Source organism: Cupressus sempervirens, chromosome 4 (assembly GCF_028749045.1).
Source record: "Cupressus sempervirens isolate cs-2001-9-10 chromosome 4, ASM2874904v1, whole genome shotgun sequence".
In the NCBI taxonomy this organism is placed as follows: Eukaryota; Viridiplantae; Streptophyta; class Pinopsida; order Cupressales; family Cupressaceae; genus Cupressus; species Cupressus sempervirens.
Window position 1 is genome coordinate 359,417,123 of NC_143121.1, and position 72,089 is coordinate 359,489,211.

The window sequence follows — 72,089 nt, forward strand, 5'->3', positions numbered from 1 at the left end:
TTTGCCGTGCGTCACCACTGCACTTCCCCGCATTACTTAAAAACTTGCATCTTTATTATGTGGGGAAGTGTCAACCGTTGATCAAGACAGGATCAACGGTGATACTGCTTGGTAAGTAATCTTCATAGCTCTGCCAATGAATCCACCAATGATATCGTAGAAAAACAAAATGTGTACAAAAGTACTAACAAATCTGACATACAGGAGCTTTTGCAGCATACTGGATCTCATAAAACATCAGGGGCTACGTGTCATCATCGTGCCTCCCCGCATTATTTAAAAAACCTACAACTCTAAAATGCGGGGATGCATTGACCCTTGATCTCTGATAGATCAACGGTGATTGAAAAATACTTCAACTTGGCATCCTTTCAAACAGAAAATCGCAATTAAAGGTACACAAAGGGTTTTCAAAAAGGCAGTCTGACGTAAATAAAATATTTAGGATAAAAACCCCGCCAGCATATTTGAAGAAAGTACCATTTTAAAAAAAAATTGAAAATGAGGGCACCACAAAACAAAGACATAACTGATTTTTCATCCAAATATTAGAAAATTTCCTATACTATGAAAAATCACACCAACACCGAGTTCAAAACTATGTTAGGTGATTAGTATGGACCAAGCCTTCACTTCTACTGAGTGCATGATGATGTCGAGTAATGTAGTGGATGCCGAGTATTAGAAGGACACCGAGTCAGTTCAGTGAACCCAACTTATTTACTGTTTGGCCGACTTAGTAATACTTTGTTCAATTGTGTTTTAGCCGACCTTACAATTGTAAATATTGGAATGGTATATATGTAATGTGTTATATCATTTGCAAAGAGAATAGATAGAATATATAGAGTATCAAGAGTGACATGTAATGTTTGAGAAATGTAAATTATGAATCAGCAGAAGAGCAGAGTAAGCAGCAAGGTCAAAAAGGAGCAGCAAAGATCTATCAGTCACAAGAGGTGATATATACTTCAAGGATCTAATCAGAAAATCAAGTTTGTAAGTAGATCCACTATTTCATCCTAATAGGTGAATCAACTTTGTAAATCCTTTAACAGGGTAAACTTAACAGTCTTTGTATAAATCTCCTAAAATAGTGCATACTTAAGTGTATGTTCGTAAATCCTTTAACAAGGTGGACCTAGCAGTCCTTTTTGCTCCTAACAGGGTAGATCACCAGAAATGATCAATGTAAGCCTTAACAGGCCAACTTCATATTGCAGTAATGAATTTTTGTGGGTATCATCCCCACCCTAGTTTTACTTTCTATTTGGAAAGTTTTAGGGTCACCAAATCATTGTGTAAATGTGTTATGGATGTTCTACTTCTTATATATATACTAGATTAGATAAGTAGAGATGAATGGTAAAAGTGTTGTATTGTTTAAAAGTTTTGAAGTTACATATTCACCCCTCCCCTCTTAGTAACCTATTTCTTGAATATTTCCAATAGGGTCAACCCATGCTAGTGCTTCTTGCTTTCCCATTGCCGACTCCTCATCTAGAACATTAGACTCCATCTCTCACATCCGGCTTGGAATCTAGCACTTTCTACACTTAAACTGGTATTTACCTCATACATTTTTTATGTTTTCATATGTTTGGTTGATTATTTCGTTTCTTCTAGTGGTTTGAGTTGTCTCATGCTTATGCACTTACACTAAATATGGCATGCTCTTCTTTCATGAGGTTTATTGAAAACCTAAAGCATTCCACCGGTAATGCCATTGGTGTAATGTCATTAGACTAAATTATGTTGCATATTTTATTGTCACAAAATGCCATTTTCTTCCCCTACTCTTGTCAATCTCGCACCATACTACCCATTTATAGAGGGCCAGTTGAAGGAGATGCTTGACATTTTACTTTCAAGACACGAACCCCTTGAAGATTGCTACGCATATGTCTAATGCTTGCATAACTGCATTGAATAGAACACTTTTTTTACAAGGAAAACATGTCCTCCCATTTCTTCATTGACAAGCATTTTTCCTTTGGTGTGTATCCTAGTCATAGGTTGTTGAGTGTTCTACCTTGCCTAAATTTGGTCTTGTTTTTGGGCTTCTTCCTCTTGAATCTAAGACACCTTTGGAGCATATCTTTGAAAGGGTTTTTGAAAGGTTAGCAATTTTTGTGTTAGAAATGTGTAGAAGGAAGTTGCCTTGGAGCTTATCTTTTGATGCCCTAATTTGGCCTTTCATGTTCCTTGCCTTGGTGTTTGAAGTAATCCCCCCCCCTAAGTGTATTGTCCAAAATTGTAGTTGAAAAGAGGGTTTCCCTTGAAACCCTCTTTAACATTGGCCCAATAACAGGTCGCACATTAGAAGTACCCTTGTTAGTTTTTGTTTGACACCCTTTATTCAAAACTAGACATTCGATTGATAGGTTCTAGGATCTCATTCTACCACTTACTCTTTTTCTCACAATTGGTATTAAAGAAATGATTTTTGCATACCCAAGCTGTTGTTATAATGTTCATCAAGTGATTATCTTTTGGGGGAAATATTTTCCTCTTTATCCTACTCCAACATCAATTACCTGAGAACACATTATGGATTTAAATATCAAAGCTTCAAGTTTCCTTAATCCTTGTTAAGTAACTTGTGAATGATTAATTAGAAACCCAGAGGTTTGGGCACAAGTAATAATTCAATTTGAGTTTTACTGAGATTGTGTTGGCTTTGTATACTAATAAAATATTATCTTGTAGGAAAAGATAGAGTCGAGAGCATAGCTTCCTCATCATCCACACCAGTGGAAACCCGACACAAGTATCATCAAACCATTGGGAAAGAAGAGAAAAGTTGATCAAAGAGTTTGAAAAGGTAGTGCTAACAATGAAATATATGAAGGATGATGTGCTCCAAGTATTGAAGATAGAGAACTTGGTTTTGTTTCTAATGGACATAGACATCAAAGAATGCAACTTAAGAGGAAATCAAGGAAGATTTACACAAAGGAAATGTTTCTCAATAGGAATACTATACCAACCTTCTTAGTCTAGGATAGTTTAGAAATGCTTCTTTCCTACATCCATTCACTGTCCAAAAATTAGCAACACCTTGGACAATAATTACTCACCAGTTACATGATTTTGTTCCCTACCAGAAAATACTATCATTGTTGCCTTTGATTCTATCAACACAACCATAGTCTTCCAGACTCCTAGAAGAAAGTACATGACTTTGAACAATAAGGTCTTTACCCTTAGGGAGTATCAAATCATGGAGCATGAATGTAAGTGATAAGTGAACACATAGTGGATGATCCTCCTCACCACTATCTCTAGGAAAAACATCATATTACCCATCCAAGGGATCATCACTATTTTATGTCGCATATTTATCGAATTAAATGTGAAAGAATATTCCCCAAGGATGTATTATCTAATCTCAACATTATTGAATCTACTACCTTTTCTGACTAGGCACAAATGATCTTTGAAAATATTGGTTGACAACTAAAAGAGTTGTAGCAGACTCAAAATTTTAATATGACATCTTAAGTAGTTTGGATGATAGATTTGTATTGACAATATGAATCATTGGAGACTAAAGACCACATGGGGGCTCCATTTTGAAATATGTTTTACAATATTTTGCAAGGCTAATGGTACATTCCTATACAACACAATAATATGCCTACAAGGGGACCCCATATTTTAATTGTCCAAGAAGGAGAAAACCTTTATCAAGCCATGGGGGATGTGGTTCATAAAGAGTTTGTGACACACCTATATCCATGTGCATGGGTTCTAATGACATCCCTATCTACTACCTCAACATTATAGTGATCAAATCATCATGCTCGAGTTCTACAAGTAAATCCTAGATGTACATAATGTATTTTCCATAGAAAAGGTAAAGGTTGTGGGGTTCTCATTATCATGTAGAGGATACAAGTGCACTTTGGCAATTGCTAAAGATGTAAGTGCCAAATTGGAAATCCTTAAATTGAGAAAGTTCTACTTGTTGAGGCCCAATTTTGACACAAAGAGGTAAGTTAAACAAGACATTTACCACTAGCTATGGTGGTCACCTCCCTTGCCTTGAGGATTTATAAGTAGATTGTCAAGATGACTTTGATGCATTCTTATGGAGGCATTGCCAAATTAGAACAAAAAACCTGAAGTTGTTTAGGTTGAGGACTTTCTCAAAGAAATACATCGATGACACACTGATCTTGGATTCACACTTCAATAAAAAGAAAATGGGAAATATTCTTCTAGAGCCTTTTGATTGGAATAGCCCAAATGTTTATGAAATTAAAGTGATCAACAAGCCAATGATTAATAATAGCTCACTAGTACATTAGGCCCCCATTTTTAACCAAAATTTTTGACCAAAGGCCTATTTTCTTTTTTTTTTTGAAAAAATGGGCCCGATATGGTCAAAATTTTGACCATGGTTAAATTGGTTAAATTTTGACCTTTAGAAATTTTGACCTTCAGGACATATGTGATAATAAAAGGTCATGATAGTGTTAAATTTTTTTTTTGCACACATGATGACTGTAGTGGGTGGGAGTTTGGTGCAGGGTCAATAGGAGAGGAGAAGGAGGTAAGAATCGACCACCCTGTAGTTCCAGTATTATCCTGTTGTTGGTGACTAAAAAGAAAGTGTGTGGCCATGACTGCTTAATCTAACGGGAACTTTACACTCATGGGGCTCAAGAGATTTAAAGTTTTCTCCAGGGGGTAATTTATTGTTTGTCGCAGTTGCCTCACTATCCATTAGTTTTGAGTTAGAAGAATTGGTATAGCAAGTGGATGCAACATCAACTGCACTGTGCTTTTTGCTAGCTGAGATTGCTCTATCCCAATCTCGGCCTGTCTGAAGATAATTGTATAGGGTTCCATGGCCACTTCCTTGATTATGTATGCACCCTAAAATTTATGCCAAAAATGTATGCCTAAAATTTGGGCACCCTTCTATGAGTCATTATATTCAAGATTTCTCAAAAATGAGGTCTCGAATGGTGACTCATAGCTCCCTATTCATGGAGTACAGGGGTTTGTAATGGAGGCTCTCAGTCTGACCTAGTTTGTGCCCATGCAAGTACACCACGAAACAAGAGATTCAATGATCTAATATGCATGCAAATGGAAATGAAAAAACTAATCTAAATGATAACAATGCAAAACAATGCAAGAAATGAAATCTAATCTATGAAAATAAATAATGATGTAGATCTAATCTATGAAAGCAAGATCTAATCTATCAATGCAAGATCTAAGCTAACATGAAAATTAAAGTATGGATCATGATGACAGAAGCCATGCATGCAAGAGAGAGTGAGAAAAGAAGATAGAAGTTCTCTACAAAAGCTTTAATATTCAAAACTCCTTCTTCAAAAATCACTCTCCAAACCTGCCACATAACAATAGCATAATAATGGGTGTCTCAAAAATGAGAAGAGGGCTCTCCCTTATAAAGAAGATTGGACGATCTAGATTGAGAAGAAAAAGATTTAATCAAGGGTGGAGAAATAATGATCCATGTGAAATAAAGATCCACCAATGAGAAAAGTGGAGTGGTTGAGAAGAAAGTGGAGAGAGGATGAAGATAAGTCCAATATTAAGTGTAGATAAAAGATTTATTTAATTTTTTAATTGTTTCAACTCCTTTTTCATCAAAAAGAGATTTAAGTGGGATAAATTATTTAATTAAAAGGGAGCAAGTTCTTTTAATTAAATAGGAAATATTTAATTAAATTAAAAGAGGGGTTTTTCTCTTAATTAATCAAATATAGATGAATTATTTAATTAAAAGAGAGCAAGTTCTTTTAATTAAATAGGAAATATTTAATTAAATTAAAAGACAGGTTTTCTTTTAATTAAATGGAGGACTTATTTTATTTAATTAAAAGAGAGCAAGTTCTTTTAATTAAATAAGACTTAGAATAAAATGATCAACCTTAGAAATAAAACAAATTGAATTTGATCAAGGAAATTGATTTGAATTGATTTAATAAAATATTACAAACCATTGATTTAGGAAATTTAATAAATTGATGAAATGAATAATGGGGGGCCATAGTCTAGGCGACCATTTTAGGGTGCATACATTTGCCCCTCTTTGGCTAATGTGTGATCAATTTGGGAACGCATGTAGACAATGAAAGAAATTGAAGTGTGAGGTCGATTTGGGATCACAAAACAACCTAGATGTGTGGTCAAATCGGGAACACATCAGGACAAAGAATACAAATAAATTTTGACTTGAAAAAAAGTGAAGGATAAAATTGATAAAATTGAATCAAGGATTGAAGTTGATAGATTAGTGCCACATTAAGGGGGAGGGGTCTATAGGAAAGAAGCATTAATTGATCCACTAGGCAACCCTTTTGTGCTTTTTGGAACTCACTTGTTTTCTAAGGTGTGGACTCACTTTGAGTTGGTGTGAAAAGTTAAATGTTCCACTTTTGGACTCACTTTGAGTTTGTGTGAAGCGTTAAATGTTCCACTTTTGGACTCGCTTCACATTCTCTTGAAGGATTAAATGTTCCACTTTTGGACTCACTTTTCATTTACTTGAAGAGTTAAGTGTTCCACCTTTAGTGCTCTAAATACTTTTGATAGTGAATTACTTAGTTTTTATTTCTAGGAGGCCTGCTTGGGGATTTCATCACCCTTCGGGATGACCTCAACTCTTGTGTTCCTGCGGAGTATAAATATCAGGAGGTGAATCCAAAGACACCTCTCTTCGGAATTGAGTTTGATATCACTCTTGGATAAGACTCAAAGAACTTTATACCTTTGAGAAGTGTAGGAGGAGATTTGGGTTACCGTCTCCTCCCGACTGTGTGATTTTGGATTCTTCTCATCTACGGATTTGGGCCTCACATACCTTGTGTATATCGAGGACTCCTTTTAGAAAGCCACATATATCCTTGTAGACAACTTGATAAGGTGTTGTTGTGTTCTAAGTGCCTACTAAAACATTGTCGAGAACATACACAAGTAGAACCTTTAAGGAGTATAAATACTAAGTCACTATACTTATTCATGTGCAAGGTTGCTTTGCCCCTTGCTCATTGTTTGAAGACTATTTTCTTGAAATCCTTGTTTACTATCTTGTGTACTTGGTTCATGATTAAAAATCTATCGATATATCTAGTTGGACATTTAAAATGAACAAAATCTGAGTTCCTGAGTCAAGACTTTATGATCAAACTACTTTGTTATCCCATTATTTCTAGTCTCCCTAGGTTGATCCTATTTGGATTAGGCTACTTATCCCATTGTTAGAAGCCTTTTTGCACCTTAGGTTATTGTGCTTTGACCTCTTGAATTATTAGTCATTGATTTCACAAGAGACCTTGTTTGGAGTTGGTGAGTTAGAGACTGTCCTTGTTGAGAAAGATGTACCTAGGATCCTTTGATATTATTCTTGGAGAGTCTTAGTAACCTCTTGTCCATCCACTTTCATCAAAATTCAATTTTAATTAATTAAAATTTGGGCAAATCATCCTCCTGGTCGATATATGCTAGGGTATTCACCCAAAGTTGTGGGCACCTCTGTGGCAGTGTTGGTTTATTCCTATTGCAATATTTTATCTTATAATTTCTCTTTTGGACAAGTTAGTGCTTATACTATCCTAGTTTGGTACCAACATTTCTTAGGGTTATCCTATCGACTAGTATGTTTTCTTTCATGTTGGTTACAAGTGCTATTATATGTTGCTCAACATTCAAATGATCTCAAATGGTATCAAATTTCCCAAAATGACTCTTGGCCTTATTTCTTCTTCATCTTCGATGTCTTTCTAATCTACCATTTCCATTCTTCCTCTTCTTTCTGTCTTCTTGATTCTTTTCCTCCTATTATCATATAAGTCTACCTTCTTCTATTTATTCTTTCTCTTCTTTCATGCTTGATTCTTCTTCTTCTAGAACCATGGATCTTGGATATCTTTTTAGGGATCCTCATTTGAGCTTAGATGAAATGCACCTCCTTCTTGAATTTGGAAAGTGTTTTCGCTCCAATAGATACACGGATACTAACATTGCGACAAAAATGATTTAAAAAATAGATAAATTAGACACCTTTGCTAGGATCATATGCAAGATCAAATCACAATATCATTCTTCCAAATATTTTCCTTCTTCTTAGTCTTATCATGATTCTTCTAAATATTCTTCACATTCTTCATTTTCTAAGCCTTATCATGATTCTTCTAAATATCATTTGGTTTCTTCATCTTCTAAGTCTTATCATGATTCCTCTAAATATCATTCAAATTCTTCATCTTCTAAGTCTTATGATGATTCTTCTAAATATCGTTCACATTCTTCATCTTTTAAGTCTTACCATGATTCTTCTAAATATCATTCATCTAGGTCTTCACCTACTTCTTCTTCATGATATCATTCTTCTTCTATTTCTACCAAGAATCATATACCTCTTATTGAGACATATGATAATGAACAACATGAAAAGTCTTGCGATATGCCTATCTATAATGACTATAGTGATAATGATTATGATGATGATGACTATTATATTCCTACACGTCCTAAAAGTCCTTCCAATCCTATGTTTATGCTTAAAGGGGATGAGTCATGGAAAGTTATTTATGGGAATCCATATGACTTGAATCTTGAAAACAACATTGATAAATTTTGTGAACAATACCTAAATGATAAATCTGCATTTTTTGACGAAGAGAAAGCATTTTTTTGTGCTGAAATAGAACATCAATGGGATAAGAGTTGATCTTCTAAGAACCCTCATGCTGAAAATAAAGATTACACTCTTGAGAAAGATCATGTTAATGTTGAACCTTTGTCTCCTGATGCTCCGCTTCCATCTTCTACTTCCTCCCCTAAAGATTCTGAGTCTCTCAAATCTTCTACCAATCCTTCATCCAACAAAGATCCTAATGCTTTTCATGCAGTTCCCTATAGTTATCTTCAAGGACTACCTCTTAAAGAAACTCAAGCTAACCTTCACTTGGCTACAAATACTTCTAATAATGCTAAACCTAAAGAGCCTAAGCCTTCATGCACTATAATGCCTACTTTATCTAGTCCTTCATTATCTATTCCAAAGTCTTCCATGCAATTCCAACATGCTTCCTTCTCCTCAGGAGTGGCTTCATGTCAAGAGGACTCTAAAAATGATAAAGAAAAGAATATAAAGAAAGATCAAGATCAAGAACCTTCCATGTCATCCAATCCTTTTCATGATGTATTTTATACATTTCATGATTCTTTTGATCCCTTACGCCCTTTCTCATTCATTCCACCATGCCTTAAGTCTTCTCCTAAGAAAGATCAAGATACTGCTTGCACCACTAAGCTTATTGACAATAAGAATGACCTTAGTACACTTGCTCCTTCCAAATATGATACTTCCATTAAGGTTATTAAAAATGATGTTCTTACTTCCAATGTTGAACCTATTGAAGATCAAGAGAACAATTCTATGCTTATGCTATCCAAAGATCCTTGTCAAGATCAAAGTGTTCCATCTTCTTATTCTACCACTCCATGTTCCCTTCCACTTTCTACTCTTCCTAAGTCTTCTCAAGCTTCAAGTACTCCTATCAAAGAAGTTTCTCTTATTCAAGATGTTCATGATCCTATTGAAAATCCTAATGCTAACTTTAAAGATGTTGATGTCCTTGATTGTCATATAGATGTTGATGAACTTATTGATTACCCTTTTGCATCTTCCACATCCATCCTTGGACCTCCCCCACCAATACTAAATGCTTCACATCTTCCTTCCATCTTGGGTCCTTATGTCCCTTCCTTTCCCCTCCCAACTTTCCTAATTCATCATCCATCTTGGGTCCTTATGTCCCTCCATCTCCTATATTTCCTCAAGATCAACGTAGATGCATATCCTTAAATCCTTTTCATTCACTCACTCACCTAAACCAATCATATCATCCTTCTTCTTCCACAAGTCCCAAGTCTTTTGGAAGTAACTTGAATGTTTAATGCAAGAAAAAAAAGCAATTCAAGAATCCATATAAAAAAGAAGACCACCATGTCTCCTTTAATTGACATGGGGGCATAAAGTCAAAAGAGATATCTAAGAAAAAAATTATAAGACAAGTATGGGTTCCAAAATCTATCATTAAAGATATTATCTCCAAATTATCAAAAAGAAATGAGAAGAGGCCTACGGCTATATGGATTCCAAAGTCTCTCTTGAGAGATTCAAATGTTGAACAACAATTGAAGTTGACATTCAAGCATTCAAAGAAGTCCACTTCATCTTCTTCCAAAAGCATTCTTTCATTCCATGTGCCTAAACTACAACCTCTTCTATCCACTCACCATGTTCCTTCACGTATTCCTTCATTCACATTTTCTACATCCTCTTGCCACCCTTCAAGGTGTGTGTTGATGTTGATCTTGCCTTCATTTCCATTTTTCAATCTCACTCACTTTGCATAAAGCCATATCCTCCATTTTTGTCTCCCATCTTCCTTTCCCTATTAGCATCTTTGAGCATATCATTTGAATTCCTTTGTATATCATGGTTTAAACATTCAAGGAGCATTATCTCAAAAGCTTGACTTCTTTGAAAATATTCAAAAAAAAAAAAAAAAAATTGAAAGAAAAAAAATGAAACAATTTGAAAATGTGCCTTGTTGAAAACCTGATAATTAGGCACCTTGGTAGCAAAAGTAAAGAGAAATAAATTCATCCTATGGTGACAACCACTCCCTTGTGGCTACTTGGATAAGTACCACAATGAAAACTTGATATTCAGGCATCATGCATAGTTCTTCTACATCTTTCATCTAGTTCGTCTTCTCTCTTTGATCTTGACAATGTTGACCTATACACAAATGTTTGGCTATCTTGTGAGCTATCATATGATGATCTTGTTTTTATTCCTTTCATGTTTAGCCTTCATATTTGTTTTCCTCCATCCATTCTAGTCTTTCACTATCCTATTCCCATTTACCCCTTTGGTCTTGATCTTAAAAAAGAAAGAAAGAAAAATATGATGCTATGAAGCCTCTTGACATGTCTACTCCTTTGGATTACATCTTTCCCACTTTTACATTATGCTTTCATGAATTATCCTATGTTGGCCTTTCATTTTTTGTCCAAATGTGCTTTACATGACAATTTTTTCTCTAGCTTGGGTACTCTTGAGGAGTCAACCTTTGAAGATCACTTTCACTTGCTTCATACACTCCTTCCTTATCCATCATATTTATTAGCTTGTTGCTCCATCATGTCCTCTATCTTGCTAAACATTGGGACTGCACGATGTGATCATGCTTGAGAGTTTGGTCCTTGTTTTTGTTTGGGGGCATTGTATATTATTTGTACATATTTATTGATTCTGAAAAAATACAAAAAAAGGATATATTTTAAAAAATTTAATTTTTTTTAATATATTCCAAAAATTCAAAAAAATGATATATTGTGAAAATTCTAAAAATTGAAAAATGTCCTAAAAAAAAAAATGACCATCTTAGTGACAACCTAGCAATAGGCACTTTGATGTATCTCCAAAAAAAATTATATATCCAAAAATACAAAAAAAAATTAAAAATCAAAAATTCAAAAAAAAAAAAGAGAAAAAAGTGCCTTGGTGAAAACCTGGAAATAGGCGCCATGGTAGCAAAAATACAATTTTTTTAAATAAAAAGTCCTGAAAAAAAATAAAAAATCCAAGTGGTGAAAACCTGGAAATGGGCGCTACTTGAGGCCTTTGCACCCCTATTTCTTAGCACATGTCCTTGACACTTAGCCTTTCTCCATCATGCCTTGTCCTTGTTGCCTTGGTTTGGAATTGGTCTTTGTCTAGGGGGCATAACTATGTTAGCTTTGGTCTCTTGGATGTGTTAGTCTTTAGGATACCTCACAAATAGTGTTTTTCAACACCATCCCAATTGTATTTTTCAATACAACCATTGACATTGAGTGTTTTTCAACACTTACTAGTTTGGTCTTACCCAGTATCATTATGTGATCTTCCCTTCCTACAAGCATTTGATCCTTATCCTCAAAACTCAGTATCAGTTAACACACTTAAATTTTAAACGCAACACTTAATGCTTATGTCATGATTTTTTCTTTGTATGTTGACTATTATTGATTTTTGATGAATGTCCTTATTTAATACGTCTCTCCATTATGCATCGCTAGAGGACTTGGGGCATGGGACATGTTTTTATTTTCTTTTTGCTTGTGGGTGTGGTCTTGAAACTCTAGAGTGTCTCTTGTTGTCCCCTTGAAACACTTAGGAGATTTGAGGCATCATCCTTGATTGTTTTTGCAGAACCATTCTTATGGTTATCTTGGCATCTATGCCTTGATGCAAGCATGGTTTTGCTACATTAAATTGGGTAAGCTAACATTGAAGTCATCTTGACCTTTATGTCTTTGATTCTTATGTTAGAATCTTTCCACATTACAATCCGATATAAATTATATTCATATCTTCATAGTTGCTCTTGTGACTAGTGATGATCGTGTAACTTTTTGATGTCCGTTAATAATGGCCCAATAATGAAAATAAGTTCTTTTACATTCTCTAATGAATGATGAACACAAAAATCCTATGTTACAGTTGCTCTTTTGCAAGTACACCTTTGCATTTTCATGTAGCTTGCATTATTAGACTTCATGGTAGTTTGCATTTTTAGGCTACATTATGAGTTTGAGAGGGTTTTCCCTTCATCTTTATTGTGGATTTTTAATCAATTGTGGTCATGTCTTGATCTTCATTTCCTTATCTTCTTTCATGATCTCAATTGAAATTTCTATCTTAAACAGTTGATTGATTTTAGGGCATTTTCTTTTCTTCTTTCTATTTCTTTCTATATCTTTTAAACTTCTATCTTCCATTTTCTTTTTCCCCACTTATTTTCTTCTAAATCACCTTTGGGGCATAATATTTCATGCTTGATGATCTACCTTGGTTCTATGATTCTTATATCTTTCATCTTACATCAAGAACCTTATCTTTTGTTCGATTTGATCAAATTTATCAAATTTCTGTTTCTCCTCTATCTCATTTCGATTTCGATCACGAGGGGGCAATACCTATCAACTTCAATCCTTGATTCAATTTTATCAATTTTATCCTCGACTTTTTTTCAAGTAAAAATTTATTTTTATTCTTTGTCCTGATGTGTTCCTAATTTGACCACACATCTGGGTTGTTTTGTGATCCCAAATCGACCTCACACTGCAATTTCTTTCTTTGACTACATGTGTTCCCAAATTGATCACACATTAGCCAAAGAGGGGCAAATGTATGCACTCTAAAATGGTTGCCTAGACTATGGGCCCCCATTATTCAATTCATCAATTTATCAAATTTCCTAAATCAATGGTTTGTAATATTTTATTAAATCAATTCAAATCAATTTCCTTGATCAAATTCAATTTGTTTTATTTCTAAGGTTGATCATTTTATTCCAAGTCTTATTTAATTAAAAGAACTTGCTCTCTTTTAATTAAATAAAATAAGTCCCCATTTAATTAAAAGAAAACCTCTCTTTTAATTTAATTAAATATTTCCTATTTAATTAAAAGAACTTGCTCTCTTTTAATTAAATAAAATAAGTCTCCCTTTAATTAAAAGAAAACCTCTATTTGAATTTAATTAAATATTTCCTATTTAATTAAAATAACTTGCTCTCTTTTAATTAAATAAAATAAGTCTCCATTTAATTAAAAGAAAACCTCTCTTTTAATTAAATAATTCATGTACATTTAATTAATTAAGAGAAAAACCCCTCTTTTAATTTAATTAAATATTTTCTATTTAATTAAAAGAACTTGCTCCCTTTTAATTAAATAAAATATCCCACTTAAATCTCTTTTTGATAAAAAAGGAGTTAAAACAAATAAAAAATTAAATAAATCTTTTATCTACACTTAATATGGGACTTATCTTCGTCCTCTCTCCACTTTCTTCTCAACCACTCCACTTTTCTCATTGGTGGATCTTTATTTCACATGGATCATTATTTCTCCACCCTTGATTAAATCTTTTTCTTCTCAATCTAGATCGTCCAATCTTCTTTATAAGGGAGAGCCCTCTTCTCATTTTTGAGACACCCATTATTATGCTATTGTTATGTTGTAGGTTTGGAGAGTGATTTTTGAAGAAGGAGTTTTGAATATTAAAGCTTTTGTGGAAAACTTCTATCTTCTTGTCTCATTCTCTCTTGCATGCATGGCTTCCATCATCATGATCCATACTTTGATTTTTATGTTAGCTTAGATCTTGCATTGATAGATTAGATCTTGCTTTCATAGATTAGATCTGCATTATTATTTCTTTTCATAGATTAGATTTCATTTCTTGCATTGTTTTGCATTGTTATCATTTAATTTAGTTTTTTCATTTCCATTTGCATGCATATTAGATCATTGAATCTCTTGTTTCATGGTGTACTTGCATGGGCACAAACAAGGTCAGACTGAGGGCCTCCATTACAAACCCCTACACTCCATGAATAGGGAGCTATGAGTCACCATTCGAGACCTCATTTTTGAGAAATCTTGAATATAATGACTCATAGAAGTGTGCGCAAATTTTAGGCATACAGATTGGTCATGCTGTACTTATACCCCACTTTGGAATAATTTCAGTGCAAAATAGGCCAAAACTATATTACCGATCATGACTCTTCAAGAAAGAGCCTCCATTGTCCAATTTAGTAGCAGAATGAGGACTCTATTCACATATTTTAATCTGGTCATTAGATATCATTCCAAGTTTGTTATCTATCAAAAAGTTGCAGAGGTGGATTCCAAAGCTATTCAATGCCTTTACATTTTCTCTTTCTCTTCTACTCATCACAATTTAAAACAAAGAGCCACTGTTAATTCTTTCAAGTCAAAAAGTTGTTTTATAGATGATGTTTAGGTTCAGGGTTAGCATATATTTAAGTGCAAGGATAAAGCTGTGGAAAATTTATATTTCTGATATCACTAGTTATATCTTAAAGTTTAGTTCATTGGACACCTGTATTCTCTCTGTAAGGCCCTGTCCCTTTTGCGGCTTAGATTTTCTCTCACCCATTTGGATCTATGTCCAAATATTGAATTCATACTAATGGATGATAATAGACTTTTTTTAGCAAGCTTCACAAATCTAGAAGTTAGTAAACACATTCTTTACTTGGTAAAAGTCTTGAAATACTGAAATAGTTTTCTGTTCCAGTGAAGCCTTGAAAGTTTTTGGTTAGCTTCTCCTTTATTAATTCTTTAGCTAGAATGAAAATTTGAAGTAGAGATGGCAATCCCATCCTTTTCTTGGTAGGAAAAGACTTGAAAGACAAAATTGTTTTTTGTAACAGTGAAGTGTCAAAAAGTTTTTGGCTAGCTTCTCCATTGTTAAATTTTTGGCCATAGATGAATGCCTTGAGTTCTTGATGTTTGATAAAACTTGGGTTATTGTATGCTCAAAATTAGTTTTTTTGGAAATGCATTATCATCTTTATAGTTACTACTCTTGTTTGTTAAATTTCATTTGCACTTTTCTTGGAGACATATGTCCACTGTGAGCTATTTCTTAAAAGACTACGAATTTTAGAATAGATGAATAAGATTTAATACTAAATATTTGCTTCAAATCTTGTGTTCTGGTACCGACAACAATGTGTGGAGAGTAGTTTTGTAGAAAGTTGTTCTGATTTTTCGATTTGTGATCAGTGACAATTTTTGGAAGTCACTCTCTTTCGTATATATAAACTACTTGTTAACAGCTATAGAAGTACAATCCTCAAATCTTGTATTAATTTATTGTTTAGTTTCTATGAAGTCATGTGCTCCATTGCTCATGGATAATGTGAATGTGATCAAAACTGTTCAGATGGTTTCTGAGTTTCATGGGCTGCGAGGTTATTGAGATCTTCATATTTATCCTAAGAGAGTTCTTGAAGGAGGCATGAACCATTGGAATAAGAGTGATAGTGATAGAATGACAACATTGTAGGACAGTTATATTCAACTATTATGCTCTCTTTTTTGTTTAAGTTCTTTGGCAGGTTCCAACAAAATGAATTGTTCAATTGCACTGATTAGGTAATCTGACTTACAAAAATATTACTTTATCATGGAGACAAAGATACATTGAGGATTGTTTCTTTCTCACTATTATAAATCACATTTTACTCATCTCTGCAAGTAGAAAATCGTTCTAAATGATGTTTTAGATGATACATGACTGTTCCATCTTCATTTTTGCTTGCATACAAATTGATTTGCAACAATTAATGATAATTTCCACCTACGGTAGAGGTGTATGATCTATTGGAGCTCAAGATAGTTATTGTAATGCTAAAAAGGTGATTTTATATAGTTTGTGTTTTTTAATGTCATTAGAAGACATTTATTATTTGAGTTTTCTAATAATTGAATGGTCATAAATTAAGGGAGGATTTTTTGTCACTGTGTAGTAACTTAGTTTTGGAAGATCCCCTTTTTGAACTGTATCTGAAAGTGTACAGAAAATTCTCGAGTAATCCATGAAAATAATATTAGCTTTAAAGGAAGATTACAAACAGGTAAAATTTGCAATTAAAGAAAGAGAATACATAATATCAAACCATAAGAAGCATGTTTGTATGCATGTAGTGTTCTTTAGTAGATGTAGTTTATAGGATATTCTTAGGTGAGACTTACATTTGGAATGTTGTATGGTGAACAAAAACACTTTGACTGAGCAAGCCTACACACCTCTCTCTGATTTGGAGAGATCTGTTAACGACATTGAAGGGTTATTTGCTAAAATGGGTATGTTGACCCAGGCCTTTTCCAAGATTCAAAATATTTTATGACATTTCAATGGATAGATTATTAACTGGACATTTTTGTTCTGATTGTGTCAATTTATAGAAATGGAAATCAATATAGGGAATGGATTTAGAATTCTGTACCCTATAAAGTAGCAGTTTGGTGCATAAGTAATAATTAATAGAATAGTTTTGTAAAAGATAAATAAAATTTGTAGTGTGTGCTTGATATTATCACATGTTTCTAACTGAAATTGTTGTCAATATAAGAGGGAGAATACCTTTCAAAAATTTTAAGAGTTCAAAATGCAACCAACTCAATATTAGTAACAATCTTGACTTATGTCCTGTCACATACATTTCTACTACTTAGTCCCTTGTTCCAGCCCTAAAAGTTTAGATGTATAGTTGTACTGATGATGAACATTTATTGCCCCTAATTTTATTTTATAAGAAAAATTGGGTAGCAAATGGTAGTTAAGTCAGTCACAAGGATCACAATGCATGAATATGGAGTTGATTATTTAAGTCACATGGGTGTGAGTTTTTAGTGTCTTCATGGGAACTTAGATCACCAGCTGTGAGGCTCTGCTGTTATCTTTATTGCGTAATCATCACAACACCTTCTGAAAAAGACTCTAAATGCATCTTTAATTCACTTTTATAACTCTTTTTGATAACCCTACAAATGGATCAATTTACTCATCTATAACTAGTTTGGACCAAAGAGTAACTTAGAATGTATACAAAAGAAAGGACATTGATCAAAGATGCCTTGATTGGTAGTTAAGTTGTGCATATGTAACTCAGTTGTTATGGTATCTTTCAGCCCATTATACTATGTAGGTGTAGATGGAGCCTTGGAAGATTCTCTTTTCAGTATTTCCCCATTTATCCTTAAGGGTAGTATTACTTGATCTTTCATCAACATTATCTTTCTTTCCTCCATCTATATCATATTGAATTTGCCCTCATCTAGTAGATAGAGATTAGAGAGAAAATAAGACCTAAATCTATTTCTCTCCTACATAAGTTACCATACATTAAAGGTCTTAATCAAAGAACAATGAAAGCAAAAAAACTCTTCATCAGTATATCTCTTACTTCCAAATGGTTAAGGAGGTAAGGAAGATCAGTTTTACTCCATGAAACCCACATTTTCAATGAGAATTATTGTAGGGTAAACGTAAACAATTAATCTTAGGTTTTACCATTACATAATATTTCATATTTAGGAAATGCTTAATTTTACGCCAAACTATCAATAGCCAGAGGATTTAATATGATCTGAGATATACTGCATTGTAATTGTCACATGGATTTCCAATGAGACAAAATGTTGTTTTGAGGCTTGATCTTGGGCTATATGAGAGGCCAATGATGTAGTCCTAGAGATTGTTTTTTCATGCAACAAGAGACAGGGACAGTGAAACACAACTTTTAGAGATCCAAAACTTCCCAATATCTCTTGGAAAAACTCTTATTTGTCATGGACTGTTCATGGTTTAGAATCTTGCTACCTTAGTTTATGTTGATAAAAATTGAAGAGAGGCTATCAAAATGAAGTATAAATGTTAACATCTTGAGCATGAATTCTTATATTGTAGACCCCTAAATATTTTGCAGACTTGGCAATTTGAGAGCCCTGTGTCAATAATGTAACACCTTTCAATAAGCGTGCTTGAATTGGGTAATCCAAAATTTAACATCTTGGGCATGAATTCTTATGTTGCAGACTCCTAAATATTTTTGCAAACTTGGCAATTTGAGATCCCTGTGTCGATAATATAACACCTTTGAATAAGCATGCTTGAATTGGGCAACCCAAAATTTAATAACCCAAAATTTAATGGTAGATATTAGGTATTTTATGGTGAGCTGAATTGATTCTTGAAATTTTAGAAATGGGTCCTCTCCAAATTTGCCACTTTTCATACACATCAGTTTCTATAACAATGCTTGGATTGGGAAAATAAAGGCATTACTTATGCATCCAGTCTTTCTCAATGCCCGACAATTCTAAACAATATCTTTATCTTTTTACACACATACACATCTTTGTGCACAAGAATTTAGAAGGAATCCCTCAGAAAGAACTGAACTTATGATACAACTTTGAAGAAATTTGATTGTGTACTTGAAGGTGGATGCATTAAAATCTTAGAAACAACTGAGTTTTAGCAATGAAAAGATAACAAAATCCATGAATGGTGAAGCTTGGGAATCTTATACAAGCAGAAACTCCTAAAATATCCTACACCACTCTAAGAGTGTGGCATTTTTTTGGATGGGTGTTGTATCTCAGTCTAATAAAAGGTCCTCCTATCTCCACACACCCTTCTCCCATCTATCCTTACCGACATGTATCTTAGCAATGTTATGCTATTGTCTTCTATATTTTAGGGCTTGATATGATTTCCAACATATATGCTCCCTAGAAGATGAGAATGCTGTTGATTTTAGAGGATCAAGGGAGAATTTTGAGATGCCAGACCAAACAATTCTTTACTCTGTATTTGAGAAGCTTATTTATTAAATATGTATCTTTCTTAACCATTCAAAACTTCAAAGCTACATCATATATGTGGATTGAGATGATTATAGGGATTTGTATCTCTCAATTTCCCTAGAAAATATCTAACATCAATCTTTTGATTGGATTTCAGGAAGGTTTCAATTTCTAGTTCACTGAATAACCTCTGATTGTTTTCCAACAAATCCTTTTGCATAAGAAGCTTGAAAATAAAATTGTAATGGGGTATAATAGTTGCAAATCTTAATCAGAAACTAGAGCTTTATTATTTAACTATAGTTCACATAACATTTTATTCTATTGAATTTTCATATACCCATTTGATGAGGATTTTTGTGGATATAGTTTTAAAAATATTTTCTATTTGTTTGTTAGTAGGGTGTCAAATGAAAAATGGAAATAGAATACCTTTGACTTAGTTTCTTAGTAGAAAATCATAAATAGATGGTTGTTTCCCAAGGATCAAATTTTTGTGTCTAATATAATTGAATACTTCTTAGATAATTATTATTTAATCTGTGTCAATGAATTATAAAATTTCTATTTTATTTGCCATGCTTAGGAATTGATCAGCTTTTCTATGGTCCATCAGAGTGCTTGGAATATCAAATGTACTTGATAGTTGTTAGATTATGCTCCTTGCTGAAATTTTTTCTATTGTCAGATGATGAGCGACTGCACATTCTTTCACCTGGAAGAACTACCAGTGAAACAAATGTTGCCAAAGCATTATTGAGAAAGATTGCTTCTACAAAAGCAAGAGTTATTACTACACAATTTTCCTCAAATATTCATCGTCTTGGTAGTGTGAAAGCAGAAGCTGAGCTCACTCACAGGAAACTGGTAGGAATATAATTTTTAGTCTCTGTTTTATCATGTGCCACCACACATGACTTTGTATAAATCCATCATCTAGTATTAGAGCATCAACAAGGTTTGATTAGGAGTTGATAAGTTGCATGTTTCATCATCTAGGAATTTTTGTTTAGGTTTCAACTTTTATTTTTAATGTTATCTGCATATAAGTTTTTTAGCATTCACGCAAGGCATATGACTATAACTTCAAAACTCATTTTACTTTGACACTGGTACACTAGTTCCTTCATTATATTTGTGACTACAACTCAGTTATGTTTCAACATATTGATATCTTCAATTTTCTAGATTATATTTTGAGCTGTTGGATATTTCTATAACTCAATGGTCAGATCTTCTAGTTAAGGAGAATTGTAACCAACAATCACTTTGAATGGAGTCATCTAAATTGATTAATAGTGTATTGTTTTAAAATTATTAATTATCATTTTGGGATCTGTCCACATTTTTTGTTCATCTTTTGATTATATTTCTCAACAAGCTTTCAAGCCTCCATCCACTACTTCGAAGCCTCTATTCACAACTTTGTTTTTTTCCCCACATCCCATTGTGTTTCTAATATTGGAATGGCAGGAAATGTGGGAACGTGTCCTTGGTGACTGTAGAGGGCAGGAGGCCTTTTTTGTGTGGAACAACGATGGACATCAATAAAAAAAGGAAAATTTTAAAATATTAGAATGTCAAGTATTTATATAATAATTTTTTCATCATATGCATTATATAAATGCTTCACATAACATTAGAGCTGAATTTAGAATTCACACAAGTTGACAAACAAATTAACTGAATTTCTCTATTTTTGTTGTCAATGTGCACATACAACAAAAAGCTAAAGGTGAGAACTAGAAAATGAAAAAGAATAGAAATTAGGAACAAATATATTTCATAATTCAGAACATTTCTATAGTTAGTATTACATCAAGTCAGTAATCATGCCCCCCCCCCCCCCCCCCCCCCATGGCTTGGAAACAGTTTGCTTGCATGCATTTGGAAGCACCACATGGTGGATATAAGAGGTCTAAGGGTTAGAATGGATAAATGAAGGTTGGAAAAATTTAGAGGAGTATAGTTTAAGGTGTCTAAACCATCTGAATGGTTTCATGTAACTGTTAAGGGTCTTTTCTAGAGATCCCTAGGTTAGAAACCCTTAAAATGAGGGTTTGATGAAAGAATGTTTAGATGTGAGTGGATGTTCAAACAAATTTAGGAATCTTTCCATTTAATAGATTCCTTAAGACTATTTCAAGGTTTGGAATGTTGGGAGCAAGTGTAAAAGGTAGTTGCTTTGTAATTGGAGGGCTAATTAGGCCTAGTTGCAAATAGGAACAGTCATAGAAAGGTTCATCAGTCATAGGATGAAGGACTGAGATTCATAGGGTTTGGAGAACTAAATAAAGGGTATTTGAAAAGATGAAGAGGTTACTAGGGTGTTTGAGAAGTTTGGAAGTAAAGTGCATCAAGTGGTGCACACTAGGTGCGATCATTCATTTCATCCTTGATCAAATATCTCCTTGAAGCAATCTAATTAGACATGGTGTTGCATGTTATATTTCATAATTGAATTGTGATGGAAGTATGATATTTGGCACTTTGTTAAATGAAGTGGTATCCTTTCTTTTCCTTTCATAGAGACCCATTGACACCAATGTCATGAATGCCTTCAATCAAACAATTCATTTTCTTTGAACATGTTTTGACCATCTGGATTAAAACATTTCATAGCAAGCTGATTGTGTAGAGAAGTTGCAGGTGTATCTCATGTATTGAGTGAGTAGAGTCAAAGCCATTTTTGACATAAAACATTACATATCATGCTTTCCCATATGCATGTCCATCAATCAGCATTCCAAGCTCTATTTTTTGCATTCTATTAAAAAAATTGATATCTTATTAATCCCATTGCAGTATGCATTTCAAGTGCCAAGCTTTGTCTTTACTAAGGCCATTGAACGGTTAACAATCTCTTTGATGTTTCTTGCATTTTCTTTGTACATCCATGCACTATCTCCATGATTCCATGTTTGGTCCTTAGCCTCTTTGCAATAACCACATGATCGATGATTTCCAAATAGTGCCAACATACTATGTGGAAAGGCCCTTTCTAGATCATATTTCAATGCAACAATTTATCAAATGATGGTGCTTTGATCTTAGGCTCACGAGTTTTTGAGATTTACCCATCTTTTGAACTCACATGTTCTTGATTGAAGATTGCATTAATATGTTTCAATCTTTTAGTCATCTTCATTAGTTGATGCATTAATCAGATTAGTCATTGCTATTAGGATTAGTAATGGCATGCTGCTATTAGTACCTAAGTAACTTTCAGCTTGTGACATCTCTTTGAGGCATTTTGCAAATAACTAAGATACATTGTCTATAAATCCACATTTTGCAAACATCTAGGCCTTTTAGAAATTATAGGATCATTTTAGTTATATTTGAAAACATTAATCAACAATTTCCATATGTGCAGATATAAACATTAACTACAACATGTCCAATTTATTTGCAAGTATATTTTCCTATGAAGAAAGACCGTGCCTAACAATATGAACGCATAACAAAATAATGAGACAATGGCTACATTGTGGGCTCAGTTCTGAAGAAAACCTAACAAATTTTATTGTCCTTGGAAAAAGTGTAAGGGCTTAAAGAATCAAAGAATTCCAATCACAACAACCCAGAGTCATTATAGGCAATATGGTCACGTTGAAGGGGGCCACAATTTTTGTCCGTTGCTGAATGTGGATTTCCTACTAGAGAAACATGGAGGTGTGAATATCCAAGTTGAGGATAACACTCCCATGGAAGAAGATGATAAATGTGCCAAAGGACATGATTGAAGAAGATGGTATTGGGACAGGTGATTAAGAGGCTCACAATGATGGTACTAGTGAATCTGATAATAATGATGAAGATGGTCTTGATATACCTTTACTTGAGAAGCCACACGAGCCCTTATTCAAAGGCTTCCAAACAACTCTATTGTCAGCTATAGTGTTGTTGGTGAACTTAAAGGTTATGTATAGTATATCCAATGTAATAATGTCACATATGCTATGGTATGTCATTTTTGTCATCTTCAATGTTAGCATACAATTACTATTCATTATATTAACAATGCATATTTGTTATTGTAGGTTGATTAGTGAGTTTTTGTTACCACCATCAAACATTTTGCCTCATTCGTATCGAGAATTATCTTACGTTATGGATTAGATTGGAATGAAGTATCAGACAATACATGCATGTCACAATGATCACATTCTATATCATAAACAACATGAATTTGCAACAGAATGCCCTGATTATCATGTTAGTAGATATCGGTCAGATAAAATAACAAAAAAAGTGCCTCATAAGGTTCTTCAATACATTCTCATTATTCCACGTCTTGAATGGTTATTCAGGTGTGCAAGCTTGGCACAATTTATGGATTACCATGCATGCAATAGAAGTCAGGATGACAATATGCAAATGCTTGCCAATGGTTCTACATTTAAAAAGATAGAAGAAACTTGGTCACACTTTAAAGAACCTCATAATCTAAAACTTTCATTGGCGGCGAACGATGTCAATCCATATGGAGATATGAGATCTGTTTACTCAGTATGGCCTATTTTTGTTATTAACAATAACATTCCTCCTTGGATGTCCATAAAGAGGGAGCACATAATGTTGTCAATGATTGTGCTAGGTATTTTTTTATTTTATAGTTATCTAAATTAATTTATAAATAGTGCATGAAAATGGTTATAATAATTACGTAATATTTATGTTCATTGAATTGCTAGGTAAATACCAAGTTAAAGATATGAACATGTATATTGAGCCCCTAATTGATGAGTTGTTGAAGTTATGGAATGGCATCACTATGTATGACATCTCTAGACCGATAGGACATCGAAAATTTCAATTCCATGCAATGCTTGGATGGACAATACATGATGCCCCTGTGCTAACTCATTTTTACGGTATGTTATATTGTTAAGATCACATATTTTTGGTCTGTTATAGTGCTTACAAATTACTATTGAATGCTTAAGTTGTGCATGATTATTGTACATGATCCAATTATACATGATATTTTAGGTCTTCAAATGAAGGGAAAATTTGCATATCCAGTTTGTGGTCTGAGGATGAAATGTCATCATTTAATTTTTTTAGGAAAGTAGGTGTTTGATGAGTTTAGACACTTTCTCCACAATAATCATAGGTATTGAATTGCCAAAAAACATCTTTTCAATGGGAAAGAAGAGACATCATCAAGGCCACGAAGAATGAAACCTCATTTATGGAAGTTGGAATACGATTGACTAAATCGTTGAGGTAATGTCCAATTTGTTGTCTGAAGTTTACAATTTGTATTTTGATATTGTCTTATATTTACTAATGCTGTAATTGATGCTTGTGAAGGTCATTAAGCCATCAATGACCAACTTCCTAGACGAATGAAAAGTTATCCTACTCAATTTCATAGGTTACCATACTACAAGGATCTCCCAATCACGCATTTGTTTGATGCTATGCATATTGGAAAGAATGTCACAGAGACACTACATAAAATGTTGGATGGAAGGCGTGATAGAGAACAAATTGCTAAAATTTGTACTAACACTCATGAATCCAATCATGCACTAAAAGTTTTCATTGAATCAAATAGGAATGGAGACCGCATAAATACAAGTGCCCTTCCTTGGCTATTAACAGAGCAACAAAGTGATGCATTAAAAGAAGACATTAAAAAAACAAAATTTTCAACAGGATTTGCTACAAATATAAGCACTCTTTTATCAAAGAAAGGTGATTTTGGGCTAGGGTTGAAAACACATGATTGGCACACCTTCCTGAAAGTAAGTAATGTTTTCTATTTACAGTATATTAGTAAGATGGAATGTAGTACCAATTGCATAATTTAATAATATATTGAAATGATCATTTTTTAATGATTGCAGTTCGTCCTACCTCTATCCCTTCCACAACAGTTTGACAATAGTATTAAACAAGTTATATATGATCTTGGAAAATACATGAGGTTAGAAGTGTTTTTTCTTAGATCTGTAGCTTTTTATCTGAATTCTATTGTATAATTTTATTTGAAATCTCCTTTATGTGTTTTTGCATGTTGAATCTCTTTTAACTGGTTATCATCTAAAGAAATTGATAAAAAATATATAAAATATAGGAAAAAAAAAATTCCACAGCTTATGTGTGAAATGCAAAAGTGTTTACCTCCAATATTTTTCAATGCTCAAGAACACTACCTCATGCATCAAATTGAGGAGATTGAATTGTGTGGACCTATACAAGCTAGATCAATGTGGATGGTTGAGAAGTACTTGAAATTTAGGAAGGGATTGGTTCAACAAAGAGCACGTCTTGAGGGTTCTATGATAGAGAGATATATGATATACCAGACCATGGTGTATATAAGTGAATATCTTCCAAAGTTTGTAGTAGGTATCCATGTAGATCACATTTGGGATCCCAACTGTAATAACAAATTCAAAGTGGAGTACGAGGAAAGGTAGATTAAGGAGGGTGAGAAGTAATTATAAATTTTTTTTTGTAATTTAATAATTCTTATTCATCATCAATATATATAAGTTGTTTCTAATTGGTGTAATTGTCTTCTTTATTGTTGGTCATGAGTGGGATGCACTACACTTGTATATTGCAAACAATCTTGATTGGATGATAGTATGGATTGAACAGTCTCAAAAAAATGGCTGCTCATTAACATGGGATGGTGTTGCATCATTGGTTAAAGAAGCTCATCATAATGAAGATCTTAATGTTACGCCAATGGTACTTGATCTAATATATGGCTTAAGAGATACAAAGATATGCATAAGATTACTAATCATGAGACATAAGTTTAATATCAACTCACAGATCAATGAGAAGATTCTTGACACGTTTGAATAATTGGAGGTCAAACACCACAAAGCTATGTACTACCATGGCTATAAATTCTGCACAAAAAAGTTAGATGAAACGAAGAAAATATGTGATTTTGGGATAAGTGTTGTTTTCGCGGTCAACAATATTTCATCTAGAACTGACATACATCCTCAACAATTTGAAAATTGATACTATGGAATTTTGGATGATATACTTGAGTGCGACTTTAATTCATTCAAAATAGTTCTATTTGTTGTCAAATGATTTAGGTTACGACTGAATCAAAATGATCCTGATAAGACTATTATTGAACACGATAGTGGATTTACTATGATTAATACAAGGTCATTTGAGCCAGTCGGAGATGAGCCCTATGTTCTTCCAAGCCAATGCGAGAAAGTGTTTAACTTTAGTGTTCCACACAAACTAGGTTGGTCATTTTTTGTTAGACATGACCCAAGAGGAAGGCTAGTAAAGTATAATGTGATCGAAAAAGAAGATATTGAAGAAGCACAAGAGGAAGTAAATGATTGAAGAAGAAGAAGATGGTGATGATTTTGGTGATGCTAACGATAATGGTGATGATGATGATGATGATGCTAATGATGATCATGATCATGGTGATGAAGATGGTGATGATCATGGCAATGATGGTCATGATGATGATAGTGATCAAAAGGATGATGATGGTGATGAAGATGGTGGTGGTGACGACGATGATCAAAGCGACAAGTATGATGATGGTGATGATGATGATGATGATAATGAAATGGATGAAGATCATGATGATCAATGAAATGTCTAGGTAGGATCAATGTCAACTATGATGGGGTCTTGCATGACCAAATATTTCTTTCCAAACCATATGTGCACATATAAACATTAAGTAGAACATGTCAAATATTTTTTTAGATATAAACATTAGTTATGCTAAATTTTTTACTTAAGACAAATGATTTACATATACAATATACTTGATTATTAATATTTTTTTTGGTAAATCTATTACTTTAATTTTGCGGCTGATTTCTAAGACTTGCTAATTTTTTTCACAGGGCGATATGGATGCACCATCTCAGACACCTTCAATAGAGGTAAACATTAATTATTGTAAATTTTAATGTTAATATAGAAACAAATGTCATATTATTATGTTCTTTTCTTTATGGCTTTGGAGTTATTTTGATGAAAGTATATGAATATTTGATGTCACAAATGATAGGAAAAAGCTACAATGATCACTAATCGAATGCAATCTAAAATACGAGTGTCATATCTACATGACATCGGCCTTAGTACTGACCCTGTATTCATCACCCAAAAAATCACACAAAGATACACTGATAAACTTGTTAACATTATCATCAAGGGTGACAAAAGTGAGGAGAAAGAGACATTGAGAATAGAATTGGACTGTAGAATCGAATCTTTGAATGTAAGCAGTAATTCAACTAAAGCAGTAATAGAAGTTCAATAGATATTAATATTTTATAGTATCTTATGGATCATGATCTCTAATTTTATGTGTTCTTGTATAGACATATGTGCCAGTTGCGACATCACATGGTGAACATGGTCAAGGTTGTTGTGCAATACCTTCGTGTAAGTAACACTTTGTTTGTTTTGATCAACATTATAAAACTTACCTTTTTTTTGTGGACATTTCTCGCTAGTATCCCATTTGAGCTTTATCCATTGTAAATGTCTTTTCTAACAATATTCTATTCTTCATCTCATGATGAAGTGTAGACTCCTCCTTTGGTTGGCGGTCCACTATTGTCTGTTGCATTGTCGGCAACAAGGACCATGAAAACATCATCATCTATGCCCACTAGAACTTGTAAAACCTTGTTTTGCTATATTTTGTAATGTCTTTCTACAAGTTGATGAACAATGAAGTAGCATATCAGTGCTTAAATAATGTCTACAGAAGCATGCATACACACAAACACATGCATACACACACCACGCATACATACATACATCCATATATATATACCTACACATAGAGAGACATGGACATAGGCAGGGAGGTAGACCAATAGAGAGGAGAACTAAAATTGTCATTTAATTGTTATGATGTTTCAGTTGATAGACCAACAAAGAGTAGTACTAGTGAAGCTGATCCATTTCTTGGAGCAGTTTGTGTGATTAGCACTGGTTCGTATGAAGGGACATTGTTGTTGAATAAGAAAACTATGTTTCCATTAAAAGAATGAAAGCTTCCAGATGCTTTAAAATTGATATTATTTAAAGTGTACATTTCATTTACTTTTACATTACTCATTTTGGACTAATAAATCCTTTATGTTTTTTTAGGTAATAATGCTTTCTTTGATCATCTTTTTCATATGACATTGAGACTATTTTGACCCACCATACATAAAAGGTACGTAGTTTCATATCATTGCTACATAATTTTTCTTTCCTTCTATTTATTGTAATATATTCAAGTTATTGATCTAACAATCTATTTATTTTTAAAAAGGTGGAATTTACAAGCTGTGGAATTAAAAAATCAGCTAATTGCATCTATTGAGGAGAAATTTTGGAAAAACATTTTTGACACTGGCCTACTTCTGAAAAGAGCAAAAAAGCATATAAAGACTATGAGGGATCACTATAGAAGGGCTCTTAAGTATAACCCAAAGTATGACTGTCCTCCTATGATTCCACTGATGGAGTGGAATGAAATAATAGAAGATGCAAAGAAGAAAAGGCTATGTGAAGATAGAGATAATGAAGTAGCACGAGGAAAAAAGAGGTATGTCATTATAGTATTAAGTACATTGTAACAATGCACTAATTATTGATAATTGTAAATATATAATCTAAGATGTTTGAAATTGTTCATAGATTGCAGGACACATCTATGGCTACAAAAACGAGAGTAGAAAAGTTTGGCCAACACAAACTTGGCTCTGGTGGCTGTATGAATTTGCAGTCTCAACTTGTAAGTAGAGCAATATTTTTTTTATAAAAAATATAATGTTGCAAACAGTTTTGTTTAATGAAACCATACATGGAAAACTGACGTTATCAAGAAAAAAAGAAGGGGCACAAATTTCAATGTGGAGGTCACAGATGAAGATAGAAAAATTGCCTTGAAGGAAGGCTATAAAGTTGTGGTTGCACGCCTATGTAAAGAATCTATAAGCCTTGCCCAAGAATCCAGTGCACCAAATGATATCTCACAGGTAAATTTTTCAGATGAAAAGTAAATGAAATTAAATAGTTTAGAAGATTCTTTTTTGGTATTAGTTTTAAATGTAAGTTGACTACATAACAATATGCATAACATTTTACTACGGCCTTCATATCCTACCATAGAACCTGCTCATGATGAAGGCCATGATGTGCATTATAGTGGTGGAGGTATTAATTTTCTATTGAAAATTAATTATGCAATTATGAATACAATTTAACATTTTCACTTTGAATTTGACGTGCATCCTTTTTTTGAATATTTTAGAGCATGTTGAACATCATGCTAAAGGAGTGGAACATGTTCCAAGTGTTCAACATGTTGACCCAGTGGCAGATCAAAATGTTAATGTACATGATATGGAATTGTTAGGTAAGAAAAATGCATCTTATGTTGTACTCATACTTAATTACAAACTTGTAACAATTAGAAAAAGAAAAAGAGTATGCCAATATATCCCATTCATTTGTTCTTGCAATAGAGTCCCCTTTAGTGTAGCAACCTCTTGCTCCTCCAAAGAGAAGGAGCCATCATAATTTGACATTACATGTGCTAGAAGAGGAGGAGAATGAAGTAGATATGGATGCTCCTATGAGCGCTTTTTTTAAGAGAGCTAAAAAAAAGAAAAAAAAGAAATGATGTTTTAAAAATCTTTTTTGATAAACCTTGTTGGATAATGAAAGAACTTTTTTTTGAGTAATTATGTATGAATGATGCCTATTAATACAGATTTTTATTTTATGTTAATGAATATTATTATGTGTTAATGAAGATTTGATTAGTATTGTGTATTAATGAATTTTATATCATATTAATGAATGTTATGTGATTGTATTGATTGAATGTTATAGTTCATAAATGGATGAATGAATGAATGAAGTATGTAATTAGATGATAATGGGTACTTTAGATTGATGTTAGGGGGAGGGGGTGAGGCCAGATGAGCTTCCACCTTCACGTGGTTGGCCTTGTTAAGTAGAGAATATTATAGTATTCTTGAAACCAAGTGAAGCTCAAACTAACATAAAATGGATACTTTGCATGTTGTAGGTCTAAAATGATCCACAAATACTTCTGCCCATAACATACAATGAAAATGTGATATGGGATTTATGTGTGGCTACCTACAATGTTTGATATTTGATCATTTTGTTCCCTTTATATATTTACCCATTATTTTTTGCCCTTAGCAATAGTTGTCAATAATGATATTCTGAACTATGCAATAGGTGACTTAAATGACCATTATGGGTAAATACTACAATATCATTCTAATAGAAATAGTTGATCAACTATTCATCTCCATCTTTGGGGAAGAATGCTGACAGAATTTGCTGACAAGGACACATGCTTGCTTGTGAGTGAGCTAGGTTCTATATCTATATGTCTCTTGTTTTTCCTCTTGATGTTAGCTTAGTTGTTGAGGTGAATTGTATTTATAGGCTAGGTTTGTTTAAAATCTTTGATTAAAATTATCCTACTCGTGAGATTGTTTCCCTTGGTTATATTTTGGATAACTAGTTGAAAATATTAAACTATTGTGGATGCAATGTAGAGAGTTTGTTCTAACTCATTTGTTAAATGTGTTGATCACGAACTTCTTGTGTTTGAACTGCCCTTGATCAACAATAGTATTTATTCAGAATATGATAATAGTTTTATCAAGGTTTAAGAATTTATGGTAATATTTAGGTCAATAAGTTATAGCATAATACAAAGTAGATCAAATTATGAATTTTTTGTGAATATTCTGCAAATCTGCTGAATTAGAGGGCTTCATTAATGCAAAGACCTTGTCCCTAGTATGACAAGTGTAGGCCCTAATATGACAAGACTAAGGATCTTGAGTGTATATTATATATATGCCATATATTTGGTCAATATATCTAGCTCAAAGCTTCAAGCTAAACTCTTCATTCTACCATCTGCATTCAACCTTAGGATTCATTGTACTAAATTTTGTTCTAAGGTTACATTACCATTTTAATATGAATAATGACACATTATTTTATTAATATAGTTTAAAAATATTAATGTGGTTCTAGATTTTTATGGATATAGAAGTTTTAGGCTTCATATATATATATATATATATATATGAAATCTATGTCTTGCATTGACATACCCAGATTGTACCCTGACTTTTGCTGCTTGACAAAAACACAGGCTTAAGAAGGGGTCCCTATGGTGATAGTCATGCATCTGCCAATGACCATATATAAATTGATACATGTAACCTTCTTCAAATATTTTTGCATCACTGAAAGTTCTTAATAGTTAACAGCTGTGTGCAATCTGATTTTGTTTAACAGAGTTTAGTCAAATTTTATAAACAATCTAACTTGGCAATTTGAGAGCCCTGATAGATATTGGGTATTTTATGGTGAGCTGAATCAATTCTTGAAGTTTCAAAAATGGGTCCTCTCCAAATTTGCCACTTTTCATATAGATTAGTTTCTGTAACAATGCTTGGATTGGAAAAATGAAGGCATTGCTTAGCCATCCAATCTTTCTCAATGCTCCCCACTTCTGAACAATATCTTTATCTTTTTACACCCATACACATCTCCGTGCATAAGAATTTAGAAGGAATCCCTTAGAAGGAAATGAACTTATGATACAACTTTGAAGAACTTTGATTGTGTACTTGAAGGTGCACAGATTGTAAGAAGCAAGTGTTATAGCACAAGAAACTATTTGTTACTTCTCAAGGTGTGTTTGGACTTGTTTGAATGCATCTTATTGCCACTTAGTTTATTCAATCAGATATGATGGAAAAATCAGCTTTGATGGCTATTTTATTTTGGGGAAGTTGTGTAATTGGAACATTTCAATTCAAGTATGTTAATGGCAAGAGATCATTAGGAAAATCTTATCTTCCTCAGAGGTAGAGAACTCATTCCCTGTCATATGCACCATTGCATGCTCCTAGTTCACACCCTCTTTACCATTCTTCTACAATGGGTAAATGAACTTACATATTCATTCTCTATTAGGATCTTTCATTTATTGAAATTGAATTATGGGTGCTCCAAGAGTCAGAGCATTCTAATTTTATCTATTTTTTTAACATTTCAAGTTTTGTAGATATTACAAAAACTTGAATCTAGTAACACATTTTGTGCTATATGATAGATATTATGTTTTTTATTATTCCAAAACAATGTTTCAGCAATAGAAATGGAAAAAAAAAATTCAGCGAGCCATGAAAGCCACCACCTCAGAGTTCTAATCCTTGCGGCCATCATCTTTGCACCATTCTTTATTGAAGCCATCTTGCTATTTGCATATTGTAGTTGGGTGCAGAAACAATATTCATATCTAGTTCATCCACCATCTCAAGTTCAAGCATATGAAAGACGAGTACACATTGATGGTTCAAGTTTTCTTCTCTTTTCTTAATGGTTGAAAAAATTTCTGTGGGATCCTCTTCTATAGACATTGAGCTTACAATTTGTGAAGTTCGAATAAGCATCATCATAATCTCTTTATGGGATTCAGGGCCGTAGATACATCCATTAAAGGAAGTTTTGTGAATTCTTATTGTAGTCCCTTTTTGGTCCCAAATGGAATTAAAAGTAGTTTACTAATAAAACTTTGAACCAACTTGTCTTTTTAGATGGCAATAAGGAAATATCACTTGGGCTGTTGATTAATCATTCAACTCTTTCCAAATTACAAAGAGGAGAGAATGTGCATCTGCAATCGATTACCTTGCTTTGCATGAGGCAACAAATAATTTTAGTAGTTATAATCTTCTAGGAAAGGGTGGCTTTGGTTGTGTATATCAAGCCCAGTTCCATGATGGATTTTGTGTTGTTGTGAAGAAGCTAAATGGTGATAGACAATAGGTAGAGGAAGAATTTTAGGTATGTAAATTAACATTCTAATGGTCTACATTAGCCCTATTCTATCAATGTTTTTCTTTGGGATTCATGACATGGCTTAACTTTTCTGTAATATTGAAGTCACTTTTCTTGTTTTGCTTTTGAATTGATGATTCAATAATGATGATATCTCTTTTCTTGTTTCACTTTTTGGTTTAATGACTAATAATTGTGGGATCCCTTTTCTTATATCATTTGTCCAAATATCTTAATATACAGACTTGGTTGTTCATGTCGACTCTGAATGCTTCAATAGTATTGAAGTGTCTATATTACTAATTTTTTTCATGTTGTCCATGGCTAACATTTTTCTTTTCTAATGGAATGTTTCTTCAAATGTACTACATTGAGTCACTGACTACAAATTTCAATTGAAATAACTTTTGAATATATGTAAGAAATTACTATTCCAATGTGTACTCTAGAAAAAACTGTTAGGCGAATTCGTCAATGTTCCTTTCAAAATCCAATTTAACTACTTCATGTAGATTTTATAAGTCTAGTTGTATCAAGCACTAATAGGTTGATACTTTGGTGTAATGGCAATAACATTTGTAACAAGTGGTATCAGAGCTCGGTCTCGTTTGAGTCCTTTCGATTAATGTCAAAGGCTAGATTGGTAACAAATTGGTAAGCACTTCCCTCAGAATTTGTAACATGATTTAACCACTTCTAATAAGAATTCCACCTTCATGAAAACTCACAAAGATGTTATATTATATAGCAGCACCACCCCTACCAGTGCTCCACCATTGTTCACCCATTGTCCCTCTGCCTTCACCAAATTTAAACCCCTGTTTCCATCCTTGAAACCCTGCATCTTTTGTAAATAAATTACTGTTGAGATTGTCAATTTAGTAGTCAATGCCTCTTTTGAGATTCATGCCATGGATTGGAATAAATCTACCATTTCTATCTGACATTAATAGTTCAAATTTTTGATGCAACAACAACTACTTATAAAAAATATATGCAGTTGTGGAAAACACATAACAACTTTGGTTTTTTTTGTCTCGAGATAGATTCCTGTCAAAGAGTTTTCTTGTTTTCCACACAATCAATTTTCTTGTTCATTGTGGTGTTAACAAAAATAGTGACAAGCGGTTACAAGGGTTTCCTCAAAATTTATTCTGATGGGAAGAGTAATGGGTTGATTATATTTTTGTCCACATGATCATTACATCCTGATCTATTCTATTCATTGGCATTTTCTTTTCTAGTCTTTTTCATCACATTAAATCTTTAGTTATATTTGTTTTCAAGTGAGATTCTATACTCATTTATTATTCTCTTTCAATTCCTAACCTTATCCCATTTTTATTCACTTTCAATTCTAAATAGGTTCAATAAGCCTCCTAAAGCGGTTATCAGCTATTAAAACTTCTAAATAGACCATCCTTTGTTTTGGCATTGTTTTATCTCTTTTCTGATGCCTATTCATTTAGTTTTAGTGAAAATGGTTTGAGCCAATAGTGATAATGATTTGAGCCAAGAGCATATTCTCCGTGTTTTTCTTTTGTAAAAATAAAGACAATGCAACAAAATCTAAAGTCATTATGCCCTAAATATTACAGAGTGCTGAAGCATTTGCATGAGCACTGCGATCCATCTATCATTCACTGTGATTTGAAATCATCAAATGTTCTCCTCGATGTAGACTACAATGCCAAAGTAAGTAAATTTGATTGTAAGGGAATACTCATTAGGGTAGAGTCCAAACTAAAAAACCTTGTACTTGATTGTTGAATATGTTAAAGAAGAAACAAATGCTAGTTAATTTATAGACTAGAACTAACCTAAATTGCTTGATGTATTTTTTAAATGTTGAGATGCATATACTAATGAATTTTTGGTTGTTGCAGGCCAAGCCACAGCTGACAGATAGGTCAAAGCTTCCAACTATTGTGGATCATGTGATTAAAGAGTTGCTGAACTTGAAACATCTTCAGCAAGTAAGTTGAATGCAAAATATTTCTTTTGAAGGGAATTGACATTATTTTTAAAAATACATTAAGTTTATACAATTTTACTCATGTTTTGGTGGATAAAAACTTAACGTTCTTCCACATTTCTTGCCCATTTTATTGCATATATGAAATAAGACATAATCTTGCCATTTTCCAATAGCTAAATGTCTTTAACTGTGATTGGAATTTGGCATAAAATGTATTTTTAAGGTTAGATTGTCAGCTAGTTCTGGTTGATCACCATTTGGAAATTAGAGGTGCTAATCCTTTCATTGAAGAGAAAATTTATAGTCCACTACATATCATCACACTTACCCAAAAAGGTTGAGCCAAACTCTGAAAGTCCCATTGAATCTATAGAAGGAAGAGAAGAAATTGATTATCTAGATTGAAAGTCATTGTACACTTCATAATCTTAGCAAGAAGAACATCATAAGCGCTTGTGAACCAAGTATTCATGATGAAGCAAGAAGGAAAGAAAAATGAAAAAAATGTGTTAAGTCGAGAGATAGACATTGGAAAGAAAGCCATTGATTATAAAAAGTATTAAGATCAAGTTTTAAAATAATGTTTTAATTGACAAGCACCAAGCAAGATTAGTAGCTAAAGAGAAACAAATTGAAGATTGAGGAATCTTTGCTCTAGTTGCAAAGATAATTATGATTAGAATGTTGACAACACTTGTTTCGAATCATAGTTGGAATATCCACCAAATAGATATGAAGTACATTCCTAAATGAAGATCTGAAAACCCAATTTTGTTAGAAGAGAAAAGGAACACATGGTATGTCACTTGAAAAGACACTATATGATTTGAAATGAACCCCATGACATTAGTATTCAAAACCAAATAAGTACTTTCCCCAAAGGAAATTGATTTTTTTAAGACCCAATTTATACATCAAGAAGTATAATTGCACACTATTGTTCCTTCAAAATTTTGGTCATAGGGTATTGGTTTATTAACCATTGTACTTGCTTTTAAATTAATAAAATCTGTTGTTTCTAGGCCTTTTTGAGTATTTTTCCATACCGTACGGACTCTTGAAGGTTGTACGGTGGCCATTTTGCATTGAAAAGTTGTAGGTTGAATTTTATGAAGTTTTGGCATTGGTTTCAAGTAGAGATCTGATTTCATTTGCAAGTTATATATTTTTCTTCCTTGTTGCCTATGAAACCCTCAAAACAAGGGTTTTGGCCAAAGGAATGGCCCTAGTTTGAATTCCCACTATTGCAATTTTCTCCAATTTGGTATGGAGAAAACTAGGGCATTGTATTATCAAATGTCAAAAGCCTGGAGGCAGGAGATTACAACAAGAATTTTTAAGAGCAAGCCCTAGGTCTAACAAGACCCATGTATTAGACCTTGTTTTTGTAATTTGATGAGTTAGAGTGATAAAAGGAACTTGGGACTTGGTGTGGAGGCAAGGCATCTTAAATTTGACCGAGAGGACACACTGAAGTTGAAGAATTGATCCATGCACCCATATTTTTAACCTTTTCATTGTAGACAAAGCCTAAAGTTGTTAATTAGGCCTGTGTGCAAAATTAAGGTTAGGGTATGCTGGACAGGAGTTAGGTTTGGAAACTTTGGAGTCTTTTGGCACTCTGAAAAGGGTGTTTGAATTTGTCTTTTTTTTTGGCTGGTCCTTTGTAAACATTTTGAGTTATTGGTGGAAATTAGTGCTAAGAAACGTAAGTGCTTGTTTGATTGGTTGCAACAGTTTTCTTGGTAAGTGGTTGGTAGGGTTTCCAACCTTTGTTACACCTTGTTTTGGTCATATAGGAGTTGTTCCAAACTATCCTTGGTGCTTGGGAGTCCTGGAGAATCCAATTGCATTCTTGGTTGTGTGTATGGTATAAGAGTCAAGTGCTCCAATTTACCTTATGACTAGTAACAATAGGTTTTCCATATACCTGATTTGTTTTGGGTGTGTTGATATTATTTTGGGTTCCCTTGGATGTTAGGAAGGTTGGGGTTGCTTGATCACCTTGTGCCAAGGTTGGTGCATGATGCTTGGGTTGTATAAGTGAGAAGAAGAAGAGTTGCAACATTTCATGAAGTGTTGGGTCTATGACTTAAAGCAGCAGCAACAAACCTCAGTAAGGTCCTTCTTGTAAGGTGAGTCAAGCCATGTATAACCTTGTGGAGGTTGTAGAAGATTAGGTGGTGATTTTAGTGTCTTTGTTGTTCCAAGGTCCATAAGTTTGTTGGGTTAATGGTTAATTGCATATTTTATTTTGGTCGTAGGGTATTCATCAGAGTATTCAATGCTTCCCATATGGCCAAGTGAAGAAGAAACAATAAGAAAATTGATAAATCATCAAAAGTTTGCTATTGACAAACCAAAATATACTGATCCACATGTAAAGGAAAATGCATTGTTGTAAGCTCACTTTTCAAGGCATGTCATAGCTAGCAACCTAACACTAGATCAACGAGCTTCTTTCTGCTAACCAGCTTCTTCAAGCTATGGTGGATGTTATTTCTGGTAATGGTTGGTTCAATCCAGCTCTTATAGCAAGGAAATTGAGCCAAATGGTTACACAAGGTCTTTGGGACTATGATTTTGTCCTGTTACAACTTCCACATTTCACCAAGGAACTTGCTAAGAAGTGCCATGAAAATCCAAGGAAAAACATTGAAACTATTTTTGATTTAGTTGAGATGGAGGATGATGAAAGGTGTGAATTGTTACAAATGATAGATTCACAACTGTTAGAAATTTCTAGTTTTTGTAATCACTTCCCAAACATTGATTTGGCATATGACATAGTTGATAGTGATGATGTGAGGGCTGGAGAGAATGTAATGGTGCAAGTCACTCTAGAAAGAGATCTTGAAGGTAGACATGAGTTGGGTCTAGTTGATGCACCAAGGTATCCCAAAGAAAAGGAAGAAGTATGGTGGCTAGTAATTGGGGATTTAAAAAGCAATAAGCTTCTAGCCATTAAGAGGGTATTGCTCTAAAGGAAGACTAAAGTCAAGCTTGGGTTTACTGCACCTTCAGAGCTTGGAGAAGACATATACACTATATTTCATGTGTGATTGATAGCTTGGGTGTAATCAAGAGTACACTTTCACAGTCAATGTGAATGAAGCAGAAGATGAAGAAAATGCAAAGGAATGAATTTTATTTACCGAGTACCACAGTTGTATAAATTTTGCATGAAGTTGATATGGTCAACATATGATGATGGTGAAATATTGTGTGGCAAAACTCTTCAACTCAAATATACGGGCTCACAGAATAAGTTTCATCTAGTAACTTGAATGCTTTTACCATGGGTTTCAGTGATACATGATTTTAGTTAAAAATTCATTAATAAAAAGCTCTTGCCATTGGCTTCACCAATCTATGAATTCAATACAACAAATCATTACTAACACTAATATTAAGATCAATTGTGGCATGCTTGCATTTAATGCAACCTATTAATTGGGAATCAAGACTTTAGCAAACTAGCTAAGTTTACTTGTGGTTACTGTGTTGAACTTGTAATAACTTAAATAGTTAATAATATTTTCATAGTGTAGAAGTATCTGGAACCTCCTCTCAATGACCAAATTTTTCTCATGTTCGTCTTTGTGAAAATACTTGAACCTAGAAAGGACCTTGTCCAAATTTACTAAGTCCCTTATAGAAGGACAGACAAAAGAAAACCTTTAAACTCTATTGGAAAATTCTCCTGATAATCATCATATGGGATGGATGGAATGAAAGAAACTTAGTAATGGAATGAAAGAATATCAGTAATATCAAGACAATTTGATATTTAATTAGTTAGTTTTTAGTTTAAGTAATTTCTTAGGCAAAATATATGAGGAACAAAGACATTGCATTAGTGTAGACTATAGTAAATGACTTGGACACTTAGATATTGGGAAATTTGTACTTGTTTCAAATTGAAACATTTAAGTCCCATTGAATTCTCAAGCATTACTAGAAGAAGTAAAGTAGAAAAAGATTAAGATATTTGAAGCTTGATAAGTAGGAGATATTTTATACAAGAAGTCAACTTGTGATCTTACTATTAGGATTCAGTTGTGTGTTTTTGAGGCAAACAAGCATATTATGATTTAGTAGGCAGGTTTATATTAGAATTATAGTTTATAAAATATTTTAATATCATACGTTTGTACTCCAAAGTTGAGTCCCAAACATCTTTGTTGGTATTTTTTCTTTTGAAGTTTTCTTTTGTGTACATTTTGCGCTGTATTGGTTGGTTTTCTAAATAAAAATTGGTTCCCATATTTAATTTTATTCTCACCCGAGAACTCACTAGTGTTATTCCAAGGAGTTTTAGGTAGGAATTGTAACAAAGCAAGCATGTGTTGAATCAATTTTATCGATTTCTATGGAGTTTTATATTGATCTGAATTATAACGTTCATGAGAATCCAAAATGTTTGTAGTTTTTTTAACTGAATTCCTGTAAAATGTGCTCCAAAAAAGTACTTTCAAGGATGAAAGTGATGATGACATAGATTTGGATGAACAATTTGGTACTTCAAGCGCTACACCAAAAGTGCCAGAAGAAAATGTCAATGATGATGAGATTGTTGAATCAGACATTGAACTTGACAATGAAGGAGTTGTTGAACTAGACAATGACCCCCCACAGAAAGTAAGGCTTTGATTGATAATATTTTCTATTGAAAACTAAAATATGTATGTCATAGTACATTCTGAGTCTGAGTTAGTATTGATTTTGGAGCTTCTACATGATTGATGCTATTAACATCAACTCCTTAATTAACATATGTAGTTATTGATAGATGGGAAATCCCTCTATTGAAGTAATTGAAGAGCAATGAGATTCTACCCAAGCAGCCAAGGGAAAAGTAATGGAGGCAATGTCAAATGGTATAACTCTTTGCTAATAGAATTCATAGAGCGGCTGTCATATATTATTTATGGAAGGGTATCACATAGATTGCCTTTTGCATTTGTTCTAATCTCAGAGTTTCTCAGGTGATTTGGAAGAGGCTATAAACCATCTTATAGATCATTGGTGATTGTGTCACTTCTTATAGGATCATTGATTGCCAAGGAGGTCTCCCCAACACAAAATCCTCAACTAGCTTTGCACTTGGCCCTAACTACAAGATTCTTTGCTGGGATTTTCAAGCAAGCATGGGCATTTTTGAGTTGATGATTTACATGTCTAATAATGCAATAATGTCACTATGCAAGCCTCTCAATGCCTGTCCTTCATAGGATTCTTCTTTTATAGAGAAGATACATGTGACTGTACATAATTAAGTGGGAGGCTTGCACTAAAAACTCATGTAATTCAATGGTTTTAACAAGTCCCATATTTCTATTTTTAGTTATGTAATTCTGCTTATTTGGGATGGCATGAGAAAGTCATACTGATTTATATAACTATTTAAAGTTCATGGATAACACTAGAATCTTTTTCAGTGGAGCCAAACAGCTAGATTTTGGTCACTAGTAGTATGTGTCACATCATTTATGATTCTACTACAGGTTGGGATTCATTATAGAGTTTCTATCACATGTAACTATCGTGGGTTTCATGGCTGGAGCAGCAACTGTTGTTTCTCTCCAACAGCTAAAAGGCATTCTTGGTCTTCAACATTTTACTACAGAGACAAACATAGTGTTTGCCATGAGATCAATATGGGGACAAACTCACAAGGTATGTTTATATGCAATGAATTAGCAACCTCATGATTTGAATACATCTAGATTAAAGAATTCGTTCTTGAATAAAGTATATTGTCAACTTATTTTTATTGTCTTCTTATAATTGTATCAATGTGCAGTGGAGGTGGGAGACCATAGTGCTTGGAATATGCTTTCTCTCTTTTCTACTCATCACTCATCAAATTGTCAGTATTATAACATAACTTCATGATTCTCTTTCATTTTTCTATCCATATAATACCTAGCCTTCATAATGACAAGAAGAAACAACATGGAATGACTAATGTCTTATATGGTGTTGATCTATTTTTTCATTCTTGTGGGTTGATCTAACAGAGTAAGAAAAATCCTAAGCTCTTCTAGATATCAGCAGTTGCCCTTTGACATCTATAATTCTTAGTAGCATGCTGGTGTTCACTACACATGCTGATAAACACGGGGTTGAGATTGTATGAGTTTCTATCACCAACTATTCTATACTATCTTGTATTTGTTTTTGCACAATGTGTTCAATTCACTCACATCTAAGTATGGTAGAATGAATCAATTATCAAATCACTTATTATTATGATCTATACATGTTCAGTATCACTACACAAAAGATACTAGTTATTTAGTGAGTTTGAAACACGATGGGTATGGAACAATTTGTTTGATATTATGTCTAATTGCTATTCTAAACATGATTTTTTGGTCTTAAAATGCATGTTTCTTTTGCTAATGTTTTTGTGGGTGGCTTGAAACAAGTTGGTCAATTAAAAAGTGGTTTGAACCCATTGACTGCTGAATTCTTTTTTTTCGATGCCAAATATTTAAAGACCCTTTTGAAGGCAGGACTGATAATTGGCATCATCACACTCACTGTAAGAGCTAATCCCTTCAATTATGTTCATTGGTTGGTAATTTATTACCTCTGGCTGATTTAAATGAGTCCCCTGCAATAAGGAATAGTAGTTGGTAAAACTTTTGCACTGTTCAAGAGCTACAATATTGATGGCAATAAAGAGATGATTGCCATTGGTATGATGAACATTGTAGGTTCATGGACATCTTGCTACATCACAACTGGTAATTACTGCAATGCATTTAATTAGTTAAATTACAAACATTATATAACTGCTCTGAGTCTTTATTGAATTCAAATTATGAAATTTAGTACTGGTCCTAAGTTTTCATAGCAATCAAACCATGGATTTTGTATTGATTCTAAGACTTTATATTATTCAAACCATGGATTCTAATGTTAATTCTAGGTTTTTATGGCATTCTAAACATGAATTGTAGAAGAATTTATATGGTCTAAAGGGATGTTGCCCCACACTTCTTGTCACCATCCTTGTAGTCAAATTTTGTTCTTGGACTGATAGGATATTAGTATTGGGTAAAGCTTAAACAGTCTTGGATTTTTTTGTTTTCTTTTGCCATTTGGGGTTCTGCGTTTCTAAAATATATCAACAATGAAAAACAATGTGCTAACCAACTCTCTAGTAGGCTCCTCTTAATTGGGTACTTCATGTGGATTGCTAGACTGCAAGGTGCTTCCTTTATTCAGCAAGTGGCAAGTGCTTAACCTTGAGAACCTTGTGGTCTCATTGTTCTTGTCTTCACGCTTCTCAATCTCAAGATCAAGCACCAAAATCTTTGATGTAGGGCCAATGCTTAACTAGTGGATGAGGAAAAAAAGGTGATTGAGGATGTGGATAAAGATAGACATTATGCAATTGATGCATCAATTGTAAGAATTATGAAGAGTAGAAAAGTTTTAGCACACCAACAACTTGTTATGGAGTGTGTTGAGCAACTTGGATGGATGTTCAAGGTGAATTTCTTGATTAGATTCTAGATACTTTTGTTTGCATCACTAGTACTTTAGATTTTCTTTCTACTTTCCCACAATGAATGGTTTTAGACCTGTGTCAATTTGTAAAAAGTGTTCTTTTCCTTTTTCAATAGATTGTCCTTTATCCATAAGAAAATGATATACCTGGATAAGTAGGCATATTGATTTATCTTCATAGGCATATTGGCGACTGTTTGATGTACTCTTTCCTCTTTCTAGTGCGTAGTTTATGTTTGTGGTCTTGATGCAATCATATTTGGAATGGTGGTTCTTTGGAAAGGGAGGAGATCCTAGCAGCGGCAAGCCCAAACTTTAGATTGTTGTTCCTTCTACGGCTTTTGGTGGAGCATTAATAAGCTTTGTACTGTGCCCAGCAAAGTTGATAAAGGTAACAAGAACTAGACTTTGTATCTATTATATGTATATAAATTGAACTCTAGACTCCATACCATTGAATATTTGTTGTTTTGCAATGTAGATTGCAAGTTTAGGAGAATGACAATAGGCAATTGAAAAAACATCAACAGATATATGTTGGGCCTCTGGACTATGCACTGCAAACTCTTAGAAATGAAAGGGTAAGGTGTTAAATTGTTGTTACTATTTGGTATGTAGTTGTAGACATGCAATATAAATGGTTCACGTGGTATCCTTCATTATACAAGATACTGTTTCATTGTTTCATTGGTGCATAATTTTCCAGGTACAAGGTTTGTTTCATGTTGGCCTAACTACATTTTTTAGGGAGTCTATTGTAAACACAGTTTTCTTTAGTACTTATGAATTGAATCGTTATCATATGCTTTCACTTATTAGTATGCATGATAAGGTGAATCCCCAAATGAATTCCCAGTCTTCTCAATTTGTCAACTATTCTTCTAAAGTTTTTGTAGAAGTAGGAGTTGGAGTTGTCTCTGGTGGGCTTGCAGGAATTGAGGTATGTAACCTTAATGTTGGAATTTCAATTTAAGTATTTAAACTCAATTTTTGAAGATCAAATGTGTGCAAAAAAACTTGTAATTTGCTTTGCAGTTTTGGTCAGCTGTTTTGCCTCTTGATGTTACAAAAACCCATATTTAAACATCTCCAAATATTAATGCCAGTAGAAATCCTATACACATAGTCAGGATGGTAGGACATAAAATTTCATTTTTACATGGACTCTACTCTAGAAAAAATGTTTTTAAATTAATTTTTAATAAAGATTTTGACTAGGCTTTTACAAAGTTGTTGGATTCTTATGACATCAATTAGGATATCTGTTAGGATTGATGGTTGGATTATTGAATTGGGTTAATTCATTTATTTGCATGTTTTCTTGTGTTCTAGATAAAAAAATTATGATTCATGATACTAACACCAATTGTTTACATGCTTATTTTATAGTGGGTATATAAAATGTTCTAATTAAAAGATTAAAATTTAAATATTCAAATACCATGGGACTTAGCTTCTGTCTTTTTGTCTAGGATCTATTCTACTAAGTAGTCTTAGATAACCAATAGATGAATTTAAAAGCAATAAGTGCTCATATTAATGAACATGAAACCATTTCCCAATTCTATGTTTGGCAGATTTATAGAGAACTCAATTTTAGAGGATTATATGATGGCTTGGGGCCTACATTGGTAAGAGCTTTCCCTGCTAATACTACAGCTATCGTCACTTGGGAACTTACAACAAATTTATTGGGGGTGAAACAATAGTAAGAGCATTACCTTCAGAGATGAATGTGTTTATACCTATGTGAATTTGTAAAAAGTGGTCTTTTCTTTTTTTAGTAGATTGTCCTTTATCTAAGAAAGCCTTCCTAAGGGTTATGAGCTTGTCTATTTCTCCTTTACATCAAAGGTTCAATGCGAGCATGTTGCTAAGAGCCTGCCCAAGGTTACAAATGCAAAGTGAACTGGTTTTTGATTACCACTTTTATGAGAGTAGATTTAGCTATGGGGTGTAGAGCACATGGAGAGCTTGCCTACTTATTTAGAGTTTTGTTTCTCATCCTTTTCTTGAATATCATATCAAAGAAAATACAAAGAGCTCGCACAAGTTTGTATGATTCTCTTTCTAATTTTGGCAGATAGAAAACTATTATGGCTTGAGATTATGTTCAACATAATTTACAACCTCAACAAGAGTTGGAATCCTAGTTTTATACATATGTGGCATTGGTTGCATTAACAAGAATGTCACTACATCATCTAGATATATTCAACAAATCAATATGCATATCTTGCAATATTGGCTTGCCATTAGATGACATTTCATAGAGGCAATCAATAAAATAGTTCAAATGCCTTACCTATGATTTCAAATTTTGCATGCATGTCTACCAGGGCAGTTGCAACTTAAACAAATATATTCTCTCAATATATCTATTTTGTGCATATCCAGCAACCATGGCTTTTTATGACCACATTACGTTTAGGCATCCTATCAAATAGTTCACATGACTTATCTATGCTTCCATTTTTCAAGCATGTCTCCCAAGGAAAATGCTACTACATCTACACTATATGACAAAATCCTTTTTTCTTTGATGGATCCCTATAGCTTATTCCAAAGCTCTCATTCAGTAATTATGAGATGATCAATCAAGAGGAAACAATTGAGAGCTTAGAGTGACACAATTTTTAGATGATCATATGAAATGAAATGGGCGTGCGAGTAGAAAGAAACTAGAAAGACATTGTTTACAGTTGAATTCATGAAATGGATGGTTTTGGAGCATTCAACACAGACACTTAGCATTCAGTACATATCATCATTTGAGATCAAATTGGTGTGTGGGATTATACGCATAGTGAATAATAAAGTAGGGAATTGAACTCTCCCTGAGGCTCACACTTGTTGAGGTCCACTTTAGCAAGGGCCCTTCTTGTGAAATTATTGTCGAAAACCTTTCTAATGAGATAATGTGTGATGAGCTCCTCATTAGTGGGATGGAACATGAATCTAGGATGCAGTTGTGCATCACCCATATCATGACTGTAACTAAAGTTAAGAGCCTCTATTATTGAATTCTCTTCCCTATTACCCATATTCATGAAGATCACAAGGGAACATCAATGAAATGTAGAGATCACAAGGGAAAGACAATGAAATGATGTGATCACAAGGTCATGATAATGAAACCCTAGATCTCTATTGATCTCCACCAAGGGTATGAGAACAAATGTAGAGATCATAAGGGCATGAAAATGAAATGCAGTGATCAAAAGGGCATAAAAATGAAATATCCACCAATGTTTAGAGCCTAGAACTCTCCATCAATGTTCAAAGTCTCCATCCTCATTCAGAGCTCTCCAGCTTCTTTTACGTGTAGCTCTTCACAATCAATCAAAACAAATAGGGAATGATTTCTGTCATGTTTTCTTTTGTCTTTTTGTTTATACTTACGTGGGTGTTCATATTCTAATGCAAATATCGGTATTGCGATGACATCGAGGACAATTGCAAAAAAAACCATGAAAAACCACAAATTACCCTGCTGTCACAATTTGACCCCAAGTATTGTAGTGAACTTAAGTGTTTTTAAGGATTTTAGTTTGAGGATAGAAAAACGTTTGGTTGAGCTTCCTATTTTTGAAAGACATTTATTTGATCTTGTGATTAAGAGGAGATGAAGAAAGAAAATCTCTAATTAGATGAATGATTGCAACAAGTATGATTCATTTGATCATGGTAGTTGAAGTAGCAAGAGAAGAACTAATGATTTTGATGATACAATTGGTTGTAGCAGTAAGTTTGGACACACTTATAAGATGATTAATGGAGAGGATTTGTAGATTAAGAATGTGCATGGGATTTATGTTTTGAATTTCTTCAAATGTTAATAAGTCTTAAAGGAACATCTTATTTTTGAAACCTTGGGTGTCTAATGTAGGTGCATCCTTGGGCTATTGAAAATCTTGCATCCTTGGGCTATATTTCCTTAAGCCCTACTTATGGCATCCCCTTAGGAGAAGTCATAGACTCATGACTCACTTTGATCAAGATTCCTCTTCTCCTCTCTTTAGGAACCTTAGTGATCCTATGGTTTTTGATGACCCTAATCCTTCTATAGAGCATGTCTCTTCTCATGATGAGGACGAGGCTTTAAGGGTTCCTGCTGAACAAGTTCATAAGATTTCTACTGAGATTGATAAAATGCATGATTGACTTCTTCAAGAGAATAATAATAGCGATACTATGTTTTCTTTTGATGCTCTTAAGAAAGTGATCTATAATGATGGATGGATCTTTTTCATGGTCTTACTCACCTTGTCTACACTCACATTAAGCCTTCAGCTCAAGCCACATCCTAAATAGGAATGGATTCATGTATCACTAGTGTTGAACCTACCTTGTCCCTTTCCAAACCTATCTCTAGCATTCCTTCTTATGTTGCTCCTATTTTGACTACTTATATTCAAACATTTAATCCTCCTATCAGTAGTCTTACTATTTCTTCTCTAATTGTGAGTGTTCCATCTACTACATTTCCTATCCCACAACCTTCATACAATAGTGTTCCTATTGGAATACTTTAGAATAACTGGGGGTGGAGGGGGGGCTAAATCAGTTATCCAAGGTCCAGATGTATAAATAAAAATTTTCACAACTTAGTGAACCCATAAAATATTTATACTCATGAATGCATCCATAAGATTATGCAATCACTTAAAAATTGTATGTTACTGTTAAATCAACTTGTAGAAATGTAAAGCATGAAATACAACACATCCATCAACACACTTGACACAATGATTTACATGGAAACACAATTTGGGAAAAACCACTAGTAACATGCTACTCATTTTCACTCTTCTAAAGTGATGCCTTGTGAAAGGACAACCCTATTAAAGGTTACAATACACACTATTAAATGTAACCCAGTTAAGGGATTTCAATCACCCTGTTAGAAGTGAGCCTTGTAAGAGGACTTTATGCCATTCACTTGGAATGCCACCCTATTAAAGGATTTTCAAATAACTATTAGGTCAACCTTAATGCAAAGGATTTACCTTAAATTGATACAACTGTTAGAGAGTAACAATAGAGCTTTGATTTGACACAACTTACAACTTATGTTGCAAATAACAGATCTCTATTCAGTCCTCCATTCTACTTAGCCTTCATATTTTGCAGTTTTGATAGCTTGTTCACCCTTCAAGCATTCATATCCTTAAGCCTTCTTGCTTAACATGCCATTGCAGACTCTTCTCTTGGGTTCTTGGGCATGACAACCTTGCTTCATGACCAAAAATTCCTATAAATAGGAAATTAGATATTTTTTTGCTCATTCTCCATTGTCCAATTTAGGGTATTGGATGGATTAGGCAGGATACAATGTATATACCCCATATCTTGTATTTCTTCTAGAAACTTCTCCTAGAGTCCATTTGAATTTTCTTGAAAATAGTTTACATCAAATTTTGTACCACGATCTCATCAACCTTATCTTCCTCTCAGGTCACAAGCTTCAACAAAACAAACTTGTTGGCTTAGATTTGGTAAATCTTCGATCTTTAACATGATGTAGTAGCTCAACATTATCAATCTTCTGATGCTCGACACACACTATGTTACTCAGCATCAACTAAAGTTTACTTGGCATCAACTAAAGTTTATTGATGCTCAACATCAACTAAACTTTACTCAGCATCAGCTATCTTGCTTGACATCTGCCAAGATTTTCTTTTAGTCGGCTCCAACTATCTTTTTGCTTGGCTTGCACTAACTTTTCTTGGAACCTACTATTCACTCAATCAAGCTTGGTAGACAAATTTTTTTAAACTTGTTCTTCTAAATATTCTAAGTGTATCCAACATTTTTTAACCTCAAGTAGATCATCAATACATCATGTTTCATCACTTCTTAACTGATCCGTGTACTTCATCACATAATCATAACTTAATCTTTCCTCTAGGTGCTATTGTTACATCTTAGTGATCAAATCTCCTCATCAATCAACTAAGTGATAGTACTTGAAACTTATAAGTAGTTGTCTTACCAACAAATAATAGGTTTGACATCAGTGACAAAACAATGATTAAAACACATAGTCTTCTTCAACATTCTCCATTTTTTATTAATTCATTTTCAAGAATGATTAGTTCAATCAAATTTCAACAATCTCCCTCTTTGGCATTAATGGCAAACCAAATTTATCAACTAAGTCAATCAAATGATGAACATCTTGTTCAACCAAATTGATTAGGTTAAAACAGTAAGACAATACCAAAAGGAAAACTTGTATTGAATTTTTTTTTATTAGCAATTTCCATTTTTGATTAGGTTACAAAACTCTCTCTTATAACTCCCTCTGAGTTCCTACTTGTATCTCCCTCTTACTATGTAGATTTGGATTTATCCCTCATTCTTGCATGCTTCTCTAACATGTTCATCAACAATTGTCTGATCTTCTTCTAAGATCAGTAACACTTCTCAGCTTTTATACTTATATACTTTCTCCCTCTGATGATGATCTCTCCCTTTGTTCTCCCTCTTTCTATTTTGGACTCTTGATCAGTAAATCTCTCCCTTCCTAATTTCTTTCTAATAATGATCAATTTTATGTAATTTCTCCCTCTTTGACAACAATGCCAAAGACATATACCAAAAAATTGTCATCTTTAATACATGTAGATATAGGCTTTTCTAATTTCTTTAGTTTCTCCTTTTTGTCATCTTGTTTGTGATTGATTTGATATTTCAACTCTATGATTACTTTAGGTAGCTCCTAAAGTAAGATCCACTGCATTAATTTGTATTATATGAACATCAGCTTGTTTGATGTAGGGCACTCTTTCTTTTACTTAGATAGCCTTTGATAGGGGTATCACCCTTAATTTACTTCTTAGTTACTCATAAGAATCCTTAGGCAATTCTTTTGTGAAGATATCAACAATTTTCTCCTTTGTGTTAACATATTCCATCTTCACCTCTTTATCTTGAACTAACTCTCTCATGTAATGATACTTGAATGCAATGTTCTTTGTCTTTGTATGCATGACTAGATTCTTTGATGCATTGATAGCACTTATATTATCACAATAAAGTATCACTAGTTCTATGATTCCTTAATTTCTTTGAGTAGTTGATTGATCCACACAATGTTTGTATAGTTGATAGCAATAACAACATAATCAACTTCAATAGTAGATTGAGAAGTACAACTGCATTTCTTGCTAGTCCATGCAACTAGTCTTTTTCCTAAGAAAAATGCTTCTCCACTGGTGCTCTTTTTGTCATGAATGTTTCTAGCCAAGTTAGCATCAGTGTAGGCTCTCAATTCAATTTTTTCATTCTTCTTGTAGTATAGACCAAACTCTTTTGTTCCTTTCAGATATCTCATTATTCTTTTTACGACCATTAAATGATTCTCCCTAGGATTAGCAAAGAATCTTGCAACTATCCCTACTGATAATGCAATATCAGGTCTACTATGTACTACATATTGCAATTTTTCAATCATAGATCTGTATAATGTTTGATTCACCTCAATTGAATGATCATTCTTTAACAACTTGTGTCCTGTCACCATAGATGTACTTACTGGTTTGGAATCCTCTAATCCAAAAGTTTTCAATATCTCTTTAACCTATTTTGACTAGGTGATATATATACCATACTTCATTTGGTATACTTGCAATCCCACAAAAAAATTGATCTCTCCAAACATAGACATTTCAAATTCTTGCTTCATCTAATTTGAAAAACCCTTACATAAAGCATCTTGTCCTCTGAATATGATATCATCAACAAATATTTTAGATATTAAAATACCTTTTCCTTTCTCTATCTTTATGTACATAATGCCATTACATAATTGCTATTATCATCAATCCTTTCAAATCCAATTTCCACAAGATAATTATGAAGTCTCTCATACCATGCTCTTGGTGCTTGCTTCAAACAATATAGGGCTTTATGTAGTATACATACCATATTTTTATTGTTATCATCAACAAATCATTCTGGATATTCTATGTAAACTTCCTCTTCTAATATGCCATTCAGAAATGCAAATTTAACATCCGTTTGATAAACTTTGAAACCTTTGTATGTAGAGTAAGCAACCAGAGTTATTACTCCTTCCATTTTAACAATAGGGGCAAATGTCTCTCCATAGTCAATTCCTTCTTCTTGTGCATATCCCTTGAAAACTAATCTTGCCTTATTACTTGTGATTTCACCATTCTCATCTAGCTTGTTTCTAAATACCCACTTGGTGCCAATCACATTTTTGTCTTTTGGTCTAGGAACTAGACTCCATGTTTTATTCTTCTCTATCTATTCAATCTCTTCTTCCATTGCTTTATACTAGTCTTCTAATGTATCTTTCACTATTTTAGGTTCCTTTATGCTTATCAAACATGATTCACTTCTCAATCTATTTCTTGTCATTGGCATAGAATTTTTATCTCCAATGATTTGATCAGAAGGATGATGTCTTTTGACATATTTAGACAATCTTGGCTCAGCTCTTGTTTCTCCATTTTGTCTCTTAGCTTTAGAATCACTTGGAGCATTTCTGTCATGTTTTTCAGTATCTCTCTCATGTGTGTTAATATTAGTATTAGAATGTGCATCTTCTTCATTCTGTAACTCAACATTTGAATGTAGCTCAATTCTTGAATGCAACTCAACATTTATAGGATGTGACTCAGTAGTCACTGAAACTTTCTGTTGGTTTCCAACTTGATTTGCAACATTATCTTCAGCAAGCATACCTTCATAAAAGTATACAAGTGATGTATATTTTTTTGGTTATTTTATAGGTTTAGCCTCATCTACTTCTATAAATTCATCAAAGTTCACATTTGCACTTTCCATAATTTTGTTAGTGTTAATATTTAAACACTTATAAGCTTTACTTCTTGTGGAGTATCCAAGGAATATATCTTCTTCACTTTTTTGCATCAAGCTTTCCATTCCTAACATCTTTAAGAATGTAACACTTACTTCCAAGTGCCTTAAAGTATTTCACATTTGGTGAGTATTCATACCATAGTTTAAAAGGTGTTGAATGCATAACTTTCTTGATTTGCACATGGTTCTAGGTATAGATAGCTATACTTACAACCTCTCTCTAGTATTTGAAAGCAACTTTCTTCTCCATCATAAGTGTTCTAGCATGGTCCATTATATACTTGTTTCTCCTTTCAACAATCCCATTTTGTGGAGAGGTCTTATGGGAAAATGTCTGTCTTTTGATTCCTTTGTCATTACAGAACATCTCAAAATCATTTGATGTGAATTCTCCTCCTCTATCTGATCTTAAACATTTTATAATCTTACCTATTTCTTTCTCAACTCTTGCTAAGTACCACTTAAACATTTGAAAAGAATCAAATTTTTGTTTCAAAAAAATGATTGTCATCATTCTAGAATAATCATAAACAAATAGCATAATGCACTTATCTCCTTTATAGTTTTACACTTCAATTGATCCACACAAGTCAATAATAAAAAACTCTAGTATTTCTTTAGAGGTATAAGATTTACTTTTAAAGCTTGAGTTTTTCATTTTTCCTAGCTGACATTGTTTGCATACTACATTATCATGTTTCTTCAACTTGGGCATACCTCTAACTTTTGTCATGTTATTCATACTAACCAAGTTATCAAAGTTGACATGACATAACCTCTTGTGCTATAGCCATACATCATCAAATTTTACAACAAGATAAGTAGCATCCTCTATATCTAGATAGAATAGATTACTTCTAGTTTGATCACCTTTTCCAATCAGCTTTTCATTAGTATCATATATCTTAGCAATCTTGTTTTCAAATTTTACCTTACATCCCCAATTGTTCAATTGTGATACGCTCAATAAGTTATAATTTAATCCTTCAATATAATAAGCATTATCACATGAAATATTTTCTGTGGGTTTGATAGAACCTTTTCCTTTTATCAAACATGGTGCATGATTACCAAAGCTTACACTATTTCCATCATAAAAACTTAAGGTAATGAACTTACTTTTGTCTCCCATCATGTGATGTGAGCATCCACTATCAATGATCCATTTACCATTTTTATTCACACAAGTCACAAGTGCAGTTGCATCATCTTTATTAGATTCATCCTTCATTGCAACATACACTACTTCATCATCATGTTCAGTAGAATCATCCCTACTTCCTTCTTCAATGATGTAGCATGACTTCTTGCCTTTGTCTTTGTAATCTCTACTATCATCTTCTTTTCTATTTTTTTTCTTGTTGCAATCTTTGTATTTCTTCTTCTGTGTACATCTTGGAACAATATGACCAACCTCATTGCAATTCAAACAAATGATAGGTAATTTACCTTTGAACTTTCCTTTACCTCTAAGAAATCTTTTTGCCAGTAGTGCTTCCAGTTGTTCAACATCTTCCTCATCTATATCACTATTGCTAGATACATATTTTATCTTTCTTTTCTTCTTCTTCTTCTTTTGCTTCACCTCATTAGAATCCTTCAATAGCAACTAAGCTTTGAAAGTAGATTCAAGATTCTCTGGTTTTTAATTGTCAAAGTTAGATAGAAAAAATGAAGTAAGTCTACCTACCAAACCTTCAAGGGTTAGATTATTTCCTAGAATACATCTCAGTTCTTGAATTGCAGAAACTCTAATAACATAAATAGGTAGTAGTGTTCTCAAGACTTCTCTTAACACAGTATCATCATCTATATGACTAGTAGCACCTTTTATTGCACTAACAACTTCTTTTATCCTAGAAACATACTAAGCAATATTATCACCTTCTTCCATTCTCATTTCATCAAGCTTACCTGTGAGGCTCTTAAATTTGGCTCTTTGTACATTCTCGTCTCCTCCATAGATGGTGTGTAGGGTATCCCACATTTTCTTTGCAGTGTCATAGCCTTTGATATCATCAAATTTGTCATAACTCAGGGCAAAGGCAATCTCTAACATCACTTGATTGTGTTCTTTCTTCTTCATATCTTCAGCAGTTGGGGCTCCAACTAGATCAACATGTTCCACTATAATGGTAGATTGTCCATGATCTCCAAATCCTCCAAGGTGTAGCTTCATCAAACTTTGCAATGCAAGAAAGTTATCTATATTGAGTTTAGGTACATCTCTTTTTGACATCTTGATCTTTGTGCTTCTAGCATCTTAAAACTAGTCCTCTTAAGCAGATGGCTTTGATACCAATCATTGGAATACTTTAGAATAACTGGTGGGGGGGGGGGGGGGGGGGGTGAATCAATTATCCAAGGTCCAGATGTATAAATAAATTTTTTCACAACTTAGTGAAACCATAAAACATTTATACTCATGCATGCATCCATAAGATTATGTAATCACTTAAAACTTGTATATTACTATCAAATCAAGTTGCAAAAATCTAAAGCATGAAACACACCACATTTACCAGCACACTTGATACAATGATTTACATAGAAATGCAAGTTGGGAAAAACCACCAGTAACATGCTACTCCTTTTCACTCTTGTGAAGCGATGTTCTATGAAAAACCAACCTTGTTAAAGCTTACAATACACACTATTAAATGTGACCCAGTCAAGGGATTTCAATCACCTTGTTAGAAGTGAGCCTTGCAAGAGGAGTGTAGTCCATTCACTTGGAATGCCACCCTATTAAAGGGTTTTCAAATAACTATTAGGTCAACCTTAATCCAAAGGATTTACCCTAGACTAATACAATTGCTAGAGCATATAAATAGAACTTTAATATGTCACAAATTACAACTTCTGTTGCAGATTATAGATCTCAGTTTAGTCCTCCATTCTACTTGGCCTTCATACTTTGCAGCTCTGATAGCCTTTTCACCCTTCAAGCATTCATCTCCTTAAGCCTTCTTGCTTAACATGTCATTGCAAACTCTTCTCTTAGGTCATTTGATGAAGCAAAACCCTTAACTCCTTCTCCTCCTTAGGTTCTCGCACATGACAACCTTGCTTCATGATAAAAAAATTCCTATAAATAGGAAATTAGATATTTTGCCACTCATTCTCCAGCATCCAATTTAGGGTATTGGATGGATTAGGTAGGATACAATGTATCTACCCCATATCTTTTATCTCTTTTAGAAACTTCTCCTAGAATCCATTTGAATTCACCTAAAAATAGTTTACATCAAAGCTTGTTCCACTAGCTCATCAACCTTATCTTCCTTCTAGTTCACAAGTTTCAAGAAAACAAACTTGTCAGCTTAGATTTGGTGAATCTTTGATCTTTAACATAATGCAGTAGCTCAACATTATCAATCTTCTAATGCTTGGCACACATTGTGTTACTTGACATCAACTAAAGTTTATTGGTACTCGACATTACCTAAACTTTATGCAACACCAAGTGTCTTGCTCGATATCCATTAGAATTTTCTTTTACTTGGCTCCAACTGTCTTTCTGCTTGGCTTGCACTGACTTTTCTCTGCACCTACTATCCACTCGGTCAAGCTTGGTAGACAAATTTTTTTTAACTTGTTCTTCTAAATTTTCTAAGTGTAGCTAGCATTTTGTAACTTGAAGTAGATCATCAATACATCATGTCATCACTATCTTAACTGATCCTTGTACTTCATTACATAATCATAACTCAAACTTTTCATTAGGTGCTATTGTTACATCTTATTGATCAAATCTCCTCATCAATCAACTAAGTGATAGTACTTGAAACTTATAAGTAGTTATCTTACCAACAAATAGCAAGTTTGACATCAATGACAAAATAATGATTGAAACACATAGTCTTCTTTAACATTCTCCCATTTTTATTAATTCATTCTCAACAATTCTTTTCCATCATATTTCAATAGTTCCTTACACTTATCCTAATCCTCCTACTATGGTTCCTAATGTCCCACTTGTAGCACAATCTTTTCCAGCTAGTTTTTACACTCTTCCTAGTGTGTGAAATGTGCCATTTCCATCTATTTCCTCTATTGATTCTAGGGTGAATGCACAAAGTTGGGTCGCAATTTTGCGAAAGTCAAATCTGTGAAATGAGACCTCTTAGAAACAGGTGCCTGATTTTAAAAAATGGGCACCCATTTTTGGCTCGGGCGCCCGACCCTAAATTTAAAAAATGAGCACCTGTTATTTTTAAAAATTTGGTACTCATTTCTCAAAAAATTAAAAATTTGAATTTTTAAGAAACGGGCACCCATTTTTTAAAAGTAAAAAACAAGTACTTGTTTCTTAAAAATTCAATTTTTTATGTTTTTCGCGGATTTTACATGCTGCTTTTAGCTTTTCAAAGCGGGTACCCATTTTTTGAAATTCAAATAACAGGTGCTCATTTCTTACAACATGAGGCGGAATTTTTTTTTCCTGCCTCGAATTTTGGTTTGGGACAGGTTTGGTGAGACCAAGCCTATGCCTTGGCCTCTCAAGATTTGGCTAAGGCATTGAACTGACAAATTCATGCCTTGCTATAATTTTTAGTAGGTCTTCCCGATCAAATTTTTTTACGAAACAAAAACCCATTAGAGCTCTCATTGTCTTGATTTCAGAAATATAAATTTTATAGAGTTATAATTTTATTTACTATTTTTTTATTATTTTTTAATCAAAGGTGGTACCTATATGTAAAATAGCAATGTTCACTAAAACTTTAATAACTTTTTTATTTTATATTTTTTCTTAAATTAATTTATATGTCATCAATCTACATTCAATCCTTTTGAAGTTAAAAAAAAGTGAAATTTTGATCAAATTATGGTGTCCATACATGAGAGGTTTAAAAAAATTTCTTTATAGCCAATTAAAAATTAATAATAATAAAATATTCATTAAAAAATTCAAGAAAAATATTCTCATCAATATTTGGTGTGTCAGGTAACTCCATTTAAAAGGATTCACAAAAATTCATTCATTTGTGTCAAATTATGGTGTCCGTACACGAGCGTGGTATGGTCCTGAAACATGCATTTTGAAAAAGTGGTTTTTAAAGATCCATACCAAAAAAAAAATCTATCATATGGGTATACAAATAAATTACATATTCAATAAGAAGATTCCAGGCACTAAAATTTTTATTTCTGAAGTTTTTTTGTATTTAATCTCTAAATGGCTCACATTTTGGCATCAATTGACAAAATATTTCAAAAATAGGAAAAACACTTCCACTTTTTAGCCAAAAGTGAGACCCAACTTCTTGCACTGACCCTCCACTATCATTAGTATTCCTCAATTTTTTTTTCCTTGCAACAAAACCTTGCTTCCCTTACTCAATCCAAGTTTAATGTGACCACATGTGATATGGGTAGTCCTACAAAAAAGTAATACATACCAAGAAAAATGGGTAGAGTTCGCAAGAAATTTTACAAAAGCATATCATAGAAGATACTTTTAGAAAGAAACAAGCCATAACCTAGTTAAATTGGCCTAGTTGCTGATTAGCTGGGTTGATTACAAATTCCTATAGAACTATCATAAAATTAGGTACAATAAAACAAACAATCAACTATTCCCAACTAGCATGATCAAATACAATTCTCCAATGTGATAAAATTTCATATGCAGATGCATCACTTGCATGCCAACCATCAAGCACAATCCTCAATTTATAATGAATGGTTGGATATAAAGGCTCTATACACTATCCCAACAATGGAAGCCAAGGATGTAACCATGCATGTATTGGCACACTTTCCATGCAAGGATCCCAAGTATCTACTTTTCTTGTTAATTTGGGTATCACTATATGATCCAAAATGTTATGAAGTATTGAAGCCAGTAGTAACTTCTCCCATGTCTCTAGAAAATATAGCATAGATTCAGGGTCCCTTGACTCCCAGGAATTTGTAGCAGCTATTCTTAATGTTGGAAGAATAACTTTAGTGAAGAGTTGAGTGTAAGAAGTTGAAGAAGCAAGTTCTTCTTTTGTGTAAATGCCAAAATTACGAGGCTCATTCCCTTGCAGTAGCCTCTATCTCAATGACATTATCGCTAAACCATGCAAATGATTCATATGTATGTGTGTATGTATGTATGTATGTATGTGTATATGTATGTATGTATGTATATATGTATATATGTATGTATACATGTATGTATGTATGTATATATGTATGTCTATATGTATATACATATATCTACAAACTTGGAAAAATGGGCAGAGTTAATGTCACTGTTAATGGAAATTATATTTCCCCTATATACATACATTATATATTTACATATTGCCCATTAACTCTGCATTATTTGTTTGCAGGATTTTGAGGTAACTCACTTAGCACAGGTTGAGTGAGTTTTATTGTTTTATTATTTGGATTCTAGAATATGTATGTAGCTAGATCAATTTTTTTGTTGTGCTAAGATGTAATAAGCACCTTAAAAAAGACCTCTTTGTGTACATACATACATACATACATGTATGTATGTATGTATGTATCTCTCTATATGTATGTATATATCTATGTGCATATATATATGTATGTATGTATGTATATGTATGTATATACATATATACATATATATATATACATACGTACACATATGTATATATATAGAGAGGTCTTTTGGATTGTGGAGATTAGTCAAGATCTAGGATTTTATTGATGTGCCCTTATGATTGCTACATTTCTTTGTCATGCCCTTGTGATCTTTGCATCTCATTGCCATGCCCTTGTGATCTCTCTATATATATATATGTATGTATTTATGTATGTATGTATATACATATATGTATATGTATATGTATATATGTGTATATATACATACATACACACATATATATTTGTGTTTATGTATGTATGTATGTATGTATGTATGTATGTATGTATGTATGTAAATAGAGAGATCTTGGCACAATAGAAAAATAATAAAACTCACTCAACATGTAGCATGTCAACATATGCAATGTCAATGCCTATTGGTAAGTAGATTCCTCTTTCTCTCTCTCTCTCTCATTTTTCATTTGTTTATTTCATTTGAACTATTATTTCTTAGGGGGAATTTTTAAATATTGGATTCATTTTATACAGGATGCAATGAGTACATTCCTAGATGTACCTATGTTAAATGTATGGGAATCACTAAAGAATTGTGATGAATTGCTTGTGAACAATGAAGATGGACTTCCCTTGAGAGCAACAGGAGGAAATGAGGACATTCCAAGTACTTTAAAGATTGATCCTTTCTTAAAGATTTTAGATGTTAACAAGGAATTTAGATGTTGGGGTGGGGGGGATGGGGCGAAATGAGCTTCTACCTTCACATGGTTGGCCCTAATTAGTAAAGAATATTAAACTATTCTCAAAACCAAGTACAACTCAACATTAATATATTATTTCAAGATCACTAACTATGTGAATCTCTTTTTTTTAGGAAATATAGAAGGACATGATAGTTCAATATGCAATCTCAATTCATATGCATACAACATCAAGTGGAGCTAAAAATTGCAATAGGTTTGCATTTTTTTTAGAGGTCTTTCTATGTAAATCAAGACTTTCTATGTGCTAGCTTTCTGAGGACATTCTCTTGGCCATAGTAGCTAGAGTTCTAATATTCATTATGATCTATGATTTTAAAAACTTAATAGACCTATTAAATAAATGTATTCATGCTAGGTTTTGTTAGTTACACCTATTTTCCATGCATATAAAACACTTCTACACATGCATTCTCGATTCAAAGTGGAAAATCCTTATTTTAGATGTGATGAAAAAGTGACATGCACCAGAAGATGGGAAAATGATGTCACTTTTGAAGGTTTGGAACCTTTCTTTTTTACTTTAAAGATTGATCCTTTCTTATATATATTAGATGTTAATGGGGAATTTAGATGTTGGCATTGATTAGTACAAAATATTAAACTATTATTGAAACCAAGTAAAGCTCAACATTAACCAATGATTGTATGACAACTAACTATGTGAATCTCTTGGTTTTAGGCAATGTAGAAACATGCCATAGTTCAATATGCAATCTCAATTCATATGCATACGACATCAGGTGGAGCTGAAAAAACCCAAGACGTTTGCATTTTTGTTAGAGGTTTTTGTAGACCTATTAAATAAATGTAAATGTGGTGGGTTTTTTGAGCTCCACCTATTTTCCATTCATATAGAATGTAGTTGCATGCACATTCTATCTCCATAATTGGTTGTTCCATCACCACCTTTTTGGGGTTTATGTCTACTAGACATCACTATGTTATTTGTATAATCTCATCTTTTGGATTTGGATTCCATACTTGAAGATATACATCTTCTCTTTAATGTTATCTTTGATGTGTTTACATCTCCTATCTTCTATTTTTTATGCTCATGCCTTGATACATTCAACATTTACTTTATTAGTGGAGAAAAAGATATATCTTGATCTAGCCATCACCATACATATATGATCCATGTGGTCCTAGTTCTTGAATCTTCATTACACATCAACTTTGACCTGAATATCATCAAGCATTATGAGGAGACATCACAAGCTTTACATTTGTTAGATCCTTCTAATTCAAGTTCATATTTACTCAAATAGGATGAGATTATGTATCTCAATATTATATTAGTACTTCCTAAAGGCAAAAGCATTGCTCATCATTCTTGAATCTACTTTTACATCCTTTGTTAAACATCTCTACAGGATGGGTTTTATCATTTTGAGGGTATTTAGAGTCTCGATCCTCTCTTATGGGAGGAGGGGTGGGAGGGGGGATTGGTTATACTTATAGTTTTGAGAGAGTCTCTTAAGACATTAAATTTGTACCTACTTTTCAATATACTTTTTGAAAAGAATTTTTTCCACATTGTTTTCTCTTTTTCTCCACTTTATAGAGATTTAGTTGTGATTGGGTACCTCATTATGCCATATTATTACGACCCAAGTTTTCTTTCTAGGATTATAGTTGGAATTTTTATTTTATGCATTTTGTCTATATCTTCTCCCTAAGTTCATCTTAAGGGGGGTTTAAGTGTAAGAGCTATTTCACTTAATTTTATTATGTCATCTTTTATTCCTTAAGATTCACTTACCTATGCATTTTAGGAATTTAATAATTATTAAATTTATTAAATGCACCTCTTAAGGGTTTATTTGATCTTTTTTATAAGGATCAATCTTATTGTATTTTATTAATTCCCTCTCATAGTAATAAAATCTCTCATATTTTTGGAGCCATTCTACTTTTTTTCTTTGTTCTTCTCTCTCATAACAACTGCTCTTTGGGTTATCTGAAATTTATTTTCATACCTTCTATATATCCAACATCATTATTATTACACAACATCACATTATGAATTCTCTTTATTTTCTCTTACTATTCTCTACAACATGTAGAGCTTAGAAAGCCAACCTCTACACAACCTAGATCAGAGGGTGCCTATTTGGGTTGGTACACCCTAGTTTCATTATCATATCATACAAAATAAAAAATGGTCTATAGAAATAAACTATTAAATTTATGTTTCACAAATTTTTGGTGTACCATTGTGTAATGTCTAATTAAGGAACTAGAGAGAAAACACTATTCTAACTCGAAGAAAGATACAATAATTTTAAAAAAAAATACAAATACAATCTAAGACAAATGCATTATTGTTATATTATTTATTTAGTATAATTAACTTTCATTTCATAAACACAATAATAAACAATCTTTATGTCAAACCCTGCTAGGGAAATCACTGAGAAATTAATTGAAACATATTACCAAGTTTACTAAACAAATTTTTTCTTGAACATTTATACAAAATCAGTGATAACAATGTGAAAATACATGAAAACATATTACATGCTCAAAAATTCAATACAAACATCTATTACATTTCTTAAGGGATCCATAGCATAGAACAACATATATAAGTGTTAATTTTATTAAGTAGATTAATCATAAGTGCAATGTCTCACAACCTTAAATAAATATCAAATCATCATCTCATAAATGGATACATAAATAATACCATAAGGTATGGGTCATGGTATGGATTTGTATTACCTTTTTATCTAATTTGATGGTTCTGGTCAGACTGGGTTCGACCAGGCCAAGTTTGGTCGCACCCCTATAGTATTGATTGGATGCCACACAGTGTCTATATATCTATGATGTACAAGAGCTGTAAATATAAGTGGTGTGGATTTCAAATAAGCTTGTTTATGTAGCCCTTGCAAGGTGCACCATAGAATAGGAGATTTGAAGACAAGAGAAACAATTTTAGTGTCCAAGAACCAACATGAAACCCAATGCAAAATGCATATCAAATAGAAGCTAAACTAACAAGTATGAGAGTGTTACAAGTCCTCCTATTTAAGCTATGAACTAGTGTAACATAAAATGAACTAAGATAATGCAAGTATGACATAATGATACTATGAAATGCATGTATGGATTCAATGATGTAAAAATCTCCCCAAAGCTCCAAGGAGTACGTAAAAATCCTATAACATAATGTTAGTGCAAAAACATGAGATATGAGAATGAGGAGAGAGCTCTCCCTTTTAAAGATAGATGGATGATGGATATCAAAGGAAAAGATAGATCTATTCAAGGGTGGAGGATGAATTTTGAATATTCCATGTGCACAAGCAATTCAACCAATTGAAATCAAGAGTTGACTTTTGTCTCCCTTATATGAAACAAAAGGCCTTTTCTTTTCTTTTTTAAATGGGGAAAATGATTTATGTGTGCACACTTTAGGATCAGTGGGAAGTGGAGACATTTATTTAGTTAAAGGGGAGAAAGTTCCTTTTATTTAAATAATAACTTAAGATAAGGTGGTCAAACCATAGGTTATAATCAAATAAATAGATTTTTGATGATTTGAGCAAGAATAAGCAATAGATAAATTAAGAAAAAATGTTAGAAAGGGGGCTAATAGCCTAGATGGCCATTTTTGGGTGATTACATTTTCCCTGCTTTAACTAATGTGTGATCAATTTGGGAACACATTACGTCAAAGAATCAAGAAGCCAAGCTGATGGCATAAATTGACTCCAAAATAAAAAGTGCAAAAAGAGATAGTAAATCCTTAATGCACAACCTTTTAGCAATAGTACTAAATCCTATAAGAGATATTGAAACTCTCAATACCTAAGATGAGCACTAATCTTTCAAAGAAAGTATACAAATGAAGAGAAAATGGAAAGGTCAAGCATATGCTCCTAAGAAAAAGATAGCCATAGAAAAGAAATTTGCAACAATGATAGAATATTCCTGCCCCCTCGAGATCAAAATCACAATGAGATAGAGGAGATGCAAAAATGATCTAAATATGATTAAATCAAGGTAAAGTAAAGTTCATGATGATAGATAAGTGATTAAGATCAAAAAGTGACCACTAAGCAATGAGAATATGCCCTAGTTTGACTAAGTTTAACCAAGAAAGATAAATCATCAGAATTAGGCTAAAGAAAGAAGAAATGTGGAATGAAATGAATAAGAAGAGTGGAAGAGAGTAGAAATGATGAGGAAATGACGAAATGATGATGCCCCATAAAAATTCAAAGATTAGGCCTCAAAAGTTCAGCCAACTATGTAGAAGAAGGAATAATTTTTAAAGTGCAATTTTGACCATTAAGATGAACCTAAATTTGTATTTTGATCTTGAAAATGGATCCAAGATGTGAAAATTAGCAAGGAGTGCAATTTTTGTGCAAATTTGAGGAGTTTAAAAATTAGGTCAAAATAGGGTCAAAAGGTATAAAAGGGGCACAAGGGGTCATTTTTCAAATCATTTGTCTTAACTAATTTTGAGAGATTTTAAGAATAGAGAGAGAGATCTATGGACCATGGAGGATTTTTGATCACAAGACAATGATTCGAGTGCAACTGGCCCCCATAGTACAAACCACTAGTAAGTTTTTGACATCTTGACATTTTTTGAGCCTTTTTTTCATGTTTTCTAGCATTTTGATAGGTTATCATGAAAATACAATGTGATACTTTAGAAAGTATCATACAATACTTTTGGTACTAACATTCTATCACATGAATATTGTAAACTCTATCATTCTAGACCCACCCATCTATCATGCAACAATGAGCAAAGTATCGTACGAGAAAAAAGCATCTTATAATAATAGAAAAAAGTATCACACTATACTTGTTCATCCACTTTAATATTGTTATGCCATTTTTGTAGTAAATATCATGTTTCCATGGTATTTTCTTTCTTAAGTAGCTAAACTATGATGTATTTAGTTTCATTTTGATTCTCATGTGACATATACTAACATGTTTGTGTGTTTTGCCTATGTAGGAGGTTTTTCCAACACTTAATATTAAGGCACCTTGTTGGAATTTTTAGAATAACTAAGAGGGAGAGGAGGGGGGGGGGGGGGTGAATTAGTTATCAAAGTTTCAAATGTACAAATAATTTTTTATTTTATTTCAACTTATACTTATGCATGCATTGATCATTCAAGATCTTAAACTTTTGCATATCATTGTCCTAGGTCAAAATAACTTTGTAGAAATGTAAACATGCAATAGCACAAAATCAATCACAAATTTTGACACAAGGATTTTATTGGAAACCCAATTTGGGAAAAACCACCAATAACATGCTACCAATTTTTACTCTTTTGAAGTGAGCCCTATGAGGAGCCAACCCTATTAATGGTTACAATGTACACTGTTAAATGTGACTTGGTTAAAGGATTTTAATCACCCTATTAGGAGTGAGCCTTGTTAGAGGACTTTAGAACATTCCATTAGAATGCCACCCTATTAAATGATTTGCTCATGACTGTTAGGTCAACCTTAGTCTAAAGGATTTATCTAGACTGATACAATTGTTAAAGAGAAACAATATGACTTGATTTGATAACAATAAAAACTCACTTACAGATTACAGATCTCACATTTAGTCCTCCATTCTACTTGGCATTCATCCTCTTCATCTCTAATATCTTGTTCACTCTTCAAGCCTTCATTTCCTTAATCCTTCATGTTTTGTATGCCAACTGTAGACTCTTTCATTCGACCACCAAATGAAACAACACCCTATACTTCTTGTCTATCTTAGATTCTTGCACATGACCTTGGTGCTTCAGTCCTATTATCTCCTTATATAGAGAACTTAGGTTTTTTCAACTTAACCACAATTTTCCATCATAGGGTTAGGTTAGATTCATTGAATCTTCTCATCTTCCCATTTTATTCCCTCTAGAAACTTCCTTTACAATCCTCTTTGAATTCATCTCAAAGTAATTTATGTTGAATTCTATGCCACTAGCTCATCATAGTTATCTTCCACATGCTTCACACAATTCAAGAAATTAACTTTGTCAGCTCATATTTGTAAAATCTTCGATCTAACTCATTTTTCGATCACTTATCAATAACAAGCTATTTTCTTAGCAAGCTCCATCTTCTAATGCTTGGCCAACACTGGGTTTCTTGACATACACTAAGTTTCACTCGGTTGCTACTTCCATCTTCTAACACTAAACTCCTACTAAGATTTCTCTTTTCTTAGCACATAAACTTACTGCTCGATTTCAACTAACTTTTAGCTTAGCCTCCACTATTTTCTTGGTCAAGCTTGACAGACACACTTCTTTTCTTAGCCTTCTTCAAGTCTTTTCTCAAGTATCCTTTCATTATAGCCTTAAGTAGATAAACAGTACACTATATCATCAATGTCTTGCTTGGTCTTAGTGCTCCTTTTATACACCATGTAACTCAACATTTCTCTAGGTTCTCTTGTTATTATTCTTTATTTTCAAATCCTCTTCCTCAATCAATCAAATGATAGCATTCAGACCAAAGTAAGCAATTATCTCACCAACAAGTAGTAGGTTTGATATCATTGAAAAATTAATGATTGTTCCATGATAGGTTTCATCAATCTTCTTCAATTCAACAATCTTCTTTCAACACACCTATTATGATTGGGTTGAGGCTAGTGTGTCGGCTAAATGACATGAAGAGAGGGAGACTAGAGACCATGGGATTTAGATAGTTTTTACAGATGCCCCATATCCTAGCAAACCATGAAATTTTGAAAATGTTAGTAGTGAGGTGGCATAGAAAGCATAAAACCTTTCACTTTCCCACCAGAGAGGCCACACTTACACTAGAGGATGTATATAAGATCCTCTGAGTGCCATGTCACAGAGACTTGGTGAATGTGATGAGCATGTCTATTGGTTATACTTTACTTAGTCTCTTTTGATGTGAGTGCTGATATGAGATCACATGTCACATGTTTATTATGATCAAACACCATCAAAGGGTAGAGCTACATTACAGGATTTATTCCATGATGTTACCATCTTGGAAATGCATATTGTATAGAAACGACTAATCGTGGATTATGGGGATCAATATCTAGTAGATTGCATAGTGTGCTCCCTCATCAAATAGGCATTGATCACAGATAGAATGTAGAAGGGCTTTATATATGGGTTTGGCAAGTTAGTGATGGATTTGGTTGAGAGAACGAGGTGGATGGCATGGGATCTTTCCATATTGGCAAACATGTACCATGACATACTGTTAGATTGTGGTGACTGATCAGGAAAGTACTGTACATACTTCATAAATAGTGGAAGTAGCCGACATCGACATGGTAGCCGACATATTATAGCCGACATATGGCCGACATGTTATAACCCTAAAGCGGTTTAATACTTGTATAAAAAGGGCTTAGGGTTGGGTATTTTTGATATGTGGTGATACGAAATTGGTTCTTGCGGTGGTATTGAGCTGTAAGGGATTACGGATTGTAATCAGGTTGTAATCACTGGATTGTAATAAGATTGGACTTGCTGTTTGGTGGACGTAGCCCAAGGATTGGGTGAACCACGTTAAATCTTGGTGCCTTGTGTTCATTTCTGTGTGTTCTATTATTTTTTGTTATTGGTTATATTTGCATGTAGTTTTTATTTCTGTCCGTGGTTTATCCTAACACATACATGAGATTGTGTGCTTAGAAACTTGCAACAAAGAATATAACCATTTCCACATAACCCATAATAGATCTAAAATAAATATGTGATTAAAATCTACATGCAAGAGAATAAACAACATACCCACAAAAATGTGGCACAAGATATACCTTGGGAAACCCTCACTGAGGGTAAAACCTAGCCTACCAAAAGCATTCATCACCATGTATTATTCAACAAAAAAACCATTGCAATACAACCATGGAAGCCTTCAAAGCCATAGCCACAACTAAGCAATCTATGTGAACAAGCATGAATCCATACATCCCATGCCATGCTTCCAACCTTCACAAATGCTCCCTTGGCTATCTTGTGCTCCCTTTTTCTTTTTTGTCTTCTCACACCCAACAAATACCCTTGTGGTTGGTTATATAGTAGTAAGTCCCACAAAACCACCAAGTGGTATTACATAAACCATGTGCTACCTAACCCATTGACCCCACATTTAATATTGGAATTTTAATTATTTTCCCCAATATTAAATAATTACATGAAATATTATCACAATGTTACAATACAACTCATCAAGTATATCTTATGGTAACCTTTACATGTTGCACACCCATCTAGGTGCAACATTACATAATAAAATAAAACAATACAATATAACAATATTATGCAATGTGTGCAACACCCATTATCTCAACAATCTCCCACTTGTTGTATACATTGCATAGGTCAATTTGTAGCCACATAAATGAACAAGGGAACAATCCCTCCTAGTACATCGACCATCATGGATCAAAGTACACCAAGTGCTCCATCCTGCTACTTGCAAAAAAAATCAAAGTATCTTGATGGGACTCAAATTTGCGTTCCTCATTTTTGAGTACCATACCAAATTTTGAGTCACCTTGAGCCCTAAAAACTCATCTTCATGCTTATGTACTTGACTATTTTTTTAAGGCCTAAGAGGTGTTTAATGTTTCTAGCACCTTGCATTTAGCATGTCTATGTATCCTATAATGATAAATTGACATTCTGAACCATTCTAAGAAGTTTCATTTTGAGCAATGTTCAATTTTGCATTTTTGCCAAAGTGTGAAATAGTGATAGGAGGCCTAGTTTGCATTCAAATATCTCTCACCTAGTAATGTTTCATGATTCACTACTTTGGGATTGTTTATAATACATATTAGTGAACCTATGTTTCAATTATTGAGTCATTTAGATATGCTTTGATTATATTTTGAGTCCCTCAAAGTTGGTTACTTATCTCTATCATGCTGATGCATATTTCTTGGAAATCTGGGAGGCCCTATTTGACTAATTATAAATTTGACCCAGTTGACCCTACAAAGAGAATTCTTTTTGCATTGCATTCTAGAGGTCATATACTTGCTTATGACAAATCCATTTGATCATTTTTCAAACGTTCATGATGTTATAACTATGAATCCATGATTTCCTGGATCAAATGGTTTGTACCACTACTTTCTACTCCAAAAATACTTCAAGTGCGATAGTTTGTAAACCTTGACAAATCATCTTGCACACTTTCCTAAGACTATTCCATTTGAAAAAAAAACACTTTTCTGTTGTTGTCCCTTGTTTTGTAATTCTGAGTAACCCACTTCACGTGCTTGCCAAATGCGTCTCATTATTCTTCATGTGCCTAAATCATATAATTATATTCCCCTCATCGCAATGAACTATTTCCCCAATTTTTGTACCCTCAAGTGTTCATTTACCCTATTTTTGAAGCTAAAAACGAACATATTTTATAGTTTTTTAACAAGTTTATCTACAAGCAGTTTTAACTGGGCAACTTTGAATGTCAAATATCTTTTGACTGAGTGGTCATCATGTGACAAGATTTGACAAGGTGCAATAATTTGGAACATAGTAGCAGTATATCAGGTCCCAAAGCCCAGTTATCTATTTGAGTCAATTTTTAAAGTCAATCAACAGACCTTGTTAGTAGAAAATCACTGTTTGCAAAGAAAAGGCTAAATTGGTTTTAATGATGATTTAGTGCTCGATTTTGATTTCAGTCAGTTTGAGAAGATTAATGGATCACTTTGTAATGTCAATTTTTCAAAAATGATTTTATTTTAGCCAAACCCACTTTGGGGTCCGACTGATTCCATCAGACTGATGAAAATGTGTACAAGTCAAAGATTTTGAGGGGGAAATGGTAATTATTATAATTGTTACAATGTTTCACTATATGCATTATCATCATCATCTGAGTTCAATAAATACGTGGGATTAGAAACTTTAAAAATAATGAAAAGTTCCATGGGCATCCATATTCCATGATTAAGGGAATGAGATAAAAAAAACAAGCTACCCCATGAGCTCCACACAGATTGAAGGTAGAATAAGATTTCCATGTGGGCCCCCCACATTATTATTGATTATGGGAAATATAACTATCATGAAATTGGTTGTAGTCGGCCTATAACTTGAGGGTATTACTTTTTTTTGCATTATTTTTGGTATCAATTTCTTAATATATCATATTCTAAAAAGGGTAGCTATAGGGCCCAGTTAAATAGATGGGAGAGGCCTTTCAGATTGGTAACTCATAAATAAAAGATTCACTTCTACATAGAAGATTCACTTCTGCACCTAATCATTGAGAACACTCAAGGCTCCAAGGTAGTAGTAGGCAACAGTAGCAATGGTGGTGGCTTGAGAATAGAGCAAGCAAAGAGGCATCCCACCGTAGCAAGGAAACAAAGAAACAAAAAAATCATCCAAATCCACAAGCCATCTCATGGCTAGAAGAAAACCACTGGAGCAAAGCTCAACACTAGAACATGTAGGAGAATAGAGTAATTTTGAAAGGCCAAAAGGGTTAAAAAAAATCACAACAATCCATGCAAGGGAGAGCACCCATGTGGAAGAGTGAGGAGATCAAGCAGCAATACCAATGGTTGAAGTAGAGTCTCCACGTTAAAACAAAACTACGGGCAAAAGTGCCAGAGAAGTATTTCATTTTGAAAACTGCCTTCAATGCTTTATCCCACATTGGGTGCAAAATGAGCCAGTAAGATGTTTAAAATCCACATTGCTCAGTCAATGAAGTGTCTTCAAGACAAGAAAGGCTTATGAAAGCCATTGCTCATGTGGAGGGTCCCATTGTAGCTAGCCAGATGCAAATTCAAATAAAGTTTTGACTTAAAATTTCCAAGTGCCCTGTCATGAGATTGTGAAGTGGATAATGGAGGTTTCTGATGCTATGCAAATCATCATATCATGAGCGGTAAAGTTTGGAGCCCTAATAATATGATTGGAGTGTGGTTGGGGGATAAATTTTGATGTTCTAAAATGTTACGAAATCTTGTAAGATCATAGGAGAAATTTCAAACATTCATGATGCTATGATGGGAATAGTCGTCAAATGGTTGAGAAGAGAAATATTGAGCCTTACAATGTTACGAGGGTCATCGTGATATCGTAAAATGAAAAGTTAAGTCTTAAGATCATATGGGAGGGGAAGATTCAAAACTTTCAAATGGTTTAAAGGTGGGGCTTGCCTGGGCAATTGATGAATGAGAAGCAGACATTTGGCATCATTGGATTAGAGGGATAAGGGAAGAATAAATAATAATAAAGTCCAAATATTTTCAATGCATGAATTTCAAAGTTTAGAGATTTGAATATATTTAAGATTTTATATAGTTCAACTATGTAATATTTTTAATTTTTTAATTTTTAATGATTGTTCATGGCTCGGGGCATAAAATTTTTAAAGGACCGTAGAGGCATGTTTTTTGTCCAAAATATGCACTATAATATACCAATGAAACTGGGAAGAGATGGATTTTCCATTTTTGCAATTAGTTTTTGCATAGGTATTCACCAGATACAACTATAGAAGGATTTGTAATTTTGGGACTCCTCAGTGATAAAGTGTATATTTGATGTTTTCAAAGGGAAATGAAACTAGATATGATCAGATTTGCATATAATTTGATTTCATCAACTGTAAAGGTAAAATTGAAAGTTTTAATGGTAGTTGGAATTAATCAAGTTTTTTCCAATAGTATAGGTGAATTTCATAGCAAAATCAAAAGTGACAAACCAAAATCAAATTTCAAGCTCCAACACATATTTGATGTGTATCTGATATTTTCTTCAAGGGATATTTTGGTGATTACTTTTTAAGGGATATATTAGATTTTTTTTTTACATCATTGATGAGTTTTGATTATTGGTAGATGAAGAAGTTCAGTTTCAACAACATTAGAGTGAAGAAAATTTCAATGAGACACATGTCAATTTCAAATTTTAGATCTGGAAATATCTTCTCTTCCATATATCTTTCTTCTCTGCTCATTATAAGGGGTTCCAGAATTGGAGAATTTCCTAAGTTCTGTGATACCATTCTCAGTGTTCCTCTGCTATGAACAAAAACATCATATTTATTTTGGAAGCATTTTGATACTACACAATCATTTCTTGGTGTTATTTTCTTAATTTTGACATACATATGATGTGTTAATTTCAATGAAATTAATACAAGAGCTTCATTTTTCTTAGTTTCATTCTGATTCTCATATCCTTCCCTTGTCGTCTACAATGTTTTGTGTTTAAGAATGAAGAGCTTAAACTCAGTTACAATCCCTTAAGATTGTATGTCTGGATAAATTTTCTGTTGGAACAAAGGGCCAAATGCTTGTTTACCTTGACTAGGTTGTAGGTTTCACCAGGAGGATATTAAAATAAGTATGAGATTTTCTATGAAGATAGATGTCTATTTGTAAGCCATATAGATATATCAGATGTTTGGATATACAAGTATACTTTAGGTGTCCATGTGTTTATTAAGGTTTAGTTGATGCCTGTTGGATAAGGGACTGGTTAGCTTAGAGGTTATATGTTTTTGCTATTGCATACCTGGGTTATACTAGTGATCCATATCTTTAATTTAATATCTTTTCCCTTTATGTTTAAGGAATTAAAAGAGTTTTCCCTTGCTTGGTTTATCAGGTTCATGTGCTTTGTTATTAGATATTCCATGACCATGAATGGTTGAATAAACATAGAAGATTAAGGGGTTTTATCTATTATCTAGATTCAGTTGTATGCCTTTACATTGGTACCATATAAAGAATTTGAGGTCCACCCACCTATGTCTTACAGAGCCTGAAGAAGGAGTTATGCCTTATAGTTGGCCTAAGATAAGAAATCAAGTGCATCCATTATAGGTATTTTCTACCCTTAGATGTATTGGTCTAGTTTCTTGGTTATTTTTAAATATGTTAAATCAAGAGCCAACATATCCAACATCTCAAAATGAATGATCTCACCTCCTATTATGCCACTACCATTGAACATACATAGAAGCCATCCAAAGAGAAAGCCACCAAACCTATCATATTAGAAGATCACAAAATCTTATACCAACTAAAATTTCAAGCACAAAAACCTGATCCAAAGGTAATCAAGTGTATCTGTAGTTGTCAAATATCCATAGCTGAAATAGCACCCACAACAAGTGCCAAAACCATCCAGCTATCCATACCTCATAAGGTATACCAAGTGAATCTCACATCATCAACATATCCAATCTGTAACCTACAATCACAAGCCTCAAGAGCAATACCTGCCACACATATACCAAGAAGCTCCATTGCAAAAAGATAATGT